The 72,089-nt window shown below is 42.1% G+C and overlaps 1 pseudogene; it reads right to left on the reverse strand.

Moving 5' to 3' along the window:
* Positions 1–37,009: 37,009 nt before the first annotated feature.
* LOC120243113 lies at positions 37,010–37,991 on the reverse strand (annotated as a pseudogene).
* Positions 37,992–72,089: the final 34,098 nt, after the last annotated feature.

Below are 72,089 nucleotides of genomic sequence, written 5' to 3' on the forward strand. Positions count from 1 at the left end.
GTCTCTAGACTTTAGATAAGCAGTTATGCAGCAAATTGTGATCTGAGTTGCTTGGCCTTGTGGTGTCATAAAGGTTGATAAGGTAATCCTAGTGCACGTGGGAGTATGCCAGAGCAGGTGTGCCAGCAACAGCTCTCAGGGAGATCGGGTAAGGCTCCTGAGCCACCTAACCCCCCACCCCCCTTTGCACACCTGACCACCTGCTGGTGAGGCTGGCTGGGTCCACTGTAATGTGAGCCACTGTGCAGTCATTCACTCTGCTCCTTCCTTTTGTTCCCGAGTCTCCCACTGTGAAGAGAAAACCCAAATTCTAAGACATTTTATATGCTGCATTCATTGGAGCATATTCTAAATCTTTCAGACTTTTTCCTTCCACCTGTGAAGGAAAAAGCCCAGCTCTAAAAATAATTCTGGGTGCTGACACTGTCACATTAGAACACAGTCCCTATCCCCTGAGTTCCAGGGTAAACAGATGCATATCTTGTACCTTGGCCAATTGCAGAAATTGGGTCTTAGCCACAGCACTCATCTGCTATCTCTGCTGGTCTTCTGCAAATCTATGCAAACCATAACCCAGGGATAGGTGATTTTCATCAAAAAACTTGTCTCCCATCTTGTATCTGCATTATCAGCTTATTTGCCCAGAAATGATTTCATTTCATGTCTTCACTAGAGATTCTCAAGCATTAGCATGCATCAGAATCACCAGAAGTCTGTTAACACATAGCCTGCTGGGTCCCACCCCTGAAGTTTTGGGTTGGGGGTCTGAGAGTTTGTATTTCTACTAAGTCCCTGAGTGATCCTGATGTGGTTGCTAGTCTAGGGACTACACTTTGAGAACCACTGCCCTAAACCAATTTTATTGATTCTGATTAACTTCTGTGATAAATTTAAAATATCGTCTGGGTAATTTAAATAACATCAGGTGGAAATGATGTTTAATTAAATTAGATGAAATAAATTAAATAGATTAGATCAATTTAAAATGCCATCAGATAAATTTAAATACCATTGGGTAAATTTAAAATATCATCAGTCAGAGATAATAGTTCACCCACAGATCCTATGAAAAAGGGCAGAAAATCAAGAGCGAGTCGGAGCTTTGAGAACCTCTTGCTCCTATAAATTCTTCAAAAATATATAGGAAGTGGTTGAGGCAGCAAATTGTGCATATTTGTGTGTTGATACAAGTACAAAAGAAAATAATGTCATGGTGAACTATTATTATTTTTAATTTTTTAAGTTAAATAAAAATACATAAATTTATTTATTTTGTGAGAGAGAGCATTCATGGCGGGGGCAGAGAGAAGGAGAGAGAGAGAATCCCAAGCAGGTTCCGCATTGTCACAGTGTGTAGCCTGATGTGGGGCTTGAACTCACGAACCATGAAATCATGAGCTGAAATCAAGAGTCAGTCTCTTAACTGATTGAGCCACCCAGGTGCCCCATTGTTATGGTAAATTATGATGTCAGCTCAGCTAAATTATGGCTCAAAATATAACACAGCCTGATATAGATCCAATATGCTGATAAGGCAGGGGTTCATTCTGCCTTTTAGTTCAGAAAATGGCTATTGAGGGTCTGTTATATGCATGATACTGGATTAAACATAATGGTGTAGGTTAGATGACAACACATAGTTCTAAGAGTTTGTGATCCAGGATGTGAGATTAGTCAGAGCTACAAACAAGGTATTATATAAGGTGCATAAGACAAGCACAGATACATTATTTTGGATGTTCAAAGGGAGAAAGGATCATTTGGGCCTGGGTTGTATGATGGAGAATGAGAAAAAGTGTGATAGAAGGGGCGTCCTTTGAGGGGACAGCGGACTTCACAGGGTATGGACTGTGTGTATTTGACGGTACTGGTGTGGTGCCTGGGCAGGTAGGTGGTCACAGAGTGTTGTGGGCACGTCTCCTCAGGGATGAAAATGACTTTGATAGGTCTTCTTCAGAAGAACCGGGAATTCTAAAGGGAAGGTCAAGAAAGAGGGCAGGTACAATCTGGCCAGAGGTGAAGGGCCTTACTTGCCAGGTTGAGAAATTTACTTTTGAAGTCTTTGGGGGAGACTCCTTGTGTTTTTCTGAAATGGAGAAACAATGTGGTAAATAAGGAGGATGAATTGCGATAGGCTGAACAGAACGGGTTATGTTCAGTGAACATTTGCTAGCGTGCTATGCTCTGTGCTACATATTTCACGTGGAACATACCATTTCGTCCACAGAACAACTCTGTTGCGTAAGTACCTTATGTTCCGATTTCACAGATGAGGAGGCAGAGGCAGGAGAACCTGAAGGGAGTCGCCCAAGGTCTCATCATTACTAGCAGATATTGGAGAAACACTGAGGTGCTAAGGGGAAGGTGATGACATGAGTCCTCAGCAGAGCACACGCCCTGGGGATGAAGCAGTATTGCAGGGAGAGTATCCATGGCCGGTTGTGAGAAGAAAAGGAGAAAGACAAAGGCAGTTCAGAAGTTTTGAGGCTGGACAGTCTGGGGAGAAGTGTTAACATTACCATGTTTTCTAGTCCTGATAATGTTAGTGTCATAAAGAGGCCATCTTGTTTTTGAAAAGGCGCTTAGGAAACAAAAGGGAGAGAGAGATGTGGTTGAAAAGGATGGGAAGAGAGTGAGAGTTATTAGCTGAAGAGGGGTCATGCTGTGAGGACATCACTGACTGTGTGAGGGGCACAGACATAGCATCCACCTGGGTCCTATTTTCAGCACCACTAATGCTCCAGAATCTTCCCTTATATCTGCCTCTCTGTGCTATGAAGTATAATTGTGAATGGCCACGGTTTCTTTGCACTTCTGTCTGTAAAGGTGTAGAGTTTATTTCTCTGTTCCTTGGATTTGGTCTGTCCTTGACCACATTTAATGTGGTTGGCCTGATATTGTGCAAGTAATAAGCCTGCTCCTTGAGATGGGTTGCATGTTCCACTTGCTCTCTTGAAGTGTGGCCCCCGTGTAAGGAAGCCCCTGGTAGCCTTCCAAGGAGGACTCTGGAGAGCAGAGATAAGCCAGTACCAGCTGAGTCTCCAGACAGATGAGTGGGTCGACCTAGCCCACTTGTCCTCACCTGAGCCAGGCCAAATCCAGAAAACCACCCAACCAAATTTTGGAATCATGAGTGATTAAATGATTATTATTTCAAGTCTCGAAATTTTGGAATGGTTTATAGCAAATGCTAGCTGATTCACCATGTCACCTGATGGAACCCTGGTCAATATCATCAGTTGTGGCTTTCTCAGCCTTGTGCTGACCCACACGATGCTAGAGTTATGCTAGCAACTCCCTCCCCACCCCGCCACTGCAAGCACTCGACTCTTAAGTCCGGGGGGGGGGGGGGCTTAAGTTCATTTCTTCATGTTTTCTTTTCTTCCTTCCTTCCTTCCTTCCTTCCTTCCTTCCTTCCTTCCTTCCTTTCTAAAATATTTATTTATTTAGAGAGAGAGAGAGTGGGAGAGAGAGAGAGAGAGAGAGAGAACCAATGGGGAAAGAGCAGAGAGAAAGAATCCCAAGCAGGCTCTGCACTGTCACACTGTCAACATAGAGCCCCATTTGGGATTGATCTCACCAACAGTGAGATCATGACCTGAGCCAAAATCAAGAGTTGGATGCTTAACTGACTGAGCCACCCAGGGACCCCTCATTTCTTCATATTTTAAAAACAAAACAAAATAAGAAGCCTGACTTGGTTTGTCAACTCAATAATAAACCTGGGAAAAAAATTTCTCCTGAGTTCAATTGTTAAACAACTAGATCACCTTGATAAGAAAATTTCTCATAAATGATAATTATTTTTGCCTACATTAGTGATTTCTAATTGTTAATGAGCATAAGTATGACCTGAGTAGCTTGTAAAGGGTGTATTCTTGGGCCCCATCCTCCGTGATGGGGCTCAGGAATCGATATTGGTGATTAGGGTGATAAGGTGATATGGGTAATAGTTGTAATGCAGGTACCTCACTGATCACACTTTGGAAATTATTGGCCTAAGTATTAGAGATTGACTCTGAAATAGTCTACCTCTCCTTTCTGAGCTTGCTCTGTGATTTGCCTTTAATTACAGGGAATTGGAAGTATTTCCTGAATCAGGCCAACTAGTAAACACATATCAGTATGCTGAGAATGCCAATCTCTCACACTTAGGCCATATAGATGCCAGATTTACTCATGTAATTCCCTCTGTTCTCTTTGATATTTTTACTCTAAATGAGGTATATTGGAATTAATATAATGAGGGTCTTGTTCTGTAGGCTGCTTCTTCATCAATCATTGACATTCTTATTCCCACTTACCAAGGAAGCTTGAAAAGTTACATAGCAAGCAGGAGGCAAAATTAATTGGTGTCTAGATTTCCTTAACAGTTCTGTCTCCCTTTTTCTTAGTGTCATTCCTGAAAAGTGTTCGGATGAGAAGTATTCAAAATGTGTATGAGAGAGACAGCGAGCGAGAGCGATTGAGAGAGAGAGAATGATAGGGAGAGGGAGAGACAGAGAGAGGGAGAACGAACTGAGTTAGGTAAGAAAAAGGAAAGCATGTGTAAATTATTAAAGAGTAATGTATACAGAGGTTATTTCATTTCCTTTCAAGTTTTCAAGTTTCAGGAAAACTTGTGCCAAGCTGAAGAAATGATACTGTTCCTTGGGTTTGCATATAGTGTCAGTTTGCATGGTTCATTTCTGACCAATTTCTCCACTGGGCAACTCAGTAGTTCCTGCATGTTGGTGACAGTTGAAGTGAGAAGAGAGCTGGGAATCTCCAGAAGACACAGATCTTCCCTGTGCTCAACCAGGACTTTTTAGATTCACCTTTTCATGCTTTTCCTCACCTGAATACAGAGCTTTTTTCCTCCCATTGGTGATTTTTTTTGGGGGGTTTGATGATCTCTGTTGGCAGTGTAGTGAGGGTTTGAATGAAACAAACAAAAGCAGGGAGAGCATCAAATAGGGAAAATACTCAGAGTTTTCTTTGTGGTAGAGGGATAAAGATGTGTGGGTGAAAACGGGGAGAAACAAAGCAAGTAACTTATCTAAGGCATGGATCCTCCTACATCAAATCACATCCAAGCTATTTCTAGAGCATTTCAAAATAACTAGTAACTTAGTTAATTTCAAACATACAATCAATTTAGTGAACGAAGAGTCAATCCATGTGATTATCTGATTGGGTTAGCCTCTCAATTTGCCTAAAGTCATAGGTTTTCAACCTGAGGTGGTGTGTTTGGAGCGGGGTGAGGGGGGAGGGGGTAGGAGGGAATTCCAAATCAGATTTTACAAGGGACATTTCTTTTTTCCTTCAAAACACACATGCTCATGCTTCCCTGTTTTGAATGCTTTGGGGTTCTGAAGAGGCACCTTATTGAGAATCTTTGAATTAAATAGCCACATTCAGGCAGTTTGAAAGGCCTAACATAGTTCCCTGTCCTCTGCAGTTTTAATCAAAAATGAGTGAACTGACGGCTGATTTTCTAAAAGAGAAAACATGAGCGACACTATGCTGATCCTAAGTGATTGGGGGATAAATTCTTTTGGGGAGGCTAACGCCGGCTGGGTGCTTCATGTCACGTTTCAGGAAGGCATTGAAGCCTACAGCACAGACGTGAACTCTGGTTCATTGGAATCCTTTATTTCTCCTTCTGAACTTCTTCACTGAAGCCGTTTTCAGGCTGGCTCTGGCAGTGAGGGGCTTTCTCTTTTGAATGTTTGTTTTATGATCTAAAAACCAGCCTCGCCCGCAGAATAGTAACTCCCTGCATGACAAGGCTGTGTGCCATCCGGGGATTTACTAATGGCTAAGCCGCATTATGAACCAAGATTTATGATCACCTTCCCAGTCAATTAAAATTCCAGATATTACTAAGGCAGAATTCAATTAAGGTTAATTGGGGCTTCTGAAAACTGCTTTTCCAAAGGGAAGCCGTGATGGGATTGTGACTCCTAGTGGGTTTCGATCAGTTTTAAATAACTTTCCGTGCCTTTCTTTTCTTGGCACAGGACACCACCCACCTCCCCCTGCTTGGCTCCTGTGATTATCATTCAATTCAGATGTTGATTTTTCTGTCATAAGTTATCACGGTGACTTATTTGGTTTTGGCTTTGTCTTTTTCTTAAAGACCGAAAAACAAAAAACCGGAACAAAACCCTCGAGCCTCTCAGCAGACCAGAACCCTAACAAAACGGTAACCTGTGTTGTGCAGAGATCACAGTGGTCTGACATGAAAGAAATATAGTCATTTGCAAGATGGTGATGACATTTCAGAAACAATTATCCAAACTGGAAAAATAACCCATTTCTTTTCCTTCGTCATTAAGGTGGATGAAAAGGCTCGCAAACATTGTCAAAGAGAGGGGAAAAGGAAGCGAGGGTGAGAAAACAGGTGCAAACAAGAATTACCATGCACGTCAGGCTTTCCATTCTACCCTAAATTTTATTTTCTTGTCGTCAAGGGCTATTGTGACAGTTCTTAGCACAGTTGATTGAACTGGGAAAACACATGGGACGGGGCCTTAGTCACCGAATGCAGAACATGTATTCTGTAGCTCACAGAGCAATCTGGAGCAAGGAGTGAATAATAATTTCAGCAGTTTATTTTCTCAGAATTTCCAACCTATTGTTCATCACTGGAGACTAATAACACAAAGCTAGAGCGAAATTTTGTTTGTGAAAAGAAGAAATGATAAGTGCGTGAATCGGGGAGGGACATCCCAACTGCTCAGATGTTCTGTTCTCCTGACTAGTACAGCTAGGCATTTGCCACAGGCGGATAGGAGCCCCGTCTGAGGCTGCCTCCTTCACGAATTAGCACCTCCTTTCCTGTTTCCCACTCCCTCTCACTGTACAACTGCTCTCAGGAGCGCACATACCGGGGACACTTTCATGCACAGTGGCTTTGGACATGGCCTCGCTTCTGAGGAAGCAGAGGAAGGATTTAGGGGAGGCAAGTAGTAAAGGCTGCCTATTGGTGTAAGTTCCTCCTCTGGGCACCTCAGCAGATGGTTAAAACAACGCTGGGGATAGGCTGTGACATGTGGAGTTATCTACACGGCTGGTAGATGTGGCAATTAACAGGTCTGGGTAGGGTCACAGGTTTTAAGCGAACTTGATTTCAATAACTCTTATTCGTCCATAAGGGTAGCTTCAGACTTGGCTTCTGCTCCCTTGCAAGAAGGACACACGTTGGAATTGCTTCCGAGGAATGGTGATGGTGGCATTAATGTGGTGTTCCCACCCATTCCTTCTATCTGCAGAGGAAGCGCAATCTGGGAGGGAAGGTGCCTTTCTTTGCCAATTTCCTATTTCCTCGCTTTTTTAAGGCAGGATGGAGAAGGAGAGACTGGAAAAGGAGAGAGTCTAAAACTGTACAGAGGTTAAGGGGGAAGTTTCTGTAATCAGAAATCTGGGGTATAATTATAAGATAGCCAGAAGAAAGAAACATGCAGGTGGAATGAGTCTCTAGAGTGCAGTACTAATGAATTCTCTCTGTTCCTTATGGAAAAGAGCCACATTTGTAAAATTAAAAGTCAATGCCTCTTTGATGAGAGGATTTGCTGGCTCTGCCGTCCTTTTTTCAAATATTGTGTGCTTGGAAAGATGAGTGAGGAAGCTAAACCCCTTGTCAAGGGCGTTGGAGCAGAGCAGACGGCTGGCCTTTATGCCTTATTTCAAAGCCACATGAGCCTCTCTTAGAAAGAACCCGATAAGTGCTATGGGTGGCTGTTGTGAACAATATGACCTCTCCCCGGCATCAACATATGCAGGCAATTCAGAGGGGAAGACATGTTAGTTATACCAGTCTTTTGGCATTGTGTAGCCAAAGCAAGTGCTTGACTGTAATTTTCACTGTTGTATTCCAATGTTTCGGGGCCACGTTGAGTTCGTGGATTTGTATTTCAGCGATGTGAAGTACAGGGGCAGCAGAGCATGAGGCCATTATCCGTCCGGTGGTAGAATGTCCACCGAAAAACACTTACACTTGGATAGGACACCAAGAAACACTTCATAAACCTGCAAAGGTACCTGCCAAAAGTTCAACTTTTATAGTGGATCCTTTGAGTTACATAAGAAATGTTACCGATTAGTAGTCACCTTGGCAAACCAGAAACAAGGCCTGAATGAGGAGTGGGGCAGTTGTGTCCTGTGGCCAGCTTCTGTGGGCTAGATCAAGTTGATGGTTAAGTTGAAAGGATATTTGTGAGCTGGTTCTTAATCATAGCCACCATTGTTATGAATTAAATGATATAAGCTACAATTCAATAAATTATATTAGAGATAAAGGTATGAAATACTAAAGACTCATCATTTTCTAATTATTTTACAAGGATCTGTGCCTTGAAGCTTTCTACGTCTACTGTGTCTGTATGGTGGAAATGCTGTGCAATGATGTACTATTTAGTATCTCTTACCAATTCCCCATTTGATGACATCATGTCGATTATTTGACATGAGACATGTTGGTAGTAATTTACATTATCGAAGCAGCAAATCTTACAAATCAGGGCATTTTTTCTTTTAGAGACAAACTGATGAATGTTTACCAGCACAACACTGTGTGTGTGTGTGTGTGTGTGTGTGTGTGTGTGTGTGCGCGCGCCCCTGTTGAGTTGGGGATTTGAGGTAGTGGTGGTTTAAGGACTTGTGTACTAGATAAACAAAAGTATTTGTTTTTAAGTTGGGTGAGTGTCTTAGTTCCAGCTGCTTTAACAAAAATGCCAAACAACAAACATTTATTTCTTATAGTTCTGGATGCTGGGAAGTCTGAGATCATGGTGCCAGCATTGTCTGGTGAGAATGTCCTCCCGGTGTCCTTACATGGGGATGACAGGGAGAGGGGAAGGGAGTGAGGAAAGGGAGAGAGCGGGAGAGGGGGGGGGAGGGGGAGAGGGTAGGGGGTGGGGTGGGGAGGAGGGAGTCAGCTCAAGCTCTGATGTCTTTTTTTATAAAGTCACTGACCCTATCATGGGGACCCTACCCTCATGACCTAATTCCTCCCTGAAGTTCCCACTTCCAATAACCACATATGAATTTTGGAAGGACACAAATCTGTCTGTATTAGGGAGAAAAAACTCCCAGCAGGGGCAGGCAGGGTGAGGTAGGCTATCAGAGGCCCCAAGCTTCCCTGGAGAGAGATGCTGTCCAAGGATAGGAGGCTTCCGAGAGAGAGAGAGAGAGAGAGAGAGAGAGAGAGAGAGAGAGAGAGAAGGATCCAGGATAAACACTCCACACTTCGCATTTCTGTGTGGGGCAGGCTGAGGTAGGAGGGAGTCTTCCAGAACTACCCCCTTGTGCCTCCCATCTCAGCATTGGTCAGTGGTCTTTACCAATATGTAGCCTAACTTCTGATACACCCTGGATTCTGTGGTTCAGGTTACGTCATGGACTAAAGGATTGTGTCCCCCAGCAGTCATATGTTGAAGTCCTAATGCCCAATGTGTTGTATTTGGAGGTGAGGCCTTTGGGAGAGAATTAGGTTTAAACGAGTTCATGAAGGTGGAGCCTCATCGGATTGGCGTCCTTGTAATAGAGGAATAGACACAAGTGTTCTCTCTATCAAGCACACACCAGGAAAGACCAGACAAGCACACCAGGAGCATCTGCAAGCCAGGGAGAGAGCTCCCATTAGACACCAAATCTGTCAACACTTTGATCTTGATCTCCTCAGCCTTCAGAACTACAAGAAATAAGTATCTGTTGTTTAAGCCACCCAGTCTATGGTAATTTGTTATAGCTGCCCTTGCAAACTCAGATTATAAGCACAATTTAGTACAAATGGAGTGGGGGTGATTTCAATTTATTTGCCTATTTGCCTCCACACAAGGAAAGAAGCATGTGAGGATTCGGGGTCACTGTGCACCCCAACTTCATAATTCACAGGCTCAGCAATAAGAGATTTTTCCACATTTTGGAACCCACTGTACTTTCCTCCTCATAGCCTTTATTTTCTTTTCATAGTATTTAATTTTCCTCCTTTATCTCTTATTTTATTTTGATCTTCTCTCTGTTTTTCTCTACCAGCCCTTATCTTCCTATCTTTTCCTCCTAATTATATAGTAGAACTAGAGTATTTTGAATTCATCCTCTTGTTTAAACATATCAATATCCCCTTTTGTTATTTGCTCATGAAAAAACTTACCTCCTCCTGAAATTAGGTACCTTTTACTACGCTGGGGCCCTCGATGATTTCCTGACTCAGTGGCTCGTGTTCCTCACCCTGGGGATTGCCCAGGGAAATTCTTCTAGGCCAGGCGGGTTGAAGCTTCTGCAAAAGTAGTGCAGCTGAGGCTTGGAATCCTAGCTTTCCTTGAAAGAAGGACAGCAATTAACCTTGGCAGTGGAGCAGAACTCACTTGAATTTGTACTTGTAAATCTGCCTCTCTCCTTAAATAAATATGATGGGAAGAATCGCAGATTTTCATCAAAAATAAATTAAAAACAGACTCCTCACATTATGAAAGAATTCGCAGGGAGATTTCTTTAGTGAGCAACTCCTGCTCAGTGTGTTTAAGCTGTGTTTTGATTCACGTACATTCATTCCCGATAGATCTTTCCCTAGCAGCACACCGACCGGAAACGCGAGACACAGCTGGGATAAGCTATGGGGGTGGTTCACGTTTTCAGTGAGTTTATTAACCAGTATGAATCCTTATTTCTCATGGCATTTTACTGGTTTTCAAGTTTCCTTCTGTTATGGGAGCATCAGGCCCCGGTGAGCCTGTTATGTTCCTTCTGCCCATCGGGGCTTAAGACACAACTCATTTCTTTGGACTCTTGGCTCTATTCTCCTCTCACTTCAGGCAGGGATTTGGGTTTCTGTAATGTGTGGAGTGTGAAAGTAGGTCACTAATAAAATGCTCCATGTGATGGATAAGTGATCTGCTATCTGAACAGCACACAAGCAGTCTTTACCAAAGGGGCAGCCCTGACAGAGAACGGGAGGCAAAGCCAGGTGAGGAGGGCTTTCCAGGAATTGTCCAGGATGTCGCTTGAGTCTGAGTGTCCTGGCTGGGCCGGGTGTCTGAACTGGGAACTCCGTCTGGTGGCACATTCACACTAATGTCCCCAAGGGCACTGTTGTCCTGGTGGGTGGCCACCACCTTCTTTGAGGTAGAGTTTCCCAGAGGTTAACTGGGAGGATCGGAGCTGTTGGAGCTGTTTTTCCAACTTTGTGTTCGCAAGGCTTCACCTCTGGTATATCCTGCTACCTTCTGATGATCTGAGATGTTGGGCTCCAGGGAGAAGGTGCAGATGGACGTGAGCCATGAAATCTTGGGAAGTCCTATCTATAGGGACCAAAATTCCGCTTTGAAGATGTTCTCCATTGTGCTCGCTTCGGCAGCACATATACTGAAGATGTTCTCCATTCATTGCAGTTACTTTTCCCCTCACTGCCTGATTTGGGCTCTTATTGCTACTTTAACAAATTACCACTGACTCGGTGGCTTGAAACAATAGAAATGTATTCTCTCACTGTTCTGGGAGGCTGGATCTCTGAGATCCGTTTCCCTGGGCTGAATTCAAGGTGTCTGTAGGGTTGTGTTTTGTCTGGAGGATTGTGGGTGGGGGTGGGGGTTAGGGATCTGTTACTTACTTATATATATATATATATTTTTTTTAATGTTTAGAAGTTTTATTTATTTATTTTGAGAGAGACATAGCAAGCAGAGGAGGGGCAGAGAGAAGGACAGACTGAATCCCAAATAGTCTCCGTGCTGTCAGTGCAGAGCCTGACACAGGGCTCGAACTCATGAATTGTGAGATCATGACCTGAGCCAAAATCAAGAGTCGGATGCTTAACCAACTGAGCCAGCCAGGTGCTCCACTTACTTCTAGATTCTGATGGCTGCCCAAAGCAGCCATATTGCCTTCTTTTCTGCTCATGTCAAATATCACTTTGCCTTTTTTTTTTTTTTTAAATGAGAATACTTATGATTGCATATAGAGCCCCTTGAGCTAATCCAAGATAATTTCTCCACCTCCAGATCTTTAACTCACTCACACCTGCAAAGGTTTTGCCAAGTAAGGTAACATTTACAGGTTTCAGATATTAAGACCGGATGTCTTTGGGGCTGTTCTTCACTACAGCACTCCCTTAAATTTTCAGCAATACTATGTTTCAATGTTAGTGTAGCACTAACCATTTGTAATTTTTGAATGGTACTGGACAGCTCTTCCATGGACTGACTTCCTGCCAACTAAGGGCTCTGTGTCCTCAAAGCAAACAGGTGCGTGTATATGTGCCTGTTTGCATGCATGTGTGCATGTATGTGTAATAAAATACCCTGGCAAACAGGAGCATTTTAGCATAGACATTGCTTCCAATCATCTTTGCAAGGTGATAATAAAAATAAATAGTAACACTAAAAGAGCAGAATGATTGAGCCAGTTTTATTACTGTATTAAAATCCTCTAATGATAATGCACTCCCCATTTCCTGCACTCTAGGCTAAACATTCCCACACCTGCCACCTTAATACACCATTGCTCTGGCCAACTTCTTAGTAAAGAAATGAACTCCAACTTTACTGATCAGGCTAGGCCAAGAGAGGTAGAGAAGATTTGCCAAGAGAGGTAGAGAAGGTTTGCCAACAGAGGTAGGTACAGAGTCAAGACTAGTACTCATGGTTCCTCACTCGCAGTTCAGGGCTGACTTCAGTCCCTCAAGTCCCACGACTGACTTCCCCCTTTCTGAGCTATGAAGACTCCAGAGGTTCAGCCTGACCCTCATGATCCTCTTCTGAGCTGTCATCATCTGCCCTTTCCAGGGGGCTTTTCCTCCTTCCCAATCTAAGTTGTAAAGTAGGAGTTTCTTTCTCTAGAAAGAGAAGGCTTTCCTCCTTTCCAATCTGGTTGTCAAGTAGGCGGTCCTTTCTCTTTCTTTCCTGGTTCCTACAGTGAGGAACCAAGGAGCATCCGGTCCAAGTGCCCTAGTGCTGCTCACCATAGGGAAACAGAACAAGGGAAAAGAAACAGCCACAGAAATGTAGCAAAGATTCTAGGCATCTTATAACAATCTTACGACAGTGGGTCATACCTATAGTTCTGTGCTCCTTCTCGTAAATTGGATGGGGGAATTCCTCTGAGATGTTCTCAGGTGTCCTTCTCATTCTATCTGGTCAGTTTTAGCTACCCCGGTTGGATTAGGCTGGATGCTGCCCTAAGCCTAAACCCGAGCCGTAAACCCTAATCCTAAACCCTAACCCTAAACTGCTCAGACCAATGGGGCTAGGGATCTTCCTAGTCCTCCTTCCTAATCTTCTGACGTTTGGGAGCCTTATGTTGGCCTCAGGGTCCCCGAGGTGGCTCTTGGGAATTGCTTTGCACAAGTGCTTTGTGCTGGCTGCCTGTTCCTCTCTCATGACATCCACTTCCTAGGACCTTCCTGCAAACAGATGCACAGAGCACAGAGCCAGGTAGAGGCCGCTCCTTGATATTTCGGTTACAGCCCACCCCCAATGCAGTGGCTGGCAGGCTCAGGTTAAATACCTGCGGACTCATTTTCTTAGGCTAGAAATAGACTTCTGTGGCCTTGGACAGTTGCCCATTTAGCCTACTTCTGTGTAGTCTCCTCCCTGCTGCCCAGACCATTCCTCTGGTAGGGACAGCTCTCAGGAGGGAGCACCCTCAGGCTCTCTTTCCTAGAAGATGTGGGTGAATCTGAAAAGAAACTAGCCATGTGCACTGCTCCCCCGAAAGCCCCATGCTGTTGCTCCTGAGGCCCAATTCGTATTTTAACCTTTGACTCTTCCATATGGACATGGCTTTTTGGGATGCGTAGAGTGGAGCAGGTGCTACCTTGTGGGCCATCGCTCTGTACTGTTTCCAGACGCCTGCCTGCCTTCCTCCCTCCTGTGGTGATCTTGCGGGTTCTAGCCCAGATAACTATCCTTTGCCTTTCTCCTCTGGAGAAGTTCGACTTTCCAAAATGGAAACCCAGAGCTCTTTAAGATTTCATCTTTCCCTTTTGGGGGGAGACTCTCGTCCCTGGAACTCCTGCTCCCTTCTGCGGCCACCTTCTCTGCTCTCGGGTTTTTGTGTTTTTGTGTTTTTTTTTTTTCGCCAGTTGCTCCTCACTGGCCAGTCCTTGAGTGGATTCTGTGTTGGCCAAATGTCAGCATCTTTTCCTCCCACACTAAGCCGACGAGCCTACCCTCTTGACACAGCCTGGTCTCACCGGGAGAGGCCATCTTGCTTTACTGAAAGCCTCATCCTTTTCATCGTCTCCCTCCTTGCTGCTCCTCACATCAACTTCCTGTTCTCTCCACTCGGCTCTCAGCCCCGGGAGGGCAGAGCTCCTTCCCGCTCATGTCCCTGCAGGCAGGGGCCACCCTTGCGTCATTTCCCCTCTGTTCTCTTCTCTCCCCGCTTCCCTCTTCCCCATGCCCTCGATGGAGCAGTCTTTTAAAACTGCATCTTTAAAAAAGAAAATACTTCAAAATACAGAGACAATAAAAGACATAATACCCACCGAGGGACCAAGAGATAATTTCCTCACATGCATTTTTGCACAATGTTGGCAAAGCTGCTTCCCAAACAGCTGCATTAAATATTCCCCACCACAGGTGTGTGTTTAATGTGGTCGTCGAGTAAATAACGCTCAGAATTATAATTGCTGGGCGGCCTGGGACGAGCCAGGACGTCCGCCTGGATTTACTTCTTATGAATCAGGGTGAAGAAGGCCTGGGACTGGGGATCCTGGGCTGGAGGGAGGTAGACATGTTTCTGCTCAGCAGCGTGGAGGAGGCAGCTGGGGCTCAGGGCTTCTAGAAGCAGTACACGCTCTTTGACAGCACAGTCCTGAATATCAACTCGTGGTTAATTTAGCCACTGTGCTATCATTCTCCTGCTTCACAGATGAGAAAAACGAGACACTGAGTAGTTGAAGATTAGATCCTAAGTACCTCAGTCCCCTCATCTCCGAGATGAAGAGGATGGACTAATGTTTCTCCTCATTCTAAAATGGTCTGATTCTATAAAATCACTCCTTCCAAATTTATACACTATTGCTGATGAGTGCGGCTGCCTCTCTAATTTCCGAGGGATGTGAAGAGTTTTCTAGCAATCTGCAGGCTGAGCTGAATGCCTCTTTGTGCTTTCCATCGCGGTCTAAAAGAAAATCTTTGGAATCGTAGCAGAAAAAAACCCATCTGAAAAAGCCTCAGAAAAAGAAAAGTGCCTTCACTGTAGCCTCTGTTCCACAAAAGGAAAAAGATCTTGACATTTTCCCAGGAGTGAATAAGCAGGTGCAGCAATTGTAAGAGTTAATGGCAAGGTTTCCCAAGAGCTCTGGGATAAGGACAGGATCATGACCGAACTTCTCAATGAGGTTTTAAAGAGATGATGTACAGGCAGGAATGTCGGATGCCGTTGTGCTTCTGGGTGAGGAACAAAAAGGCTGTATTGCATGTCTCTCATTGTACCTTTTTCCTTAGTAGCCTGTGGGTCTATCTATGTATCTATACATAAGTCTCTCTCTCTCTTGACCATTCCATATACGAATATATGCACACATATGTGTACCTAGCAATCATTCTACATGTGTGTGTATATACGTATGTATTTGTCAATCTGTCCGTCAGTTCTTCCACCCATCCGTCTGCCTGTCTGTCTCATTTTCTCCCTTGCTTGCTCTGTCTGCCTCTTCTCATTTCTGTCTCGTCAGGCTGAAATTACTTGTCTTCCCAGTAAGGATGAATAATGAAGCAGTTTTTCCCCACCCGCGGTATGTCAATCTTTCTCCTGAGTGGACTGCTCAGATAGTTTCATTGAATTAAAATTCCAAGCCTGCCCTGAAGGTTGAAGCCTACATCTCTAATGCTTCCTAAGGGTTTTCAGAAATTCCAAGACAGGGGATCACAGCTGCTGATGGTGGGGCCCTCTTCTCTGAAGGGTCTCAGAGGCCGTTTCGCGGGATCAAGGAGGCATCCCCAGGCGCCCATGGGCAGTAGCAGAGCCCACATCTTCCCATTCAAATTGTCCTGGTCTCCTGAGGTCTGGATGGAATTTGGAGGCTGAAGAATCCCACGGAACATCTCTTAATGCTTTCTCCTCCTTATAGAGCTTGAGGTCTTGGAAAGAATACATGCATTTCCTAAAAAACATAGTCATGCAACCTACAAAAAGCATTTTTGAAGAGGAAATAATCTATCTTAGCCCCTTGGCCCTGCTCATTTGAAGTGAAGTAACTTATAGCTGACATTTATTGAGAGCACAGGTACTGTTCCAAGTCTTGTACATGTATTAACACACTTAATTCCCACAGTCACCCAATGGGGCAGATACTATTAATAGCTCTGTCTTACAGGATGGGGGTTAATGAGGTAACTAATATCTTTTCGATGGTAAGACACACATTTTACTTGGGAATTAAATAGACCAGGGAATCTAAAAAGTGAATTTCTGTCTTACCCACATCTTACTTTTAAATCCCCTACTGACGGGCAAAAATAATTTCAAAATAACTTAAAAAATAGGGCAATAAGGATAAATAGGGCAGGGAAAAAAATAGAGCGATGATTACTGGATTCATGGTCGGCCAGGGCCGAGGGAGTGGAAATGGTGGACATCACTGCACGATCACGCTCAGCTCCCTGTCTGCTCTTAAAAACTTCTGGAAGGCAGATGGGGTGCTTAAGCTTTTTGTCACAGGCCTTCTGAACACTACAGTGCTGATGATGCCCCCTTTTCATCTCCTGCCGGAATACAGACTTGGTGGAGAAAATAGGATCTGGGTATCCATCTATGCCCAACTTCTGTCGACATTTACTCTTAAAATTCATCAGCCACGTAGTGGCTCCTGAGGGGTGGAGTGGGCAGAAGGAAAAGGGAACCATAAGGATGAGTTCTCCATGCCTCTGCCCACTTTGCTTTTGTGTCCGTTGGGCAGGTACAAGGTTGCCGAAAGGGAGGGGACTGGCCCTGCGTCACCGCTTCTGTGAGGCTGGTGGCGTCTCCATTGCGTTCAGTCAATAGCGTAAGCTGCTATTTGACATCCTTCTGGACAGCACCATTAACTGCCAGCGCTTTCAAATGGGCTAAACTTGGCTTCTGTTTCTAAGCCTTTAAACCAGAGCAAGGAGAAAGAAGGCCCCTCTAGTGTGGGATATTGACAGCTTATCTAAATTTAGAGGCCATGTGGAGTGTGATTTCGCATATGTCCCTTCCTGATGCCAGTTGGCACCACGGAGCTCAGCGCAAGCCCTGAGCATTTTCATGCTGCTCCCCCACAACACACACATGCACACACACTCACCTTCTCCCTCCCCCCCGCCCCGTGTGTTTCAGACAGTGTGCTTCAAGCAGGTGACTAAGCAGACATAGCAAAAGCACTTTACAGATGGGTTTGAAAATGGCTCCGTTCAGAATGCCATGAGATCCGGCTGCAGCTCTCTCTCTGGGGATCTGTGAGGAAATGCCATGTACCCAGCACAGTGTTCTGAGGAACAACAGTTCCTGTACTGGCCAACTCTGTCCTCTGCCAAGTCTGTTTAGAGTGGGAGCTCTGGACCTTTCACTGCCAGAGCCTCTCATTCTCCTCAAATTTGGAGAGGAAAACATTTGCATGGCCTGACAGCGTATGGCCACTAGATGGTGCCAAAGGTCTGTGAAAGATTCCCCCCCCCCTTTTTTGTGGCCACCTAAATCTGTAATTCTGCCCTTAGCTGAAGAATCCTTGAAGAAGAGAGAGACCTTGATCATAAATCCCACACGCAATAACAGGTTCATAATGCATCCTAGTGACTACATGTTGTATTTTTTTCTCCCTGAGAAATAAAATTTCTCTTTCAATGGAGAAGGATGTTCCTTAACATCTAACATGTGCTAATGTTAAATCTCTTTCCTAAGAAGCCAGAAAACTAAGCCTTTAATGTGCACTGACCAAGACATCTGGGCAATGTCTAGAGTGAAATGCGGATTGATAGCTTGAGGGACAGAGAACACATAAGCCACAATCTTGGCAGCTTGGATAGAGAGGGTTATTTCCCCCCCCAAAAATGAACATTTGACTTGTCAAAAACATTTTCTTATTGATCCACTGAGACAGAGTCTGCAGGTTAGAGGGACCAGTTTACGGAAAATATCCTTTACTTTGTAAAAGGAGCTCAGGAAAAAGGAGAGACTAATTTCTTCCCTTTAAGAAGTATCTGCCTATTTGAGAGGGAGTTTAAGAACAAAAGACTGATGGACAGAAATACACTTCTTTGTTGCCCTGACTCTTATGTCCCCACAGTCTTTCATGTTCCCTGGGCAATAGGAACAGGGGAGCATCAGCAATAGAATCTGCATAAAAACAGCACCGTAGGTTTACCTACATCTCATCTTTATTCTTAATATCAATTCTTTGCTTAGCAGTGCCATACAACACAAAGGGCTGGAATTTCCTCATTATGATTATACCTGTTTGTACCTTACTGATGAGCTCTTTGTATGCTGATTGTTTATCATGTACAAAATGGATACCTAAAAAAAAAAAAAAAAAAAAATCCCCCAAACCCCACATATCTAAACTTAATTTGATGTTGAGTTACAATTCCTTTGAAATCTCTACCTGTCATAATCTCCGGCTAATTCTCCAAATTAATTTCCTGGAGCTTCATGAGGAAGGCAGATGCCTTTTGTGTCTTTTTCACTCTTTTACGCCCAGCTCTTGGCATTGTGTTTGGCACATGGTGGGTTCTCAGTCCACTTGCTCAGTGAAAGAATGGCATGAAGGCTTGACTTGGGCTCAGCATGGAGTGAACAGATTAGTTTCATTTCTGTGTTTTGCAGGGGTTACATTCTGAGATATGTCTATAGCAGATGACTCAGGTAGACATTTACCTAGAGACCTTGCAAGCTTATTATTGGAAAAAGTAGGGTAAAATTCAGGGCATCCTCATGACAAAAATGGGGACTAACTCTGCTGCATTTCAAAGAAATCAAATCAAGATTCTCAAAGTTGAATGTGGCGCCGTTATTTTTAACAGGTTTGTTGTTTTTATTACTGTGTATCGTAAAGAAGAGACAGTCTCTCAATATCCACCCCCCCCCAAGTTTAATGGTTTTCTGGTTTCCATCATTTTAAATAATCATCCCATATTTAGCACAGGCCCATGTGACCATTTGTGAAAGTGATTCTGGTGAATAACAAGGCACATATTCATATATAGATCTTAAGATAACCAATGCAGAAACTCTCAATGAGGAGAGAGAAGGGTTTTGTTTTTTTTTTTCCATTGATATGCTTTTTGGTCAAACTTACATTTTCAGAAACAGAATAATACAGGAAGCAGATGGATGTATTCCAGGCTTTGTGTTTATCTTTGATATTTCCAAAGACTTTTTACTGGCAATGAGTCTCCTCCCCTTCTCCCTCCTTCCCCCTTCCCATGCTCTTTCTTTCCCCTCCCCTCTTTTCCCTGCCCTCTTCCTCTAGAAGGAAGATTGGTAAATCTTCAGGATGAGGTAAATCATGGTCTTTGGTCTTCAAATGGGGAATGGTTTGTCTCTTTGGGTTGCATCCCCATTCAGCGATGTGGAGACGCACGTGGCTCAAGGCTGGAGAATGTACCGTCTGCGGCCCATCAACCAGAACTTGGGATATGACCGTAGCAGAACCAGAAATGTCTACCTCCTCCCCAGCTGTGGAGACTCCTGACCCAACAGGAAGGGAGCCAGAATTGGCCTCCAGCTCCTTCTTCAGCCAAATTCTTTCCCTTTGAGTCTCCTGTTGGCTGTCAGACTCACGAAGCAAGCTGAATGCAGTGTACATCTCTACTGAGTTTCCCATTTCAGCCATGCTTTTTTTTTTTTTTTTTCTGAGTTACTCATTTTGGTCAGAATGTAAGGAGGTAGCTGCATAGAATATGTACTCCACGTGGTCATCTGAAGTCTTCTCACCGCTCTGGGTAGCACCTCGCCTGGTCCACAAGGGGTTTTGTTGGGTACTCAGAAGGCTCAGAGCAGCACAGCTTTGTCTGAAGACATCTTTATGGATATTCTCATCCAAACAGTTCTTCCTCCTTCCTGCCCTCTTTTCATATCCTCATCAGAATACAGGGATCAAGAAGAAGGGGAAGGGTTCTGGGACCATCTCTGTGAATCTGCTGGGAGTGGTCTGTCCCAATTATCTTGATGCCAAATTTGTGGCACCTCAGTTGAAATGGAGGCAGAACGAATCTCATTCTAATAACCCATTCCTTGAGGACTGAATGAGATTCTGTAAGAAAACCACAAGTGAAGAGGTCTCTGTCAACTATAAATTTCTATGCACATGTCACTTATTAGCATCACTGTTCTCTGTTAATCTGATAATGGAGTCTTTCAACCACCACCCGGAAGTATTAACAACGGGTTCTGGGGAAATGTCTTTTCTTAAACTATTTTTTAACATTTATTTATTTTTGAGAGACAGAGAGAGAGAGAGAGAGAGACATAGCACTAGTGGGGGAGGGGCAGAGAGAGAGAGAGAGGGAGGCATAGAATCTGAAGCAGACTCTAGGCTCAAGAGCTAGCTGTCAGCACAGAGCCCAAAGCAGGGCTTGAACCCACAAACTGTGAGATCATGATGCAAGCTGAAGTCTGACGCTCAACCGACTGAGCCACCCAGGCGCCCCTGGAAATGTCCTTTCTAGAAAGAGCGTTTAGCTTCTAAGTTTATTAGTGAGTGATCACATTTGGTAGAGGAGCAGTTAATTTCCAGTCGTGTATCAGAGGCCGTGGACAATGGTGAGTCCTGTGCTGTGACGGTAGAGTGAAAGTGAACCACTGTTGCCCAGGAGACATTACCAGTTCAGGCTGTGTGTGGACAAGTAGCAGCAAGTCAAGTAACTGAAACAACGTGCCTATTTTCAAAAGCCAAAGGGGAATTCAGTCAGTACTTAATGACTATGGGAATGAGAAGGGTGGAAGGAAGAGAGCATCCAGACAGATGCCCATTGCCTGGTAATGCAGTGGAAAGAAGGGACCACTTGGGGCGCACTCGTGCACACACAGGCTTGTGTACCTGTAATGGGGGAAAGGCATCGTCAGGGCATGAATGATATGCTGGATTGGTCTGACAGAAAGTTGACAGAAGGAAGGTCTTAAGAGCCAATGTTAAGTTTAGATTTGGTAAATAGTGAATGGTGAATCATATTGGGTTCTTTTAAAACATGTTTCTTCTTCTTCTTCTTCTTCTTCTTCTTCTTCTTCTTCTTCTCCTCCTCCTCCTCCTCCTCCTCCTCCTCCTCCTCCTCTTCCTTCTTCTTCCTCCTCCACCTCCTCTTCTTCTTCTTAAGATTTTACTTTTGAGTAATCTCTACACCCAACATGGGGCTCAAACTCTCATCCCCAAGATGAAGATTCACCTTCTCTTCTGACTGAGCCAGCCAAGTGTCCCTAAAACATGTTTCTCATCGCCAAGTAGTACACGCATGCAGCAAAAACTGAAAACATTATGAAATGTTCATATAACAGGGCTGGTGTGTTCCCATCCGGGCAGTAATTTCAAGTTTGTTCCATCAAGACCGTAGCAAGATTCTACTTCTTCCTGTAATCATTCTCTGTTGCTTATGTTTCATCTGATTTGGGGTAAGGTGGTGGGTCATAAAGATTTAGTGTTCTACCCAGGAACTGGGTACTGGGAGTTTTCCACTGGAGGTGGGTGGGAAGCAGGCATGGGGCAGTGCTGGGTACCTGTGGAGGGGTGGGTAGATCAGAGTCAATCCAAGATGAACATCACTGGGTGACAAACCACCCTTGGCCATGGGTGGTCCTCAGCAAGGGGCAAAGAGAAGATAATGCAGGCACTCTTGGTTTCCTGCAGCTTCCTGAAGCTGGCCAGACTTTCCTCCGTGGGACTCCTCACTTCTCCTTGTCAACCTGTCCTATCTCTGATGGTGCCCCCTACATGTTGTCTCTCCAGCCCATGGGGTCTTTTCTTCCAGTCTTGCTCAGTCTTAAACCTTTGTTCTGTTAGTATATGGCAGAATCTTCCTGACTAGATTTAGAGCAGAACACACAAAAAATTTATTTCTTCGAGACTCGAGTATTGACAATGTTTTTCTTGTTCTGTAGTGTGTGACTCATGCCAGGGTACCAGTAAAGGGTTTTGGTGAGTCTAATTAGTGGACTAAACATACTGATTCATAATTTGAAATACTCCCATAAATACACTTCAAGACGGAAAGCGCCATCCCTTAAAGAAACCCATCCCTTAAAGAAAACCACCATTTTTATTTGCTATATGTTCTGCCATATTATTCTAGGCATGTAATGATATGTCCAAATGTGACTTGTAATTATGGCTATATTGGTAGTATTGTTATTTTAATGTTAACTTATTTCTTTTAAGGAGCGAGAGAGAGAGAGAACATGGGATAGTGGCAGAGAGAGAATCCCAAGCAGGCTCTGTGCTATTAGTACAGAGCCCAATGAGGGGCTCAAACCCAGGAACTGTGAGATCACACGACCTGAGCCAAAACCAAGAGTCACGATGCTTAGCTGACTGAGCCACCCCGGTGCCCTTATGGCTGTTATTTATAGAAATGGGATCTCACTAAATGGGCTCTTTTGCATCTTGTGTTTTTTACTTAACACATCTTGGGCATCTTCCCAAATTGTTAGCTGTAGAGCAACCTCAGATTCTCTAGGGGGAGTAGGAGGAGGATATTCTGGCAAAGCTGCTCAGGCAATTCTGATAGCTAACCCTCCCCCACTCCTTGGGTACTGCCATGTGACCCCTCTATGATTCATACCTTCACTCTGTGTGGTGGCCACGAGCACTAGGCTTCATGCCATAGTAGCATGCTCATTGACACGTCTTTGATTTTTTAAAAAACATTTTTAATTTATTTTTAAGAGTTAGAGACAGAGCATGAGTGGGGGAGGGGCAGAGAAAGAGGGACACACAGAATCTGAAGCAGGCTCTAGGCTCTTTCAGCAGAGAGCCTGATGTGGGATTCTAACTCATGAGCCTTGAGATCATGACCTGAGCCAAAGTCAGACACCCAAGTGATCGAGCCACCCAGGTGCCCGATGGCACTTCTTTGATTTTTAAAGCCTTCTCTAACATCTTTCTCTCCCTTCTTTCCTCCCTCCCTTCCCTCTCTTCCTCCCTTCCTTCCTCCCTTCTCATCCTTCCTTTCCCTTCTCCTTTTTCATTCCTTCTCTTTCCTGTATTTTTTCCCTCTCCTTACTATTTAAAAAAACCACTTGAATATAAAGAATACCATTAGTGAACAAAAGGATGACAGAAAGGCTTTTTTCTACCTTTCCTCCCCTGTAGATAGAACTGTAACTGAATATTGATCATCCCGAGGGAGTACACACATTTAAAGCACCCACCAAGTAGCACCTGGCATTGCTGTCTATGGAATGAGGCAGTGCTGCTATTGTGCTGGGGAAAAGCTTCCGGAGGAGCAGGGGTCCAGGAAGCAGGCTGTGCGGAGACCCTGAGGACTGAGCTGAGGCTCCTTTGATTCCTTTGAAAATAGCATTCCTCCTCTGCCAGTGCTATTAGGTTTCTCACAAGATATATTTGTGCTTCTGCCTAAGAGCATAGGTGGAGAGAATGCAGATAGAACCAGAGCTGCTATGGGACTCCTGTGATTTCATCTCGAATCCTGTTGGTAGGGAGAGGAGCTGAGCTGTGCCTGGCTTCCCTGTCTTCCCCCAACTCCCACTACTTGATTGCTGGTATTTTGCCTTGGATAATCAGGCTTGTATTTCCAGGCTGGAGGTAGGTGATGCCTCTCACCCAGCACTGGCTCCATCCTCACACAACCTGGATTGAAACCTTCATGGTAGAGGCACCGTTAGAATTTCAGGCTCTCCTTGAAATAAGGGAAGTGGTTCAGCAAGCAGCTCTCTAACTTCAATATTCTGTCTCTGTCTGATCAATGAGGAAGAATTTTTTGACAAGTCTGATGTTCAGTGTTTAGGAAGAAAATAACCTTCGTGAGCTGACAGAGGCAAGATTTATGTGGCAGGGCAAGAAGATCTTGCCTTTCACCCTAAGCTTGTGGAAGAAGGTTTTAGGGTAATGAATGCTAGCTTTCTTTTGCTTCTGTGACAACTTCTTTCTATGAGGGCCTTTTACTTAAGCTCAGTTATCAAGGCTAATAGTAAACATTGCAAACCATGACACTGGCATTCACGAAGAAGAAGGAAGAAGATTCTTGAAGACTGCATGGCATCCTTTGGGTTTCTTAGGAACAAGGGACACCATTATATTATGAAGTTTCAGAAGGAGTTACTCTGACCCTCGAATGGGACTTCCATTCAGGAGAAGATTAATTCTGCTATATTCCTCTGTCTAGTGTTTTATTTGGCAACTCTTCCTTTCTTTCTTACCAGTGAAGAGTTTGAAATACTGATAACCTTGATAAGTATCAAGGAGCAAGTGGAATTTGAAACCTGTGGTCACTTGCTTGTTAAAATCTATTATCTCAGTTTTCATATTCCTCCTGGGTTGAGGATGAGAAGATTTTGTAGATGCCCAGAAGAATTTCAGCACAGAGGCAGGAAACCCACTGAAGTTTGGGAGCACCACCTCACAGGGGCCATTTGGCCTGGCCTTATCCTCTCACCTGGTTCCCTGAGCAAAGAAGTCAGGTTTGATGACTTAGGTGGACCATCCTGCTTCCTGCTTTCAGGAAGGTGCATGGGAGGCAGGATGACAAGCCACGGTCAAATAGGATACTAATTGTGGGCTCCCAATTAAGTCGGATGTACACAAGACATTTTTCACCCTTGGAAGACATAGAAGGGAGATTCTATACACCATTCAGAAGTCTGTACTTCCAAGAGGTTTGGGGGAGGAGTCTTATCTCTAGGGGAGACCAATTCCAACTCGGAGACAGATATATTGAAATGATTGACTGGGAGTGTGGATATCTATTCAGGGTCTGTAAAAAGAAGGCTAGGGCTTGACAACTAAGGAACTAACTGATCCTTGTTAGAATCAATGCCTTAAGTGGAATTGAGCTGGTAGCTGGAGCCCCAGCCAGTCGGGTCCTGGAACTTCGGCTCTTTCGTTTATCAGCTGTAAGTCTGGTTTGGTTCAATGAGGATCTGATAGCGGTCCTGCATGCTGATTGGCTGGGGGAGGTTCTCTTCTCCTACAATGAGAAGATAATCAATCATGTTACTGGCTTTTGTCTTGGCGAAGGTATTTAGATTTCAGCCAGCTGGTTAGCTGCCTCAAGGCCACCTGCTTGACTGAAAAATAAAGAATCAGTCCCTTTTCCTTTGCAAGGAGAAGGGAGGAAGTATTGCCTTGTGTGATAATTTCAGGTGGATGATTAAATTTGGCCTCTTAGGCTCCAGCTGAAAATTCAATTCAGATGACTGGTTCTTCTTTTCATACATCGTTGAGCAGTCCTGTGTACTGCCATGGCTAATGTTCCTGATGCTGATTGTCCCTTCAGTTTAACAAAGTGCAGAATCCCAAGCCCACTCTCTATTTCGTGTGCCTCCCAGCTACAGGAACATAATGAGGAAATGCACTCTTTCTGCTTAAGTTAAGAATACTACTCTTAGGCAGGCATGCTCAGAGGCTCTCTCCAGTAGCAACATTTCTCTGTAGGAGTGAACCAGAACAGTGATGATTTCTCTGATGACAGTTTATAAAATATACTGGTTTCCTCTGGTGCATTTCAAATTTACAGTGCAATTGGTCATGCTTCTGGTGCCATTTGGCTGGAGCATCACAATCTCAGATGCCAAAGTAGTGAACAGAGTCAGTGTGTATGGGCTAGCCAGAAGCTGGAAAGTCATTTTTTGACACCCCCATTTTCCACATCAAGTCTGTCAGCAAATCCTGACATTCTCTATCCAAGACATTTCTCCAGACTTCTCACTTATTGCCACCCAGTATAAGCAGCCATCGTCTCTCACCTGGACCATTGCAATCACCTACGTAGCCTCCCTGCTTTCAGTTTTGCTTCTGAAATCCATTCTCCTCACAGAAGTTAGGGTACTCTTTAATGTTTACTTATTTTTGAGAGAGAGAGAGAGAGAGAAAAAGAGAGAAAGAGAGCAAGTGAGCAGTGAGGGGCACAGAGTGAGGGAGAGAGAGAATCCCAAATAGGCTCCTCACTGTCAGCACAGAGCTCAGTGCAGACCTTGGACCCGTGAACCATGAGATCAGGACCTGAGTGGAGATCAAGTGTTGGTCGCCTAACTGATTGAGATACCCAGGTGCCCCTAGGGTACTCTTCAAAAAAATTGGGCCACAGAGCTCCCTTTATTATAAACATCTACTAGCTCTCATTATAACTAGGCCAAAATGAAGTTCTCCAACTGAGTCTTCAGGACCTTACGTGTTCTGGCCTCTGCCCACCTGCTGACTTTATCTCGTATTTCTCTCCTCTTTTACTGTGCCTCGCCATGTCTTGAAAACTTCAAGTTGCCTTCTGTCTTTGGGCTTTTTCACTAGGTATTCCCTTTGCCTGGAATGGTCTTCCCCTAACCAAAATCTTCACAGAGTATCATCATTTCATTCCGTTTTCAACTTAAATGTCAACTCCTTGGAGAATCTCTCTTGACTATTTAAAAAGTAGTCTCATCCTTCTGTAGCATATTATCCTGTTTTATCCTTAAAATAGTCCTAACTCCTATCATACATTTGTCTTGTTTATTTGTTTATTGTCTGTCTCCTTTACTAGAATGTAAGCTTTATTACAGATATGTTCAGAGTATGCCCAGTGCCTAGAACCGTGTCTTGTAAATAGCAGGTGCCCAAGAAACAGTTATCTAGTAGATGCATGAGCAAAGAAGAGATTTTCCTAAGTGATACAGGATGCTTTAAGTGTGGCCCTACCAAGAATTAGGAGGTGAAGCTGAATTACTTTTTGCAGGTTTATTTTGATCCATATTCTGAGCTTCTAAGTTATCAGATGTTTTCTGAGGCCTAATGTCTGTGGTGTTGTTAAATGTACTCAAACAATGACAACCTCTTATCTGGAGGAGGTAAGAGACTGACCTCATTCTCAGCTGATCTGGTCAACTGAAAAGCAAGATGTACTGTTAATTTTAGGATCTATTATATGTGACATTTTTGTCTTGCTAAAGGTTAGGGGCCAATAGAAGAACTGGAGAAGCCTGCTAACCAGTGTTTCTGTGTTCACATTTGAAAATTAGTTGGCACTGGGGACAGTCTGTGTCCTCACCCTGATTTGAGGTCTAGGTCTTATTTTTCCAGGAAGGGCTGGTGTCTGTGCCATGTCCTCAGTGTCTAAAATATCTCATTCATGCATAAACACAGGGCAGGCATGATGCAGACAGGATGAATCCCTGAACCTCACAGGCAGGAGAAAAATGTAGAGTCGTGATACTTAAAACATTTCTCAGCCTTAGTTGTCAGCCCTGGTACCCACTTCAGCACATTTCTGAAATGAACTCTGCTAAGGCTGGGTCAGTGACACCATAAAGAAGAATTTTGCAATTAAAAAGGCTTAAAGGGATCACTGGCAAGATAGCCTTTTTTTTTTTTTTTTTAAACAAGTTGCTTAAAGAAGTAAACTCAGTAGAAGTATTTCCTTACATCAGTTTTGCCCATCAGTCAAAGTGAAGGGAAGCTAGTCTGAGAAGAGCCGCCATTTGAGAAACTCTACATGGCAGTTTTTAGAATTCAGCTTTTGCTTGGGAAGTCATTTGACACCTGACTTTGGTGGCCCTTAATGTTTGATGATCTATAGAGGAAGGTAATAGGATTAGGAAATAAGATACAGATAAGACAGCTCATTGGAAAAGTCCTACCTTATAAACAGCCATAAGCCTTACTATTTGAATTTACCAGATAGACGGTAGTGGTTTAAAATATTATAGGGGCGCCTGGGTGGCTCAGTCGGTTAAACATCCGACTTCAACTCAGGTCATGATCTCACGGTTCATGGGTTCGAGCCCCGCAACGGGCTCTGTGCTGACAGCCAGCTCAGAGCCTGGAGCCTGTTTCAGATTCTGTATCTCCCTCTCTCTCTGGCCCTCCCCTTCTCTCTCGCTCTCTCTCTCTCAGAAATAAATAAAACATTAAAAAATTTTAAAAAATTATATAATACAGGGAAACAATCACTGCCACCAAATCACATAATATTTAATGTACATTTATTGCATTTGAGCCATCTGGGTCTTAGGAATTAGATCTTATTGGCTGTTTAATAAATGAGCCAAAATACCCCCAATTAAAGGCAACAAAATGAAACAAAAAGGAACAACAGTCGTGAGTGTCTGATATCCTTTTTGTGTTCTAAGAGAAAGCAGCTATTTTCATGAATCACGCTGTAATGATAAGTGACGGTAGGAGTTGACTTGAGTTCAGACTCTCTCTTGAATGGAAGGCAAGTAGAGTGTGATATAATGAGATAATGAAAGATTATCTTGTGGGATAACTTTTCCCATGGGAAGAGTTTCAAATCAGAAAATGGACTGCTTCTTTCTGATAGTTTGCAATTATCAAGACCGCGTGCATACACACAGAGCAACAATGACCACATAACTCTGCGAAGGGATGGAATGGCAAGTTTAGAGAGTGTTTGAGCTGGGAGATCTCAGAGAGCATCCAACCTGAACTTCCTTCTTTGCCAACAAGGAAACTGAGATCTGAACGGATTAAGTGCTTTGCCAAGTGCCACATAGATAGCTAGTGAATGACCAAGTGAGGGCTGGTACCTGATTGTGGTGACCCATAGTCTTTCTAGAGAGAATGGAATTTAGAAAAAAAATCCATTATTTCTTATGCTGATTATGCTGTCTCCTAAGGGCTGTCTTTCTCCTATGAGGTGGAAGGTGTAATGGAAGAACTCTGGTGTCTGAACTTGAACACAGGGTCTTCTACTCTCAGCCCTCTGTTCTTGGTTAAATTATTTAACCAATCTGGGTTCCTGTTCCCTGATCTTTGGAAAATACAAGCATAGGCACGGGTGAGCTTTAGAAACAATATATGCAAAAGCTAGTGTATAGTAAACACTTGAAAATGATAGCAATTATTATCATTGTATTTGAGGAAATCTTGTTTCCTAGTTGAAAGAAGTAGACACTGGGTTTAGACTGACAGGCTTCAAATCCTGCCTCCACCACTTCCTAGTCTTGGAGACTTAGTAGTTCTGCAAGCCTTGGATCCTTCACTTTTAAAATGGAGAAAACAAAAGTATCTAGTACATACATCTGTTGTTGTGGTTTAATGATAACAGTCACGTAATGTGTTTAATAGTGTATTGAATATTGAAAAGTTTGATAAGTGGTTGCCATTATTATAAGTATTTTTACCTTTGCCATAGAGGATATAGGGCAGGAGACAGTAGACTTTCTCTATAAAGGGTAAATAAGTTAATATCAGGTGTCGCATGTCATAAGCACTTTGTTGCAACTATTTAACTATGCTATTGCAGCAGGGAGGCAGCCATAGGTAATATGTAAATGAATGAGAATGGCTGTGTTCCAATAAAACTATATCTGCAAAAAACAGCCAATGGGCTAGACTTGGCCTGTGGACCATAGTTTGCCAACCCATGGTATAGTGCAATTAAGAATTCCTTCTCCATGACTTCTGGAAGAAGACACCCAGTTGATATAGGTAAAGAGGGCAGGTGTCTTTTTTCACGGAAAGAAGAACTAAATAATTCACCTTTGGCACGTTTCCTGTCTTCAAATCCTGTTCGTGGTAAAATTTACTAATAGCAGGGCAAGAGAGTCTCTTTTTTGCCCTCTGGTCATAGTTTGCTTTCTCCCTCAAGGCATGACCAGTCAGGTACATAAAGAGGCAAAGAACCTAATAATCAGCTCATCATAAGATCCATCATACACTCAGTTTCTATGCTGTCCTTGAATCTCATGTCATGATGCCAGCATACAAATAATGGATATCACTTGCAAATCCTGTGTACTTCTGGTATCAGCATGATTTGCACAGTCTCCTTTATTACAGACGCTAGGGGTTTTCAAATCCCCTGTTTGTGGAATCCTAGGTGGTTATGCCCTTGCTTTGATTGATTCCTAAGACCTTTTGTGAGAAGAAGGTCCTCAGAGACAAGGTATTTTTGGCCTTTGACACTGCCTGGTGATCTTTTTCCTGTGGTTCATGAACCTACCATGCAGAAGGTTGGATGGCCCACTTCTGGAAATGATTAAAGGTGGCACTTTGCTCCAGAGTGGAGGCATAATCTTATTAATCTGGTACCAGAGTACATTTTGTAGAGAGAGAAAAGGGAACTTTAAACTTGGCTGCTTTCACACATAGTATCGAGACAATTTATTTCCTACCCACTGATCTAGGTTCTGGGACTGCAAAAATTAAGGAGTGAACTCTGATAAATAAACACTCAGTTGCTTTATACAAAGCTTGGTGATTGCCAGCAATAGTCTAAATGGTGGGGAGCTAATCATTAGGGTGAGGCTCTAAGACTTTATCAACGGCAATGATACAAGGTTAAGTATTCCCCACAGAGCCCATGAGCAGAGAAAGCTATTTATGGGGGAAAAGGATGAGGTCCTTGTGGTCTCAGCAGAAACTGTGGCCAATTTTCTCTGGTTGAAGTCGGGGAGGGCAGTTAAAAAGCACTACAGTATTTGGTAGAAAAGGAACATTCTCTTTCATATTTCCAACAGTAAATCATCATGCTATTTTATTTTTTATTTTTTTTTATTTTTTTTTTTACATTTCTTTGAACTTTATTTTTTTAATTTAATTTAATTTAATTTAATTTTATTTTATTTTTTTTACAAATAGTTTATTGTCAAATTAGTTTCTACATAACACTCAGTGCTCATCCCCAAAGTGCCCTCCTTCATGCCCATCCTCCCCTCCCCCCCACATCCATCAGTCCTCAGTTTTTGTCAGCATTCAAGAGTCTCTCATGGTTTGCCTCTCTCCCTTTCCCCTACCATTTCCGCCCTTCTTCTCCCCCTTGGTCCTCCGTCAAGTTCCTCCTAATCCTCCTATACGTGCAAACATATGGTATTTGTCCTTCTCTGCCTGACTTATTTCGCTCAGCATAACACCCTCAAGGTCCATCCATGTTGCTACACATGGCCAGATTTCATTGTTTCTCATTGCCATGTAGTATTCCATGGTATAGATAAACCACATCTTCTTGATCCATTCGTCTGTTGATGGACACTTAAGCTCTTTCCATGTTTTAGCTATTGTGGAGAGTGCTGCTATGAACATTGGGGTACATGTGCTCCTATGCCTCAGCATTTCTGTATCCCTTGGGTAAATTCCTAGCAGTGCTATTGCTGGGTCATAAGGGAGGTCTATTGTTAGTTTCCTGAGGAACCTCCACACTGTTTTCCAGAGGGGCTGTACCAGTTTACATTCCCACCAACAGTGCAGGAGGGTGCCCGTTTCTCCACATCCTCGCCAGCATCTAGAGTTCTCTGATTTGCTCATTTTAGCCACTCTGACTGGCGTGAGGTGGTATCTCAGTGTGGTTTTGATTTGTATTTCCCTGATGAGGAGGGATGCTGAGCATCGTTTCATGTGTCTGTTGGCCATCTGGATGTCCTCTTTGGAGAAGTGTCTGTTCACATCATGCTATTTTAGAACCTTCATAGACAGATGTTGATAATTAACTTTCCCAGAATCCTCCATACTATAGACCTTTAACTCTCTGAGGGGGCATCATATTTGTCATTTTTAATCAGAGTTCTGGAGAGTTAGTAGGATATTACCTTGCCTGTTGTCAATTATGGTAATTTTCATACTGTTTAAAAATTTTTTTAAATGTCAATTTATTTTTAAGAGAGAGAGAGAGAGTCAGTGTGAATGGGGGAGGGACAGAGAGAGAGGGAGACACAGAATCTGAAGTAGGCTCCAGGCTCTGAGCTGTCAGCACAGAGCCCAATGTGGGGCTCAAACCCACGAACTGTGAGATCATGACCTGAGCTGAAGTTGGACACTTAACTGACTGAGTAACCTAGGCACCCTTCATATTGTTTTAATTATGTGAATAGTGTTTCTGTAGGTATTAAAGTATATTTAGTTTCTTGGGCATGATTTTATTTTGTTCTATCTAGACTAGCATTGACATTCCTTCAAAACGAACTCCTTTTATCTTACATTTCTTCATGTGCTACTTTCTGATTTCTGAGCTAACATTAAATTAAATTAAATTTAATTTAAATTAATTTTGTGTTAATACATGATGAACTAATATACAAGCTTTTATTTATTTATTTATTTTTAAATGTTTTTATTTCTTTCTAGGAGAGAGAGAGAGACAGCATGAGCAAGGAAGGGTCAGAGAGAGAGGAAGTCACAGACTGAAACAGGCTCCAGGCTCTGAGCTGGCAGTCAGCACAGAGCCCGACGCGGGGCTCGAACTCACGAACAGTGAGATCATGACCTAAGCGAAAGTCGGACGCTTAACCGACTAAGCCACCCAGGCGCCCCATATACAAGCTTTTAAAAGGCATTTACTTTTTGAACAGAAGATTCTGTGAGATATGGTACTTTAACCCAAAGAGATGACTCGTCAATGACATATTCGGTGTGGGGTGGTGCTCTGTGTGTGGTGGTGGTGGGGACAGTGGGAGTGGAGAGCAATACCTTATCATCTCTGAAGCTCTCACCACATAGCTGGCTACCCAGCTATGAATAAAGCCAGGTGCCCTTGTAGCAGACAGGTAGCACCAGACAGAGATGAGGCAGAAGGGGGCAGATAATGTGGGAGTTCGGTGAAAGGATTATAAGAAGAGCTTTCTTGGTCATGTCAGATCTATCCAAAAAGTCCAAAGGAGTGAGAGCCCATAGAGACCATTTAATTTGGCAAAAACATTTGGACTTTATGATCTTAAAGAGTAATTTCAGCTGTGTGGTGGACGTGAAAGCTGCATTTTAGATATCGTTGGAGAGAATGGGTTGTAAGTTAGTGAAGATAAGACTAAAACATGGCAATGTTTGCAGGCAGTTGCAAGGCCAAGTCATGGAAGCATAATGTGGAGAGAAGTGATGCTCCTAATCGTCTTGCTGGTGTCGTGGTGAGTGCACAGAAGAGGAGGGGATGGAAGCCACGGCCTCTGATAGCTCGGGAGGATTTTCCACAGATGGGGAATGAAGTATATTGGATGACAGAAGGAAAGGGACAGTGGAGGCTCAGTTGAGGATGCTGGAGAGGCAGAAGGGTTTGAATGAAAAGAGAGACCTCCCTTCTTTTAAGGCTGTGAGGGAAGGACTTAGAGGGAGATAAAGAGCCAAGGGAGGCCGATGGAGGATGACTGCTGAGTTGCTAAGTCCCTCTGGAGAAGCCATGTTCATGGCAAATGAAAACTCCACACACGTGCACATGCACACACACATAGCATGCTAACACACAAGAGTGAACGATGTATAGAAATGGAATACTTCTCACTTGGGCAGATTCTCCTTTGCAAGGGGTTAATCTTTTTTTTTTTTTTTTTTTTTTTACAAATAGTTTATTGTCAAATTAGTTTCCACATAACACTCAGTGCTCGTCCCCACAAGTGCCCTCCTCCATGCCCATCCCCCCTCCCCCCCACATCCATCAGTCCTCAGTTTTTGTCAGCATTCAAGAGTCTCTCATGGTTTGCCTCTCTTGCAAGGGGTTAATCTTAAAACGATTGCTATGATCAGCTCTTGTGGGTTTAGGGAGATGGAGAGAAAATTGTTCCCATATTCTTATTTAAGTCTCTTTTAAGTTCAAGAGTTGTTAGAGCTATTTTGATGCAATTCTTTGCCTACATGGTATAGATTATGGTGGAGCTAGCTGTATTTCATGGAGACATGAGATCACTATCCTTCCTTCCTTCTGTTCTTTCTTTTACAAACTGTTTTTTTTTTTCAAGTTTATTTATTTATTTTGAGAAAGCATTGGAGGGACAGAGAGAGAGAGAGAGAGAGAGAGAGAGAGAGGAGAGAACCTCAGGCAGGCTCCACACTCACATTGCAGGCTTGAACTCATGAACCCAAGTTCACCCACCATGAGTGAGATTATGACCTGAGACTGAACCAAGAGTTGGACTCTTAGCCAACTGAGCCACCCAGGTGCCCCTAAAAACTGATTTCTGAATGTTGAGCACATTCCAGGACTAAGACCTATAAAGTAGCCTTCACAATTTTCCCGGAACTACCTAGTGACCATTTCAAGATCTTTATTTAAGTTGGGACAACAGAAATAATAAGAAATCTACCAACTCCATGTCTGACTCATGTTTGGGGGCTCAGTAGACAGCATGTACATTTTGTAAATTCTCTTATACTGTTATTTTGGTTTACCTTGTTAGGAAATGCTAGGGGAAAACAATAATTAGTGCTTTACAATTGCCTTACAAAAAGACTGAAAATCCTTTAATTTCGTGTTTACTGTGATGACAGGCCTTCATTTCTGCCCCAACAGCTTATTCCCATCTGCAGTTCAGGACTGAGAGCTAATAGCTAAGATGATCCTCTTCTTGGGTTTGTAATCTTGGGATAAACTATAGGTCTTAGAAATGAATGAGTAAATTCATGTTTATCCGAAGTTCAAACATCCAGAGAGCTCGAATTAGCAGAGCATATTTCTAAAAGTGCTGGCTGGTGACAAACAACTTTCATAATTGTCAGCCAACGTTTCAAGTAATCCTGAGGTGCTGTCTGGATTATCAGAGAGGGATTCCTTTTTGTTGGATTTTGGTATTTGATTTCTTTCATTTGATTTCCTAATTTGCTGAAAACTGACAGAGTATGGTTTATTAAACCTTAGCCAGAATACTTGATTAGCAGGGGCACTGACTTTCTAGCCATTTTGTATGAATGGGCACAAAGGGAAAGAAAATCTTGCCATATTCCTTGTCTGGCAGAGGCCACAGAGGTGGCGAGGGAGAAAGTCCCTTCTTTTAAGTATGGCTGTATGCTGTGAAAATGGGAAAGGAAGGGTTCTACCTGGCATAACCACCTGAGTGCAACCATGAGAGGAGACAACACCCACAAAAGGGTTCTTTTTTTTTTTTTAAGTTTATTTATTTTGAGAGAGACAGAGACAGTGTGACTCAGGGAGGGGCAGAGAAGGAGAGAGAAAGAGAAACCCACTAACAGTGCAGAGCCTGATGTGTGGCTCGAACTTGCAAACTGTGAGATTAAGGCCTGAGCTGAAACCAAGGGTCTGATGTTTAACTGACTAGCCACCCAGGCAGCCAAAAAAGGTTCATTTATAACACCAGATTGCTGCTTATGTCACAAAGACACGGATGAGTAAAGCTGTTTCTCTGGTTCAATTCCCTGGGGAAAGCTGAGTGGTGGTGGTGGTGGTTGGGGGGGTGGGGGGTGGACGTCCTTGCCCCACCTGCCCAGCTGGTTAGGCTGGGACATGCCTTGCTGTTAATTTTACACAGAGCCCTCTCTTCTGTTAGTTGTTATTTTCCTTCCTCACTTCTGGACATTTCAGCGTATTCACTCGAAACATCATCACAGGAGAACTCGACTTTGACAGAAACCTCTCTGAAATTATTTTTTCCCCCTGTTCCGGCTTGCACTTGAATAATTCTCCATCAACAGCACGTCTGATTGAGTTGGCATCACAAACCCTTTTGTATGCTATTTTTTTTCCTTCAAGAAATATTAAAGTCTGAATAAAATTGGAATAGCTGCCTGGTAATGATCTCATTATATATAAATACAGAAGTGCTCACAGGGGAGATAATGACTCCAAGATGCAGGTATGCGGAGAATACCTATTATCTTTCAAGGAGTGGGCCCACATTCAACCCTCCTCCACAGACCCCCACACGTCCCTTTCAGCTTAAGGTTCAAGTTGCAGAAAACGAATGGCTGATTGAAGCTGGGAATAGGGTTTTTTTTTCCCCCTTCATGACATATGTTAGGAGATGAAAGAAACCTGGGCTGTGTGTTTACTCTTCATTTGGGACTTTCACATGTTCTGATTGATCGGAAAGACAAAAAGGCAGAAGGAGAGACATTTGGTGCTGGCTGAACACCATATCCATTCTCAATGTGAAGTTTCCTTGTTTGGTGAGGATAATTGTGATGAGGCAGTTCTGGGTATAGACGCCACTAAAAGATTTTTAAAAATAACATGCTCACTACCCAGTTTGAGTTCTTATATAGCAAAAGAACAAACACAGATGGTGGCAGTAGAGGTGGGGGCTGGGGTGGGAAAGGCCCTTCTAAAGTGGGAGTTTACTAGTTATTAGCCCTAGTATATCTTTTCTGGATGCCAGGGTATAAGCAGATGAGTTTAGCACATCACAGAGGACCACATATAGGGTTTGATTCCTGATATGAGCTAAGCAACACTGGAAAAAGTTTACTCCCTGTGATTAGCATTAAAAAAAAAAAAGAAACTGGGCAGGAGAGAGGGTAGACTACATTGCTCTAACTACCCCTGTTAGGTTCTAAAGGGATGTTTGTCTAAAGGGGGATTGTCACCTGCCATCTTAGAACAGAAAGGGAGATGACGTAGAGGAGGAGTTCTTGACTATTTCTAATGCCTAGGGTTATAAGGCCTATTTTTTCTTCTGATGTCCACATTAGGCATGATCCAAATACAAAATAGCATCATAAGCATAATTCTTTGGCACAAGGATGGTATGAATGGCAAAAATATTTTGCCCCTGGTTAAGTCTTTCATACAAGGTAGGTGGTATGCTGTTGAGCAATGACAATAAATTCCTATTGACTGAGAGAGAGTTATGGCCATAAAATCTAAAGAAGAAAGGGTTAGTCATACTAGACAGAGGCCTGTATGGCCTGAGGTGAGTCCCCTGGAATCACATGGGGCCATTCCTATTGTGGGGAGAGTTAGTACTATTGTTGGCTGCCAGTGGGTCCACATAATACACATGCTGTTTGATACACTGCTAACTTTCTCCCTAGTTTGTTTGTTTGTTTATTTATTTATTTTTTCTGGGTACAGTACACTTTATTGATGGTGCATGACAAGGTATGGCTCCCAGAGCCCCTCTCCTTCTTCAGGTGGCCTGGTATGGAAACTGTGGAGGTTGGGAGATTCCAAGTGTGTTGTGGGGTGAGTTGGGGCAAGGACTCTCCAGCAACTGAAGGCCTCTCTCTTCCTGCTGCTCTCTCTGGAGGCTCTTATTTCTTGGAAGCCATGGAGACCATAATGTCCACCACCTGGCTTCTGTAGCCAAATTCACTGTCTTTTCTTGGAATGAACTTGACAGAGTGGTCATTGAGAGGAATACCAGCCCCAGCATCAAAGGTGGAAGTGTGGGTGTCACTCTTAAAATTGTAGGAGACAAACTGGTCCTCAATGTAGCCCAGGATGTCCTTGAAGGGGTCCTCTGATGCCTACTTCCCCACCTTCTTGATTTCATAATATTTGGCAGCTTTCTTAAGGTGGCAGGTCAGATCCATGACTGACACATCAGGGGTAGGGACAAAGATAGCCTTGCCAGTGAGCTTTCCATTCAGCTCAGGGATGACCATGCCGATAGCCTTGGAAGTGCCAGGAGAAGCAGGGGTGATGTTCTGGGTGGCCCTTCAACTATCCATGGTCTTTTCAGTGGCATTGATGGCATGGACTGTGGTCATGAGACTCTCCTTGATGCCAAAGTTGTCATGGATGACCTTCGCCAGAGGGACCAACTAGTTGGTGGTGCAGAGGACATTGCTGACAATCTTGAGGGAGTTCTCATACTTCTCATCGTTCACACCCATCACAAGCATGATGGCATCGGCAGAAGGGGCAGAGATGATGACCCCCTTGGCCCCACTCTTCAAGTGAGCCCCAGCCTTTTCCATGGTGGTGAATACCCCAGTGGACACAGCATACTCATCAACATCCCATTTGATGTTGGTGGGATCTCACTCCTGGAACATGGAGATGGATTTTCCATTGATGACAAATTTCCTGTTCTCAGCCTTGACTGTGCCGTGCAATTTGTCATGGATGGTATCCTACTGAAACATATATTACCACGTAGTTGAGGTCAATGAAGGGGTCATTGATGGTGACAATATCCACTTTGACAGAATTAAAAGCAGTTCTGGTGACCAGGCACCTAATACAGCAAATTTGTGTACTCTGACCTTCACCATCATGTTTCAGGGACATGGCTGGCACTGCACCAGAAGATGCGGCTGTCTGTCAAAGGAAGAGCAGAGAGCCCCTAGTTTATGTTGTGTTGATATTTGTAATGCTTTGGCCCTTAGTAAAGAATCGTTTTTCTCCTCTTCCAGTGCTATAAGCACCACTTGTGCTCTGACTTTACTAGATGATGGCAATAGAATTTGAATTGAATTGTTTGTAGATATTGGGTGTTGGAACCCCACCTTCTTGTATTTTTCCTCATATTTTGCTTGTGGAGCAGTCTAGAGAAATCCCCAGTTCAGTAATTATATGTCCTCTGAATACCAAGTTATATTTCAGGATGCCTCCGTTTTTATGGTAATGATAAGTCATCATCATCATCATCATTTACTACTCTTTTTTTAATACTTATTTATTTTTGAGAGAGAGAGAGAGTGAGAGAGCATGAGAGCAAGTGGGGAAGGAGCAGAAAGAAAGGGAGAGAGAGAATCTCATCAGCTCTGCTCTGTCAGCACGGAGCCCGAGGTGGGTCTCAATCCCATGAACTGTGAGACCATGACTTGAGCCAAAACCAAGAGTCCGACACTTAACCAGTTGAGCCACCCAGGCACCTCATCATCTACTACTCTTTGAATGTTGAACACTAACCAGGCACTGTCCTACATGCCTTATACACCTTTTCTCATTTGACCCTTACAACTTTGGGAAGAGGATACCATTATAGTATTTTACAGATGATGTCATAGATAGTGGCTTGATGACCAGTGGTAGAAGAATTGGTTTGTGGCTACAAATATTTGGAGGCTGTGGAGACAGGAGAGGTTTACATAGAAGAGAGGTCTCTGAAGGAATCTTTTATTTCCTCAATCCCTATGCATTTATTTAACTGGTTTTAATGATGACTTCAGTATTTAGCCTCCATTGTTTTGGATACCACAGAAATATAAGGCCCAATATCTGCTTTCAGGTACCACTAATCTAGTAGGTGGATAAGAATAGAACATGAAAACACTACACAGAATAAATCTGGGTTAGGCCTCTTATCTACCATTAGGCCCTTCCTGGGCCTAAGCTTATTTTTAAGTGATATTTTTAATTTTTATTTTTTATTTATTTTGAGAGAGAGAACAAGAGAGTATGAGTGGGGAGGAGCAGAGACAGGGAGAGAGAATCATAAGCAGGCTCTGCACTGCCAGCACAGAGCTCAAGGTGATCCTACAAACCGTGAGATCATGACCTGAGCCAAACACCAAGAGTCAGACACTTAACCAATTGAGCCACCCAGGCACACTCCTTAAAAAAATTTTTTTAAAATGTTTTTATTTATTTCTAGAAGAGAGAGAGACAGCGTGAGCAGGGGAGGGTCAGAGAGAGAGGGAGTCACAGACTGAAACAGGCTCCAGGCTCTGAGCCGGCAGACACGGAGCCCGACGCGGGGCTCGAACCCACGAACCGCGAGATCATGACCTAAGCGAAAGTCGGACACTTAACCGACTAAGCCACCCAGGCACCCCTAAAAAATTTTTTTAAGTAATTTTTTTTAAATTTAGGGAGAGAGACAGAGAGAGCACCCATGTGTACACATGTGTGTGTGAGCAGGGGAGGGACAGAGGGAGAGAGAGAGAGAGGGAGAGAATCTTAAGCAGGCTCCACACTCAGCCCAGAGCCTGATGCACAGCTTGATCCAAAAATACTGGAATCATGACCTGAGCCAAAATCAAGAGTTGGATGTTCAACTGACTGAGCCACCCAGGTGCCCCTTAGCTTCTTTTTAAAAACCAACCGATTGTACCAGTTCAGAAGTTCACAAACTTTTAAAATAAGGGGCCAAATAGTAAATATTTTAGACCCTTTCGCCCTATTGTTTTTCTCTTGTCTACTCAACTCGGCTGTTGTAGTATGAAAGCATAGACAATGTGTAACAAATAAGCATGCCCTGTTCAAATGAAATGTCATTTACACCAACACCTGCAAATAAAAATCAGGTGGGCTGGATTTAGCCCATTGCTGACCCCTGCACTAGCTGATGGCTATACACCCTCTCTGCTGAGAAAGTGCTATGGTTTCTTCACATTCTACATTGATTTTAGCCTCAGTGTGGAGACATTTCTTTGGCTTTTCCTTCCTTGAGGAGGAGTATATAAAGAATGGCAATAGAAGTGCTCCTGGAGAGGCACCAGGAGGGATTCCCAGCAATGTTCTGATTGAAATCGCAATGGGAAGAAGCCATTAAAAAAGGTGGGGAGAAAGGTCCCATTAATCAGAGATGAGTACTGCTGTTTTAGTTGGAGATCTGGCTATTAGCTCAGCAGGAAGACACAGAAGACAAGATGAGGAAGGCTGGAAACATGGCTTTCCCAGAGGCAGAATGCTAAGAAATTATCTTTAGAGTGGATTTTTCAATGTAATTCCTTATAATGAATCTTAGAATCCAAGGCATAGTTAGGAATGAAATTTTGTTTTGAGAAACAATCTAACATTGCAATCTAACAATCTGACACAATCTTACAATTACAACAGTCTAACACATTCTAAATATAGATTTGATTTTTGTTGACTATGTATATACATACATCCATTTGAAAATTCCCCCATTTATTATTTCCATATAATTGAATAACTGAATTTATCCACGGCATTAAAATGAAGGTCTAAGCAGGGTGCCTGGGTGGCTCAGTCGGTTAAGCATCTGACTTTGGCTCAGGTCATGATTTCACGGTTTGTGGGTTCAAGCTCCACATTGGGCTCTGTGCTGACAGCTAGCTCAGAGCCTGGAGCCTGTTTCAGATTCTGTGTCTCCCTCTCTCTCTGACCCTCCCCTGCTCATGCTCTCTCTCTCTCTCTCTCTCTCTCAGAAATAAAACATTAAAAAAAATTTAAAAATGAATGTCTAATCATAGGACACTTCCTGTTGCAATGAACAGAAATACCTTGCTCAAATTGACTTAAGAAAGGGAAGACCTTGGCTTGGAATACAGCACAATCAGGGGAATCTGGGCTTCCTCTGGGAGCAGGGTCTAATGCAGAGTATCAAATAAGGTCATTAGTTTCTTGTCTCTTTCATTTCTGTCCTTTGTCCATCAGCTCATCTTAAGACCGACTCTTTCCTGGGTAGTAGGATGCTAACCCAAGACTCACCTTATGTTGCCAAACACAGAAAAGGGACAAGACTTTTTTTTTTTTTTTTTTCAAGAGCCGTAGCATAGTCTCTTCATGTCTGCTTGGTCCTAATTGCATTATGCGCCCATTCTCAAACACATGTCTGTGGCCTCAGTCAGTTAAGGCTCGTAACATGGCTCAGATGGTGGAGGTGAGATCTTCAAAGAATAGCTGTATTGCATTTATTACAAATAAGTGGATGGTTAGTGGGCAACAAAAATAACATGTCTAGTGCAGTAACATTTTATAATTAAAAAAAGTTTATGCATTTACTTTGAGAGAGGCGGGTGGGGGGGAGGGTAGAGAGAGAGAAGAAGAGAGAGGATCCTGAGGAGGCTCTGTTGTGTCAGCATAGAGCCCAGTATGCAGCTCGATCTCATGAACCATGACATCATGACCTGAGCTGAAACCAAGAGCTGGATGCTTAATAGATTGAGGCACCCAGGCAGCCCCACAATTTATAATTTTTAAGACACTTTTATGGGAACGGTTTCATCTGATTTTATCACAGTTTTATAGGAATATGTTTGTCAGCTATTATTTCCATTTTCAGATGAGAATATGAGGGCTCAAGTCACGTGACTTGCTTGAATTCACATAGTTGGTAAAAAAGTTATATTAACTTTTCTATCCTAGTGATGTGATGTCTGACCATTTCACAACAGAATTCTTACCTCAACCATTTTGGACTAGATATCTATTAATGACGTCTGAAATTAAATTAGCATTTTGGGCAAAGCACAACGGCTCATACGATTTTATGGGAAAGTAAGAGCCTTGCTGATTTTTCATCTGATTGTTGGTATAGTGCAATGTACCTATAAAGGCCTTTTCAACTTGACTACAAAGTTACACTTATTCCTGTGATATCTTGTATTACATTTTTGCCATTGGTCCAGCCTGGCAAGAACTTTTAAGACATGTAGGATCCAAAATGTTAACTCCCTCTCCCAGTTTTGTGCCATCTTCAAGGTTAGCGATATGCCCTTCTGTATAGTCTTTTAAGTAATTGCTAAAAAGGTGGAATAATAAGATATATCTAATATTGGTTAATTACTGATTTTAATCTGGAATGAGATCTCTTGTGATATATCACACGACTCTACCTCTGCCTTTGTTTGATGTTTTTATAAGTGATCTGGATGGAGGCTAGACTGATATATTGAAAATGTGAATCACTTCACAGTTGGAATGCATCTTCTCATTTGACCTCTTGTCTTATGTTTCTAATATGAGCAAAGTTTTGATCGAGAACATCACCTTTTGAAATGAAAAGCTAAATTACTGGCCTGGAGTCAGCGGTACCTATGATTCTGTGAGACTCCCCTATCATTTATCCTAGATTGAGTCAGAAATATTGTGGCCATTCAGCTAATGTTAAATTCCTGCAATGAAAATAATAAGATAATCACAACAGTGATCAAGCATCACATTCTGTGAAGATTTGGTAACAAAGAAGGAGGCAATACATATTCCCTCAGTGACTTAATTTTCTTTTCCAGATTAGAAAACTGAAATTCTAGAACTCAACTGTAAGTGATACAAGGATTTGGCCAGAAATATGATCTAGGAACTAAGGCTTCTCAGGCAGGGGGTGGTGGTTGGCAGGTCTCAGAATCATCTGGTGGTAGGAATGGCAGTGAGCCTTTTACACAGACATGCTCCCATCATTTAGCTTTGATCTGGGTTTGGCTCAAGAAACTTTAAAGGAAGATGAGTAATTTTATGAACATTAGGATCAATTATTATTACAGTTGAAGCAAGACTGAGAAACATCTCTGTATAACTTCATTTCTCTAAAAAGACTCCTTTAGAATTAGTTTCAGCCCTGGGGCACGGAGGCAGGCTCCTTTTTTTTTTTTTTTTTAATGTTTACTTATTTTTGAGAGAGAACATGAGTGGGGGAGGCAGAGTGGGGGGGGGGGACAGAGGATCTGAAGCTGCGTCTGCATTGACAGCAGTGAGCCTAATGCAGGGCTCAAACTCATGAGCCACAGGATCACAACCTGAGCCCGTCAGATGCTCAAAGCACTGAGCCACCCAGGTGCCCCTAGGTTTCTTTAGCCCCCTCGAGAAGGCGTGGAGAGGGGTCCTTGCTGCTTTCTCCCTGAGGACCAGTCCTGCTGCAAAAGCGTTTGCAGCCGCTTTCTGTCTCAGGTGACCATCTTCTCCCCATGATGACCTGAGCACAGCTGTTGCTGGCTCTGCCTTACTTCTGACTCTGCCCCGCTACCCCACCCCTAGGTCTTCTAGAAACGCCACCCTTACTTAGGTATTTTGCAGAGAAATTTTGCTTTCAAACTATGAATAGGTTTCAAAGAAATGAATGAAAGCCATTCTTTTCTTCTCTTTCCCATTAAGTGATTAGCCATATGTCTGGAAAATATTGTTTTTATTTAAAAGGGGAAATATTTAGAAAGCAAACTACCTTCACCATTTCCTAACTGCGCTTGGAAAACAAGAAAACAGCAGCTTCCTCTCCTCTTGTTCAGAGCTATGACCTGCCCCTCCTCTCTCGGTGCTTCCCCTCCGCCCCCCTCCTTCATAACACCTCTTCCTTAGCTACAAGAACAGGTTATCAAGGTGATAATAAGTGAGAAAATGTTCCAGGCTTGTTTTAAGCCTCAGCCACATCGCACCGCTTAAAAGAGGTTAAATGCTTGTATGAACCTGTGTTTTCCGTCCCCCGCCCGGGCCATGCAGCCCTAAGCCTGACTGATCCGGCCTCGCCTTGCCCCCTCTCCACAAGAGACTCGGTGGTGCAGGATGATTGAGGTGGCCTCAGCCTCCCTAGCAGCTGCGGACTTGCACTTGGAAATTCAATCCTCTCAAGGTAATTCCTCAGCTTATAAAAAACTTCTAGCAATGAATTCCGATTTTGATGCCTCCCACTTCAAGCAGGATAATGGCTGGCTCACTGATTTCCACAGACACCAGGCTCGGGATGCGTGGGGAGCCTTGTAGTGTAGGAAGTAACTTTATAAGTAGGACATTTGTGGTCTCATCAGGAGATGTCTTGCTATTTCTAGAACATCACTCTCAATCTTCTTTCACCTCTGAGATCTGCCAGATTCCAAATGATTTGGGGCCTCTCTGGGCCCCTCCTAGGCTGCAGGTGGCTTGACTTCGTACATCAGAGAGCAAAACTGTGCTTCTGTCTTCTCTTGGGTGGAGTAGCTCTCATTGCTTAGAGTGGCACTTTGGGACTAAGGTCGAAAACCAAACTGTGAAAAAAAAAAAATGGAGTTACTGTTTTACTCGGTAACCCTGTCACCTCCTACAAGCTGGTGTGGAGATGTGCCTTATTGGCAAAAGCAGACGTGACTCTAGCCTGGGAGAAATTTCTTTCAGTGCAGGAAGGTGGTACAGAGATTACGAAATAACCATTTGCCTTTAAGATCCTTTGGGTCATTATCCTCTAGGAGAATTTCCCCTTCTTTCCCTTCCTCACCCCCAGAGCTCCTGTCCCCAATAGCAGGAGGTCTCAGGCTGTGGTTGGAGATGTTGCTGTGACAGTCCTATGTCTCCTCACAGGGATGGGCCTGTTGTGGGAGGATATGAATGTCCTTGTTATTTCCTAAAGCCTCAGCTCTGAGTTTCGGGATGTGTTTTGGCAAGTACAAAATCCAATAGTCATTGAACCCTTGATAATCTTTTATGCCCTGTAGAAGTATGTTTTTATTCATCCGTTTCTTCAGGAGGTAAGAAATAAAGCTGTTCCATTCTAGGCATAAATTAGCATTTATAACAATGCAGTGCAAAAAATGTAATTTAAGTAGAAGTGATTAGAATTTTGATAGGGCACCTAGGAACCTCTAAACAAATGCTGATCTGGTAATGAGTGGAACAAGTCATTTATTTTAGTGGTTCAGCTATCTGTTCAATGATTGGGTCACAGTTTCCCAAACATATACGGTGACTGTTCATTAATTATTCACTTCCCGCTCAGTAATTGTCCAATTTAACTACAAACTGTGAGCTTATAGGCAAAGCCACAGAAGACAGCAGAGGGAAAAAGTAACAACGTAGATAAAAGTATATTATCTTTTTGTAATAACATTCACTAATTCAAGGACTCAGAGAGAGGTGAGCTATTGTTAGACTTTGGCCTTGGTCTTGTCTTTGTGCAAAGGACTTAATTGCTCACCATGTGTTAAGCAAGGACATTTAAGCTCCAGAGTGCCGAGCTGTGCAAATGAGGTTGTACAAGTTGGCATTGGGCCTGTCTTTGCAGGGATAGTCTCATCTTTGGGTCAGTGTGCAACGTGTCGTAAGTGGGACAGATTAGCTTTAGAATGCTGGCAGTTGAATCCCATGTTCCATCAGGTGCGTCATCCTGGAAAGTGTTCTGAGTCGATCTGAAGGTTATTTTGCAAGATTTTCTTCCTTTGATGTTTTGCAGGTTTTCTTTTATTAGGAGGATGCAAATGTTTCCCTCTTATTTCCCAAGGTAGTTCAAGTTACACCCAGGAAGTTCTTGATAAGGCTGCTCCCCTTGCGTATATTAAATGTAATGTTCTCTTTCACTTATTGATTATCTTGATTGGTAATTAAAATTAGTTTATCAGCCCCGTTATCTTGTTGTAGTCTTGATATTAGTTAGGTGTCACTTACAAGAATGCAGACTAGAAATTAAATCCCAAGAAAGGTAATAAAGTAAACAATCCCTGCCCTTCCTGCCTCCTTCCTCAGGATGAAACATTGTTTTAAAGGAAGAATCATTAATTTATTGTAGTTTTTTTAAGAGAGAGAGAGAGTGGGGGGCAGAGAAAGAGGGAGAGAGAATATCTCAAGCAGGCTGCATGCTCAGTGCAGAGCCTGATATGGGGCTTGATCCCATGACCTTGGGATCATGACCTGAGCTGAAATCAAGAGTAGGGTGCGCAACCAACTGAGCCACTCAGGTTCTCCCCATGCCTCTTTTTAAAGTAAAGCCAGAAGGGGGGCGCCTGGGTGGCTTAGTCGGTTAAGCGTCCGACTTTCGCTTAGGTCATGATCTCACGGTTTGTGGGTTCGAGCCCCGCGTCGGGCTCTGTGCTGACTGCCAGCTCAGAGCCTGGAGCCTGTTTCGGATTCTGTGTCTCCCTCTCTCTCTGACCCTCCCCTGCTCACGCTGTCTCTCTCTCTCTCTCTCTCTCTCTCCTAGAAATAAATAAAAATATTAAAAAAAAAACACAAAGTAAAGCCAGAAGGAATTAGATACACTATCAGTAGTTGAGGATATTGTTTTCTACAATGATGATTTTGGTTCTAATGGATTATGCTACTTAGAAATATGCTTAAGAGAATTCACTACCTTGAAATAAGCAAATGGCAAATGGATAAAATCTTGTATTTGGAGTAATTTATTTTCTCTGGCCATGTTAACTTTTGAGCAGTTAACTAGATTATTTCCCTAATGTGGACATGACTGTTCATACTAAAACAATTAATTGGACAGTTGTTCTAGGGTGAGCAGATACTGTTTTATTTTTTTCTTCTCCTCCTGTCACCTCTGTTTCTGCACATGCCTGGCTCTCTCCAGGAGAGCGATTTCAACAGCGTAATGTCTATGCGAAGATTGTAAGCCCTCAAAAATCATAGCAAGGAACTATTGCTGCACATGTATTCTCAGCAGATCTCCACATATCTTTGGATTTTTATGTTGTGCTTACTTTACAATCACTGAATACCATGTTATAATGTCTCCATTATTTTGGTGGGCATATTAGAGCTGATTGTCTCTCTCAGCATCCTCAGCTGCCTCCTGTGAGGTCTCCACAGCTTACCTTATCATAATATTGAAAAGCAATTTCTCTGGACTGCTGTGAACCAATGCCAGAAATCCAAAATGCTGCCACAGTCATTAAGTGATTTCCAATTAGTTAATTGGTTTCACAGGCTGCTTCTTTCTAAACTGCACCTTAAATGAAAAGCAGAACCATCCATTTTTGAAAGAGGAAAAATCCTGGGACCTTTGGGTTTAAAAATCCTAAAGCAGAGCATACTTTGGAAGAAACTTGACTAAAAATATCAGTCCTGGAGAACAGAAATATTATTATTGTTACAGGCACAAATGGAACCTCTCTCTTGGCTTTCCCAAATTGTCTAGGGTTGGTGTTGCCCACTTTAATGTTGAGTGATGTTGAATTTGAATGAATGTTGAATGAAAAGAAGTTGGATGGATCACAGAGCAGCATGGAATGTGGAGAATTTCTAGTTCAACCCTGATTCTTCCCTAGGGAAGCTTCCTGAGCCTCTGTGTTGGGTGCCCTGTGGATGGGTCTGCTCGGCTGCTCTGGGCCTCCATCTTAAACCTCACTGAGCATGAGGGTGAAGTCCCTGAGGCTGGTTAAGAAGATGCTTTGTGGAAGGGGAATTGCAGGTGCTTTGTACATGGACTGGCAAAAGGAACAGAGTGAGGGAAGGTGAGCGGCTGGTCTAGAACATCTCTAGTCAACATGTGTATTGTTAATGGTGGGGGCTGTAAACATGAGTTTTGGGCAATAACTGACTTATACAGTAGGATAAATATTTACCCAATAGGGTGAATCAGTCATCTATTTTCTCTGATAGAGAAACTTTGGCTTTAATAGTAGATAGAATGCATAAAAAATGAATGCAAATTTTCCTCTCTATTAGACAGAGATGCAATCAATCAACTAAGGAGCAGCAGAGTGTAGCGGTTAAATGCATGGACTCTGGAGACAAGCCGTCTGGGTGGAAATCCTGACAGTCACTTCCCAGTTGTGTGACTTTGGGCAAGTTTCTTAACCTCTCTGTGTTTCAGTCTCCTGGGAAATGGGGGAGAGGAATGATACCATCCTCACAGAGGTGTTATGAAGAGTAAATAGGTGGTTAAAATTCACAAGTCCCTTAGAACCAGTTCTGATACATAGTTTGTTAGATAAACCAAATTTTATAACAATTCATGTTTTAAAAGATTCACCTTTTGGTCTCTCTGTTGAAAAAACTCTTTCATCATATGGTTAATGGCCCCATGAGAACCAATACTCAAAGGAAGGCAGCTGACAGGATGCTGTCTATCCAGGCAGTCAGTCAGTCCATCTGTCAGTTAACTATGTTTCTTGCTATGAGCTCTTGAAGATAATTTCTTCCCCCCAAATATTGGTATTTTTTTTTTTTATTAAAGAGCAATGTGTATGTTGGAGAAATAGAGAAGTAGATTGAATTGGAAGAGTAGAGGAGGCAGTGATAGGAATACAGGATCAGAGAGAGACAAAGAAATTCTGTGTGTGTGTGTGTGTGTGTGTGTGTAAGAGGGAGAGAGGGAGAGTGAGAGAGAGAGGGGAAGAGACAGAGTGACACACAGAGAGAGGGAAATATAGAGACAGAGACCAGTCAGGTAGCAACAGAAAATTTTTGGTGAGAGTGGGAGAATATGCATGGAAAAGTCAACATGTTGCTGAGAAGGAAATCAGAAACAAGAGGGGAATAAGAGAGACAAAGAAGAGACCTGAGGACAGAAAACCCTGACTGGCTCTGGTGCCTTCCTGTCTGCTTTAAAAGCAGTTGGTTCATCATTTCAGCAGCCTGGAGCCCTTTAGTAATGACTTTATGGATTAAAATTTTAAACCAAATTAGATGTGTTTACAAAACAGCACCCACGCTGAATTGATAACAAGCTGCCAAGTTGGGCTCACAATTATCCCGGAGCTGTGGGTTGCACTGTTCCGATAGATGGTCTTGGTGTTTGTCTACGTGGGCAAAACTACAGCCACCCTTTCTCCTGTGTCATTTCCCCCACCGCCTAAGGATAGTGCTTTTAAGTGATATGCGGGTGGGCAGAAGCAATGCATTTACAGGCACATATTTCCTGGTCTTGATAGTAACTCTGTTAGAAATTTGTCTGCTTTCTTGGGGCTGTGTTTAAAATTTTTATGTTTAAGTTTCATCGTGTGGCATATTGAGTTTAATTGAAACTATGGTTTCACAAATATGAAGTGAATTCATAATTATACAGGATTTTTGAAGTTGTGTGTATGGAAAGGGGAATGTCTTCAGGGATTTTGAGTTTCCCTGCCCCTTTCCACAGCAATGCCTCCATTCCTTATCACCTAGTTATTTCAGAGAGGGAGAATCTTCTCTTCCAATTTTATGGAATAGAATACAGTATTTTCTACTGATGTTTTTAAGAACAGGAACTGCTCTTTCAAGTTGTTAATCGGTATAAAGGAAGGAAGGCATTCAAGGGAATACTGCTTGGTCCTGTTTAAAGGGTGCAGTGTGTTTTTCTTGTAAGGAGGTATATTGATAGGTTTATTTCCATGGTACATGAGGATAGTTAGGACTCAATAAATGCTAATCAGCCAACTAACCTGTTTATTCCCTCAAGGAACTTATAATCTACTGAAACAAGATAAATATAGTGCTTCTTTGTCATTTAACACTCTTTGCCTTCTATTTATGGAAAGTAAAATTTCAAGAATTCCCATCCAAGGAGCCTGAAGAAGTTTGGGCTATTATACGCTTATAATTGGAGTGTTTACTTGGTTGGAGTTATTACTTGAGCAATGATAATGCTTGTGAAATGGCTCCTTTATAAAAAAGACTTAAGTGCTCATACTTCAGGATCGATCATGTGATAGGCCACAAAACAAGTCTCAATAAATTCGAGAAGATTGAAATATATCTTTTTTAAAAAGATTTTTTTTTAAGTAATATCTGTGGGGCTCAACCTCACAACCCTGAGATTGAGAGTCACATGCTCCACTGACTAAGCTAGCCAGGAGCCCCTCTAGTATCTTTTTTGAGCACAATGGTATGAAACTAGCATCAATTACAAGGAAAAAAACTGGAAGAAACACAAACATGTGGAGGCTAAATAACATGTTACTAGACAAACAATGGGTCAATGAAGAAATCAAAGAAGAAGTAAAAGTATACCTGGAGACCAATGGAAATGGAAACATTACAGTTCAATATCTTTGGGAAACTGCACAAGCAGTGCTAAGAGGGAAATTCACGGCAACATGGGCCTATTTTAAGAAGGAAGAAAACCCTCCAATAAATAATCTAACCTTACACCTAAAGGAACTAGAAACAGAAGATCAAATAAAACCCAACATTAGTAGAAGGAAGGAAATAATAATGTTCAGAGCAGAAATGAATGAAATAGAGACAAAAAAAAAAAAACAATAGAAAAGAGCAATGAGACTAAGAACTGGTTCTTTGAGAAGGTAAACAAAATTGATGAACATTTAGCCAGTCTAATCAGAAAGAAAAGAGAGAGTTCTCAAATAAATGAAATGAAAGAGAAGCTACAATTGACACTACAGAAATACAAACAATTATGAGATTACTACAAAAAAGTGTGTGTCAAATAATCCTAAAATTTGTATGGAACTATAAAAGACCTCAAATAGCCAAAGAAATTTTGAAAGTGAAGAACAGAGCTGGAGATATCACAATCCTAGATTTCAGGGTACACTACATAGCTGTCATAACCAGGGGCAGCTGGTGGCTCAGTCAGCTAAGTATCTGACTTTGGCTAAGGTCATGATCTTATGGTTTTTGAATTCAAGCCCTGTGTTGGGCTCTGTGCTGACAGCTCAGAGCGTGGAGCCTGCTTCGGATTCTGTGTGTGTCTCTCTCTCTCTGCCCCTCCCCTGCTCAAGCTCTGTCTCTCTCTCAAAATTAAATAAACATTAAAAACAAAAACAAACACAAAGCTGTAGTAACCAAAGCAGTATGGTACGGCACAAAAACAGACACATAAATCAGTGGAACAGGAGAGACAGCCTTGAAATGAACCTGCATGTATATGGTCAATTAAACCACAACAGAGGAGGCAAAATATCCAATGGGAAAAAGACAATCTTTTCAACCAACGGTGCTGGGAAAACTGAAAAGCTACAGGCAACAAAATGAAACTGGACCACGTTCTTATACCATCCACAAAAATAACCTTAACATGGATTAAAGACCTAAACAGAAGACCTGAACCCTATAAAACTCCAAAAGAAAACAGTACGGGGGTTTCTCAAAAATAGAAGTGCCATATGATCCAGCTATTCCACTTCTGGGTATTTACTGTAAGAAAATGAAAACACAGGTTTGAAAACACATATGCATCCTGATGTTTATTGCAGCATTATTTGCAACAGCCAAGATATGGAAGCAGCCCAAGTGTCCACTGATAGATGGTTGGATAAAGGTGTGGTGGACAGACACAATGGGATATTACTCAGCCACAGAAAAGAATGAAATCTTGCCATTTGTGGCAATATGGATGGGCCTGGAAGGTATACTGCTAAGTGAAATAACCCAGAGAAAGACAAAAACATATGATTTTACTTATATGTGAAATGTAAAAAATGGAAGAAAAGACAAACAAGACAAACAACATCAAGAGAAACAGACTGGTAAATATAGAGGACATATTGGTGGTTTCCAGAGGGCAGGGGGTTTTGGGGGGTGAAATAGGTGAAAGGGATTAAGAGGTACAAACTTCCAGTTATAAAATAAATAAGCCACAGGGGCAAAAAGTACAGCATAGGGCATAGAGTCCACAATATCAGTTACCTTTGTGTGGTGACACACGGTAACTACACTCCTGGTGAACATTTCATAATGTGTGTAATTGTCGAATCGCTGTGCTGTACACCTGAAACTAACATGACATGTCAATTACACTTAAATAAAAATGAAATAAAATAAATGGAAGCAAGACTCCCACCCCAAAAAAGAATTCATTGCTAACAATTGCATGGGAGCTAAAGAAAGGTGGCTGCTATTGATGGACCAAAAATGTTTCCACTATTGTCCCCCGGGGGTGAGGAGGGGGGATTGAGTATTGCTGCAGAAGGACTTTGCCATCTGTTAATGACAGGATTTAAAACCACAATTCAATTACATGGGATTCCATGCTAATATTCCCCTTGTCGAGTGGCTTTTCCATTTCAGAAGGCGGCAGGATCCCACTGCATAGTCAGTGCATGTCTAAAAGCCTGATTAAATGTGTTGTGGTGCACGTGGAATATTTTAGTCTCTGGATATTATTTATATTGAGAGAGGAGCATCTTGGGGGACTGGAGATGCATTAAACCCTCACACTTAACGGATGATCTCTTCCTTCTAGACAGGCTGCATGTTGCTGTTTGGGCTCCAGTGGCCCTGGGTAAGCCCTTGGCTTCCTCCTGACCTGCCATGAACCTGTTCTCCTGGCTCGAGACACATTAGAAATAATCAGAATGCACTTGTTTGAATCGATACCGGGCATTAAGCAGCCCCTGGGCTTTATGTCAGGGTCTCTGATAGGAATGGTTATCCTCTGGTTGCACTGGGGTTTGGGTGTCAAGAAATTTAAAACTAAATGGGCTAGAAGTTTAACCCCTGGATGTGTTTAGTCTCGTGAGTGTTCCTTGGTTCTTGGGCCTTTAGGAACCTACTGGCCCCAAGCCAGTAGGAGGGAAGGTGATAGATATCCTCTGTTAGTCTTTTATGCCCTCTCACCGTCTGCTTCTCACCTTGTGCTCTCCACCTGGAGTGACCTTCCTTCTACCTCCAGATGCCCCTATTCAACTCGTTCTTCAAGAGCCAGCTAAGGGGCGCCTGGGTGGCTCAGTCAGTTAAGCATCTGACTTTGGCTCAGGTCATAATCTCACTGCTCATGGGTTCGAGCCCTGCGTCAGGCTCTGTGCTGACAACTCAGAGCCTGGAGCCTGCTTCAGATCCTGTCTCCATCTCTCTGCCCCTCTCCTGCTCACACTCTGTCAGTCTGTCTTTCCCTCTCAAATATAAGACATAAAAAAAATTTAAAAAAAAGAGCTAGCTAAAATGTCACATTGGTCCCTTCCTTCACTAATTCTTTATGCTCCCTATTCCTCCAGTCCCCCAATAAAATCCAGAAAGCATAGTATCATAAAAAGGTTTGGATTTTGGATTAGATGGATCTGAGTTTACATTCCGGGTAGTATAGTTACTAGGTGTGTTTTCCTGTGAAGCCTTCTCTTTTAGTTTTGCTTTACTTTAACTATAAAATGGGGGATAATAACACTTCCCTTTGGGTTTTTAGAAAGATTAAATGACATTAGCAAATACAGGGCCCATACTCAATAGATGTTAGCTCCTTCTTCATAGTTCATTCAGATAACTGTAATTTTTAATATTTTGGGGGTCATGGATCTGTTTGAGAATCCACCGAGAGTTATGATCTCTCCTCCCAGAAAGAAAAATACATGCAAAGAATTTCATGCAATTTTAAGAACCATAAGGGTCCCTAAAGTCCCAACAAGAACCATTTAGGAGTGGTTGATTCCTAGGTCAAACCCCTCTCCTAGACAACTTAAAAAAATTTTTTTAAATGTCTTATTTATTTCTGAGAGAGAGAGAGAGAGAGAGAGAGAGAGACAGCATGAGCAGGGGAGGGTCCGAGAGAGGGAGACACAGAATCTGAAGCAGGCTCCAGGCCCTGAGCTGGCAGTCAGCACAGAGCGTGACATGGGACCCAAATCCACAAACTGTGAGATCATGACCTGAGCTGAAGTCGGATGCTTAACCGACTGAGTTACCCAGGTGCCCCTAGCCAACTTTTAAAGATCTATGCAAAACACCTGAAAAGGGACTTGGCACCAAGGAGGGGTTAAACCAACTGGTGAGTTTCCCTTTTTCCTAAATTGCAATCGGAACATAACCCATGCCTGGAGGAAATCTATCTATAATTTTTCCTTATATTTAGTTTTGAGAAGCTGTCATGTACAAGTGACAGAAATACCTCTGAGCAGAGACGCTAGTCCTTGACTGACATGTCTTCCAGCTGGCCTGCCATACCTGGTTTGAACAAATTTGGCCTTTTCAAAAATCTTCCCTTTCTTGTCGGACTCTACCCTGCAATCCTGTGCATGCCGCTACCCAGCCAGGCGACGTGTTTTGCTGACATCTCTGTCTTCGCTCTCTGTGTGGAATTTATAGCAATTATCCTTTGGTTGGTCCCTATGTCTGTATTTTGGCAGGCCGCCCTGCCTTCCATGTGATAACTGCTTTGCAGACAGTGTGGCCGGAGCTCTGCCAGAGCCTAATGTCAGCCCTCATCAGATGCTGTCTGGGTCCAGGGGTTACTCACACCCATCCCTCCCCTTCTCCAGCTGGCTGGGGCAGGTTTCCCTTGCTCGGTGTCTAAAAGCACAGACTGATGTGCAAGTCTGGCTGTGATCCAGTTCATTGGAACAATGTTAGCAGTGAACCTGGATAATTCAGGCACCTCAGAATGTATTTTATAGCCTGTGCTACCTGGATTGGTTTGTCTGGCTGTGTACAGCAAGTAAATGAACTAGATAATTGCCATATTTCTATTCCACTCCGTGCTGTGTAGCCTGCGCCTCTAGAAACAAAAGTTTTCTCTACAACAAAGTCACTTCTCAAGAACAAGTATGCCCCCTCGGGGGGAATATCTTGGTCAATATGTGCCAAAGTATGAGTAACCAAATTGGCTCAAAAAACACCTTTTCCCCGTTTCACTTTCATTTGATATTTTCTCTGACAACAATGAAAACCTTCACAAACAAACACACCTTAAAGCAAAATAATCTCCTCCATTCCCCCAAACCACCCCTAAACCTCTTATCAATGAGCCACATTCCAGTGCTACAGGTCAGGCTCTATTTCATGAGTCTATGGCTGCATTTTGAGCATCTGTATCTGAGGGTTAAGGATGCTGGGGACCATTATTTCTCAAACTGTAATGTGCATTTAGCTCCCATGGAGGCCTTGTGAAAATGCAGATTCTGATCTGGTGGATCTGGGTCCTGAGATTCTGCCTGTCTACCAAACTCCCAATGAGCCAGTGCTGCTGGTGTGTTGGCATACCTTGGAGGGGTGTTACTGTGGCCTCTGTAAGGCACCTGTGTATGGCGATCAGGCCAGTACCAATATAGGCCAACCCCGGGGCCCACTCGGCTCTCTGCTTGGTCTGCTCTCCAGGCCAATTCTGTTTTCTTTCTTTCTTTCTTTCCTTTTTTTTTTTTTTTAAATATTTTTAATTATTTCTGAGAGAGAGAGAGAGACACTATGAACAGGGGAGGGTCAGAGAGAGAGGAAGACACAGAATCTGAAACAGGCTCCAGGCTCTGAGCTAGCTGTCAGCAGAGAGCCTGATGCGGGGCTTGAACCCACGAACCGTGAGATCATGACCTGAGCCGAAGTCGGAGGCTTAACCGACTGAGCCACCCAGGTGCCCCCTTTTCTTTTCTTTTTTTAAGTGTTTATTTTATTCTTAAGAGAGAGAGAGTACATGTGAAGCAGGAGAGGGCAGAGAGAGACAGAGAGAGAATCCCACGCAGGCTCCACGCTGAAAGCAGCGAGCCTGATGCAGGACTCGAATTTATAAATCCTGAGATCATGACCTGAGTCAAAGTCAGATGCTCAACCAGCTGAGCCACCCAGACATCCCTGATTCTATTTTCTTATAGCAAATGCAAGTAGAAGGGCTCTGGTCTTGAGAGAAGAGCAAACAAATTTTCACGAAATCAAGGCGGACTCTACCTAAATACATTACCCACAAGAAACCTCCTCACTACAAGTCCTCACTGGCTTCTCACTAGCAATTTAAAGTTCTAAGTAGAAAATTGTTCACCACTCAAAATTTAGAGCAGCCAAGGAAAGTGCAATGAATGCAAATTTTCAGTCTTGAGTACTTACTTGAGGCAGCAGAGAACAAATTTTTGGAGTTGAGTTCGAGACAAGGAAAATTTGAGTTGTACCCACTCATTCTTTTTTTTGCTGCTATTAAATACCATCCTTTTTCTGTTTTATGTCTCTTAGAAAGTCACCTGAACTCTTTTCTAGAATGAATTGGGTATATATGAGCAAATTAGTTATGTAAACATTTATTTGTTCAATACGGAGTCTCTACTATGTGTAAAAAAATTGCAGTATTGACTTTGCTTCTAAGTTAATAAAGCAAGCCATTAACCTCTGTGAGTTTTCATTTTTATGTAATGAAATAATGAAGGTATTGGACATATGATCCCAGGTTCTCTGGTTTTCTGCCATTCTAAGCACTAGGGAAGCTGAAGCAGTAAACATCCTGCCTGTTTGTGGCGTTTTAGTGTCCAAGAAAAAGTCTTTTCTTAGCTCTTTCTTTCATGGCAGCGTAGAGGTGGCACGCATCATTCTGTGTATGTGTTTCATGGTCATAGGGTGATGTGTGAGGAAAGGAAATGTATCCCTGTGGTAATGTTGCTTTTTTCCTTCCTTTTGAGTGAGAGAGTATTTCTATTAAAGAAAAATCTGACATAGAACTCCTAAATGTAAAAGTGAGAAGTGTGAGAGGTGTTTGGAGTCCATCTGTGGCCCTTCCCTTTGCCTCCTGACATTCTAGGTCTCTGTGGAAGACAGGGGGAAAACCACTGGTCTTATCTAAGTTCCCCACAGTCCAAATTCCAAATCATTCGGTGCTGTTTCTGCATAAATAATGCCGGTGGAGGGAAATCTAATTTAGGACATCAGTGTTTGAGGAGGTCTGAGGAGGTAGAGAGAAATGAGGAGGTATCGAGGGGCTCTTTCCTTCTGAAGATGGTGAGGGCAAGGGGAATCGTCTGGCAATGGTGTGTAAAGCTGACTTGATTGGGTCTTAACACCTTACGGTTTCTTCTGTGCAAGGGATGGATGTGAGTTTTGCAATGGAGAGGCTGACCGCTGAGCTTCTCTTGAAACAAGAATGAGGAGCAGGCAGAGAGAGCGAGAGCGAGAGCGCGCGCGCGCGCGAGAGAGAAATGTAGCCAGCCTTTAGTCTCCAGGTCTGGTGGTCAGGAAATGAAGCGGAGCTGCTGGGAGCCTATGATGGATGGTGTGGAGGGGCCTTTCCTGCCCTTGTAGTGCATCCATTCACACTGCGTTGGTTTGGAAGACCCATCTGCAAACCACAGAGGCTGAGTTTAGACTCTAAATCAAATACTTTTGACTTCACTGCCTTTGGTGTCTGTGAAATGCTTGAGCACTGAGTGATAAGAGGAATCCTAGTTTTCACTTAGGTCAGTAGAGCATAAGCCCTGCTATGGCCTTTGGACAAATGGCTTGTTACTTCACATGTATTTGAAGTAAAAAAACCCCATATTGTATATGTATATAACATGCTCCTTTTCTTTCTTACAGGATGAGTAAAAGTGAAGTTTTCTGTTGTGAAGGCTGCTGTCTAGTTGAGTTGATTCTCTAGCAAGAACAGTCAGTGTCATTAATTTTTTCCCTGTACTGTGTGGGCTGTGGAACATGAAACTGACTTGATTGATCACATTGCCACTTCGGAGGCAGGTGGGTGAGTGGGTTGGTGAAACACTTCAGAGAGTTAATGCATTTGTGTAGTTATCAGTAGCTTCGCCCTTCGGTAGATAAATTACATTTTGGATCGGCGTATGTGTGAGGGCCTAGGGTAAAAATCTGGATGCCGCGAGAGAGGTGGGGAAAGCCGAGGGAGAAAATGACTCTGCCTTGGTCACACTACAAACATAATTGTGAAACGGGTGTTGGGTGCTCCCTGTAAAGTGGGACATGGGCAGGCTGGTGTGTGCCTGGGGCAGGAACCAGGATGGAAGAAGAGATTGAAAGTCATGTCACATAAGGAAAATATCAAAGACCAAGCCTATTTAATGACAAGGGAGAAACTTCGCTTTTGTGTGTAGCCTATATTTTGTCCTCAGTTCTTGAAAGGCTGTTGAAGAGAAGGATTTGGGGTTATTTTGTGTGGCCTCCAAGGAAGGACTGGAGCTTATTCTGGCTTCATTTGAGGGTGGAATGTTTCAACGAAATAGGGTAGATTTTTATGGAAGTGAATTTCTCCCTCATGTTCCCATTCAAGCCAGTGCTCTAAGGGAAATACATGGTCTGGGATGTGTTTAGCCCAGATGACCTCTAGAAACCCTTAGAAGGCTGTCAGACAATGATTCCATCACATTTCATAAATTTCCTTCCCAACTCCAATAACAGCTCATGAACAGTTTCTAGCCTGGCTGAAACTAGATATCCTGGCCTGAATGGAATCTATTTCCTGTGGAAGTGGAGTCATATAGAATTGGCTTTTTTTTTCTTTAAGAAATAAGATTAAAACTCTGAGTTTCTGTGTAGTTTTGGTATAGGAGAAAGAACACAGAATTTGAAACCTAGAGTGAGATCCTAGCTCATTTTCTTGCTGTGTGATATTGGGCAAAGCCTCACTTTTTAAATTAACATAATAGAGGTAATTAGTTTTTTAATTAATATAATAGAGGTAACAATCCTTATGGATTGTTTTAAGCATTAAATGAGATGATATATGTACAGTACTTGAGACATGAACTGGTACATAATAGTCACTCAATAAATAGAAATTATTCCCTTTAGACTTCCACACAATTAAAAATAGTGCAGTCAGTATGTGGAACTTGAGAAACTTAACAGAAGACCATGGGGGAAGGGAAGGGAAAAAATAGTTTCAAACAGAGAGGGAGGCAAACCATAAGAGACTCTTAAATACAGAGAACAAACTGAGGGTGGATGGGGGGTGGGGAGAAGGGGAAATGGGTGACAGGCATTGAGGAGGGCACCTGTTGGGAGGGGCACGCGGTATTGTATGTAAGCGATGAATCATGAGAATCTACTCCTGAAGTCAAGAGCACACTGTATACACTGTATGTTAGTTAACTTGACAATAAATTATATTTAAAAAATAATGCAGTCAGACTGTAAAAAAAGAAATATCCCCGATGAGTGTAGTTGCAAAAATTCTTAACAAAACTCTAGCAAGCTGTATCAACAGCACCTTAAAAGAATCATACACCATGATGAAGTGGGATTCAACTGAGGGATGCAAGGATAGTTCAACATATGCAAATCAATAAATATGATTCATCCACATTAATAGAATGAAAGATATAAGCCATATGATCATCTTTCTCAGATAACAGTCCATGAGGCTGCTTAGCATCTGCCCTTCACTTCACCTTCACTAGGGTGAACACAGGTCATGGATCCATGGCCCATGGGAAGGAGGGGTGAATATAGGGGGAATGGAGGGATGAAGTGGCAGAGTGTTGGATGCTGGTGTGTGGGTAGTTCAGACCGGAACAGGGGTCTTTTGTGGTCCTATTTGCCTCTGAGCAGTGTGTGTGTGTGTGTGTGTGTGTGTGTGTGTGCGCGCGCGCGCGCGCACGAATGTGCATAGTTTTCCTTCTGCCTCTCCTAGACTTAAGCTCTCTATTGCATAATTTCCTCTAGCCCAGTGTTTCTTAAACTTCAGTGTGCAGCAAAATCTCCTGGAGATCTTGCTAAAATGCAGATACTGATTCAACATATCCATGAAGGGGCCCAAGATTCTGCATTTCCAACAAGCCCCCTGGTGGTGCTGAGGTTGCTGGTGTATGGACTACACTTGGACCAAAAAGGTTTTAGTCCATGCGAATGCTGCCTGCAGAAAGCCTCTGGAGCCATTTCTAGTTTGTTGATGACTTTGGAGTCCTGCCTCCCTGCGTCTGCCAGGATTCCCGGAGAATGCTTCCTTATCATATGTTGCTAAGGCTTGTTGTTTGTGAGTACTATGTATCTCTTTTTCTCCAAAGATGAGGTCTACGTGCACTCTATGAAGGTCCATATTTGGGCTTCTTATAGCAATGCATCCTTTTCTCAGAGTGGCACTAACACTGCTGGTGGTGACACCCTAAGTACAAACCTGTTTTAGAAAAGAAATTCATCTTGTTAGAGGGAGCCAAGCTACTTACAAGGCAGATAACGTTCTGCAGCTTGCTGAATTGATGGAGAGAGGCACCAGGATTCAGACTCACCTATTTTTCATTCTTTGAATGAAGTCTATCTTCTGAATTACATGAGCCATGTGAAGCAGGGAAAGAGAGCAATGGTTCTGGAAACAAAAACAGAGTTCTTATCTTTTAATACAGGAGAGAATGCCTCGGGATATTATTATTTGTGATTTATGGGGTGCATGGCAATATGACCAGTGCCTCACCATAGCAGATGGAAGACTCTGACCCTCTGTCTTTGATGAACTCTCGTAGCTTCCCAGGGGCAATTTTCCACTGTAGAATCACTGCCACATCACAAAACCCTGGCTTAAAAAATCATACTGAATGAGCTGCTAGGAAACTTGGTTTCTATTTCCAGTCCTACCACTGACTTATTCTGACTTTGTCCAAATCCCCTGCATTTTCTGACTGATTAGTAAGTCAGGTTGATCACACTTACTATCAATATTTGCTTGTGAAATATTGAGGTATTTATTAGCTAAACTAGTTTCATTTATTTCACTTTTCCTTTGGATACTATATCAGCTTTCACTGATAAGATCAAACTATGTAAATGAATAAAACCAATTAAACAGAACAGGGAGGACCAGAGCCCTTTGTAAGCAAAGACAAGAACATGTTTCCTTCCTTCCTTTCTCCCTCCCTCCCTTCTTTATGGGGTTAAAAAAACCCAAACACCTTATTTTGAAATAATTTAAGATTTAAAGAAAAGTTTCAAGAATATTACAAAGGATTCCTGTATAAATTCTACCCAGATAGCCCAAATGTTAACATCTTGCCTCATTTGCTTTCTCTTTCTTTCTCTTTGTGTGTGTGTATCTGTATCTATGTTTTTTCCGACCCACTTGAGTGTGAATAGAAGATAAATGCCTCTTTATGCTTATATATTCAGTGAGTATTATAAGGATAGTTTCTTATGTACCCAGAGGACAGTAGTCAAAGTTAAGAAATTAAACTGACTGTACTACTAAATCTGCACTTCATTCAAATTTTGTCAGTTGTATTAGTAGGGCCTTTATAACAAAACAACAAAATTATGTTTCTTTGGTCCAGATCCAGACCAGGCACATACAGCGTATGTGGTTGTCCTGTGTCTTTCTTGTCTCCTTAACCTGGGGCATCAGCCTCATCTTTCTATCTTTCAGAGGGAAGGTAAATTCTTGATCCTAAGAGATCTCAGGTAAGTTGACTAGACAAGTGTTACTTTATTTTAAGGAGCAGTCATAGAAGGCAGCTAGGAGGCCTCAAGGTTGAACTTTGGGAATATTAAAGTTCCTTTCTAAAGCTATAAAAATGAGACCCAATTATTATAAAAATTGAAACAATGTAGAAATCAATCAAGTCAAAATAAAAGTCCTCCCTCTAATCTTTTCACTCAAGAATAAATACCATTAAAGATTTTTGTGTATTGTTTTAGTTTTTCTATGCTCATGAAATATATATATATGTTTAATGTATGCATTTTAATAAAAATAGGATCAGACTACACATATTATCCTATAACTTTCTTTTAAAAAATTAGTATGTCATCGGCACCTTTCCCTTTCAGTCTGTATACATCTGTGAGGGTGACTTTGGGCATCCCTGCTGGGGAAGCCCAAAGCTGAGTTCAGAGTCTTCCATCTTGCTTTTGGTGGCAGCTCTGATTCACTAAAGAGCTGAGAGGTAGCCTTGTGCACTGGGAAAGAACACACCTTGTTCATAGCCAGTTGTTGAAATATATAAGGAGGGTTTTGGGGAAAAACTCCTTTTTAAAAAAAATTTAAATGTGTATTCATTTTTGAGAGAGAAAGGAGAGAGAGAGAGAGAGAGAGAGAAGGAGAGAGAGAGAGAATGAGCAGAGGAGGGGCAGAGAGACCAGGAGACACAGAACCAAAAAAGGCTCTGGCTCTGAGCTGTAGCACAGAGCCTGACACAAGGCTCAAACCCACGAGCCTTGAGATCATGACTTGAACTGAAGTGAGATGCCCAAACGACTGAGCCACCTGGGCACCCCAAAAAACTCCTTCTTGGATTCTTGACCCTTTCTGCCCTTCTCTTTCACGGTGCCTTCAAATCCTTCTCTTAATTTATGGACCTTCTTGGAAAACCGCATGACAGTGGCCGTAGCCAGGGAAGGCTTGATCACAACTTGTATAAATACAGCCTTAATGCCCATCCATTGAAAACTTGAATTGAAGTATGAAAAAATACTTCAAATAGCATTTTTAGTTCATAAAAATCTGTTTCTTTTTCACTGCAGCTACAGTCCATGATGACATGATGTGGCACGTGCGCACGTGCACACACACACACATTGATATGCACACATGTGCACACACATTTTGTAAAGTTCCTGTGATCACATATCTGAGCACTATCCCCATGGGTGTTAATTTCTAACTGTTTAGATACTCTTTTATCTGCATCCCAGATTAGAAGTGCAGCTGTTCTCTAGTCTTAGACACACTTGCCTGATCTTGAAGTGACATTAGGGGGTTTCTTGCAACTGTTTTGCTGAGATCTTTAAGAAAATTGGTTTTGGCTGGCTTTCTTTTGGTTCTTGAGTGGATTTTTTTCTGGACCTTTCTGACCTTTAACTTTATTCATTCCTTGCTTACTCTGACCTCATGGTGCCTTTAAACCCAAGAGGGCAACTAGACAGTGATGGTCCAAAGTTATTTATGAGCTTGATGGTTGTATTAGTGGTTTTTCCATTTTGCCTGTCTCCCTGCAGCCCTTAGGCAGAAAGCACTTTGAAACAGAGTCTGTTTTCCTATAACTGCCTTCTTGCACTTGTTGGGCAAAATCAGAGCAGTGATTGAGCCCTCAACACCCTTATGGTGCTGCAGAGTAATAACATTTATCACACTTCTTGTTTAAGCCCTTTAGAGAATGACATTTCACAGTGTAATTTTGCTTCACAGATTTTCCCCTTGTGAGTTTTAACTTTCAGGGTAGAATTCTCTCTTATGGCTTTACCTTTTTCCTATTTTGTGTGTCTGTGAGAAGTTGCACAAATAAGACTCCTCTCAGCATTGCAAATGGAACCAGGTCATGCTCCCAAGTGCCCTTCACCTCAAGATTCCTGATTGTTTCTTCCTTATTTGCTGTGAGCAGGCCCAAATTGCCTCACCTTTAGCTGCCCTTTCCACTTTATGAAACAAGCAACTAATAGCAACGCAACTCTAAAAATTCCCGGATGACCTGTATTTTGCTCTTTTTATTATCCCTTAAGAAATGTCTCCGTAATTGAAATCTAGAGTAGCAGAGTTTTGTGATCCTGTCATTTAACATTTTACCTATGTTTGCCTTATCTATACTGTGGCTTTAAACCTCAGAGTGGTCAAAGTCTGCCCGGGGACCCGCAGGACTGAAACCAAGAATGTCGTCATTAATACAAAGGCAAGAAGTTAAACAGAGGTCTCAGTGCCCACACTTGTTCAGGAGTCAGAAGGAAGGAAAGGGAAAGGAGGGGAAGAACGGTGGAGCATTTTAGTAGATAGCAGCAGGGAGAGGTGAGACATCTATGCCAAGATTTATGCTGTGTGCTACATTTTATTTATTTAGGGGCACATAGATATCTGTTTTTTTCCCTCTATAGTAATTTATCAGTGAGTGCATCCTGATTTAGTAGTGCACAGAGGACCCCCACTGCTAATTCCCCTTTATTTCATATATTTCTTTTACCGTAACTCATAAAGTTCAGCGTTGCTACTTTCTTTATCATCCATCTGTATTTCACTGCAAGTCCAACCCTTTTTGATCTATAGTGCAAGCCCTCCCTTCCCCACCTCTTTGTCCTTTCTTCACAGATTGCATTCCTCAGTATTGACATTTCAGTCATTTGATTTATCCTAACAGGTTCCCCGATGCCAACCAGATCATAATTCCCTTTCTGGCAGCATCACTTCAAGACCTTCCTGGTTATTTCCCTTGGCTCCTAGTATTTGTGGATAGGCACCTATGAGACTTGCTGATGATTTGTCTCCTCTTTTAGGTTTCTGTTTGCTTAGAACCAGACCACAGGTGGTAACTTAGGAGGCCTGAGGATATCTGGAATTGTGTGAAATGTGAGCTTTGTTCTGCTTGGTAGGGAGTGCTGGAATGTTCTATCATGAGCGTCTTCACAGAAGGGCCATTTCTGAAATTGGGTAAAACAGAAGGATCTGCCCGTAAGCATTCTGTTAGCCATTTGTAAATCAAATACCATCTACCTAATTTTCCTGAGAGCTTCTATATGGGTAGAGTTGGATTATCAGTTTTCAAAGCGAGGGACACACTTCCAAAAAGAGGGACACACCTGTGAGAAACACATATTAATTTTGATTAGAGGGGAGCAGAATACTCCTTTTCTTATGCCATTTATTTTTTTTTATCAGCATTTGTGGGGTCTGAGACACACACCACACACACATGCACACATACGCACAAGAGAAACATGAGAGAGAAAAAATTTTCCTTTTGTGAATTTTCATGATGTGGCTTTAAAATACTGCATGCTGCTTTATCACGAGACCTTCAGTTGTCCCGATTTGCATTAGTGAAATCTATTTCTCATGTCAGGCAAGAGAAAGCTGCCTGCATTTTTCTTCCTGGTCCTTCTAGCTTTCTTTACACAGTTTCTGTGGTTCTACATAGAGGGAGTTTTTGTGGCTCGTGTATGATATATTAGAAATTAAGAAAAGTAGTTTTGTCCTTAAATTGAGTGTAATCTAAAATTTATCCGTTGTTTAAAATTATAATTATAACTGTGAAATGTGCTCAAAATTCTCCATTTCATTGCTTTACTCTGTAAGGCATGTGGGGCTGGGTCTTTCAGTACTTTTCTGGCTGGGGTTCATAAAGTTGATCTTGGCTTATCACATGATGCTAGGCAAAAGACTTTCTGACTGTGGGTAGGAATGACTATCAAAAATTCCCTTCCCCATCCTGGTATTGCTAAGGATGCACTGACAATGCAACACTGTGGTGTCTACTTTCCCACTGTTCCCTCGTCTGTGAAATAAAGGAGTTCAATAAGTCTCCCAGTCCTCAAATTGAATTTAAAATGGGCTTCTGTTGCACCTGGAGGGATTAGGGTAGCCATGAGGAAGAACTTCCTGACTCAGAGGGTGTCAAATTGCTTGAATGTTTATATAATCACATTCTCAACAGACTTTAAAAAATATTTTAATCTCTTTCAGATACCTGAAGGCAGAAGAGAGAACCTCTTGGCTCAGGTCTATAACTCAGTTCTGCAGTAGGGAAGACCAGAACAGGTAATACCAATTGATAATTTCTGGTAATGATACATGGATTTCTGCCCAATATCAGTGTTCTATTGATTAAAAAATGTTCCTAGAATCCTGTGAAATGAGTCCAAGCTTATAGATAGGATGGTTGAGTAAATAATAGTAAAGCAGTGACCACAAATGTCAAGAGAAAAAAGCCTGGGGAAAAGAATCTTATCATGGTTATATGTTTAACATCAGAGGTAAGTAATAAGAAATTGACTTAATTTTCTTAAAAAATTTTTTTTTGTAAAGGAACAAATTACAAAAAAAAAAAAGTAGAATTAAGACTTCAATTTTGAATAAGAGACACCAATGGGGTCAGATTTGAGGACATGAAAGGAAAAGTAGTATTAATATAATTTTTTTCAAAACATCAGTAGGTGAAGTCACTAGGGAAATACACTCTGTATGTCCCAAAGTTCTACATTACTTATCTGGCACCAAGATTAACAATAATACATACATGCCTATTGGAATTACCAAGTAGAGTACAGTAGTGGAAACAACATTTATCCCTAATATCCAACATTAGAATCATTTTTATAGATTCAACCACTCCTTACCAATGGGATTTTTGGAGAATTGTAGAGAATTTAATTATTCTATTATAATAGTATGTATACTCTTGCAATTAGGAATATTGCTGTAGGTATTGACTGAAAATGCATAGGCTGATGGCTTCAAAAAAATTTTTTTTTAAATTTTTTAAATGTTTTATTTACTTGAGAGAGAGAGAGAAAGAGAGAGAGAGAGAGAGGCAGGCAGCGTGAGTAGGGGAGGGAGACACAGAATCAGAAGCAGGCTCTAGGCTCTGAGCTAGCTGTCAGCACAGAGCCCGACGTGGGGCTTGAACTCATGAATCGGGAGATCGTGATCTGAGCAGAAGCCAGATGCTTAGCCAACTGAGCCACCCAGCACCCCTGATGGCTTTTAACAAGAATGGAAGATAAGATACAAGAAGAAAACTTACTCCTTGTTGAGCTATGGCTTCTCAAAATGGCTTCTCACTTTTTTTTTTAAAGCTGAGAGTGAAGTACTAATTTACCCTTATATAAAGGGCATAATTTATCTGCACTGATTAAAATGATCAAGTATGCAGTGACAGCTCTTTATATTCCAGGTAAATGCTTCCTTTGTACTTTTCAGATAAGAATTTCTGACATGATGTGGGAAAAGCTGAAGAAGTCAGTCTTTGGGGTATATTTTTATTCAGGAGGTGGCATGAGATGGATTAATGGCAAATCACAATAAATTATTTATCAGATAATAAGTGTGATAATTGTTCTTATTTATCATCAGTATAACTTGCCTTCTTCTCCTGTCATGCTTTCAATCAAACCTTCCCCAAAGATTTGCTGGTTAAAATCTACAGCCAAAAGGTCATTCCAACAATTTTTACTCATAATGGCACACTGATTATCTCCTAATTGGAAAATGTAAACTAGGGGCTCTGTAAGTAATATGAGTGACCCTTGCATTTCTAACACAATGAGGCGAGTCACTCCGTACCTCATTCACCCTACCATGGGGAACAGTACAATTTTCAGTAATTTTGATGGTCTCCTGAATTAATTGGAAATAACTTTTTGTTTTCCATGGAGAAGGAAATAAACCCACATGCCCAAATTTGCTGAAAAAGTAGAGATGTAAAATACCACTCACTATCTACTGTCCTGCTGGCAGCTAATCCATTGAAGCTTAATTCTAATTATCCACCAGGTCTGGGGCCAGAGAGGAATACTGATTACCGCTACGTGCGTTTCCATGGGGAAGACTGTGTATTGAGCCTGTTGCAAAGTTTCAAGTAAATTTATTTCTACCGGCAGCTGTAATGGATCATTGGTCATGGATTATTTCTGGACTTGGTGCAATGGGAGAAAATAATTCCAACCTATTTGTGCAGAATTCCTGAAAAGTCCACCATTCCATTAAAATGAAACTGATACACACACAAGGACCTTACACTCCTGAGTTGGTCCAAATGGTTCAAGTTGGACCTGTGGTTCAAATGGCCCAGGTTATTTGTTTATGGGTTACCTCTTTACCCAGAAATCCATACTCAGCTAGACAGCTGGCAAAAGTTTCCCAAACTTCCTTAATGAGAACAAAGTCCACATACTTCTCTGCCTCTCCCCTCCCTCCCTGTCTTCCTCCCTTCCCTCACCCCCTACCTTCTCCCTGTCACTTGGTTTTGGGTATGAACCTGAGGTCATAGCTCAGACAGGGCCCTCTCCTAATGCTGGATTTCCTACTGATGTGTACCCTGTCACACAGCTCTTAGCCTCTTACACATGCTGCTCCTTTGTGGCTCTGTGAAGCTTGCCCAATCCATGATGTTTATTCCTTTCTGTCTGCTTCTCCTGTATGGTCTGGGAGTTTTCATGCATCTGGACTGGGTCACCATCTTTCCCAAGTTCCCAAGTTCTATAGGGTTCCTACTAATATGGTAGGGCATGCCCCTCTTGACCCACTTGCTCTGTTCTTATTCTGGTTTTAAGCCCCCTTACCATGTTTTCATATCTTACACAACTCTCTTTGGGCCCTTTGTATTGTGTCTCATATTTCCAATCTTGCCCTCATTCTTGGACATTCTTTAGTTGCCCCTTTCTAATGTTACACATTGGGAGAGTGTATTCTCTCTGGATTCACCTCTGCCCCCTCAATTCAGTTAGCATAAGAGATTGAGCCTTCTGTTTTACCCCATAGTGGAGCTTGGGCAATATCAATTTTTGCTGATGGTAGAGGTTACTTTCTGAATCTCAATAACCTGGCAGTGGGCCAATTTTCCAAAAGTGACTCGGCCGTTATTTCTGTGATTTTATCAGTTCATCATGAAGTGAGCTTGCCCCATCTAGGAAATAGAAATTTTTAGTGAACTGAGTGGTAGTGGTAGATTCTCAAAGAGTGCCATACAGATTTTTATTTGAGTGCTCTTTTGGTTCTGGTACTGATTGAGATTCAGTGACTTCAATCCTGTGAACACGGCAAGCAGTTCTTTCTGTGATCAAATGTTTTGAACCCCTAAATTAGGACAAATTAGGATGAACAGCAGAAAAGAGTACTTGAAAACCTGGAAAATCTAGACTGTTGTGCTAGTTATCTATTGCTGTGTAACAAGTCACCCACAAACTGAGGTGGCTTAAAACAATAAACATTTGTTATCTCACACAGTTTTTATGGGTCAGGAATTTGGGAGCAGTTTAGCTGGTGCAGGGTCTCTCATGAGGTTGTAGTCAAGATGTTAGCTGAGATTGCAGTTTTCTGAAAGCTTGACTTGGTGCTTCCAAGATGACTGTCTGAGATCGCTGCAGGCAGGACTCTGTTCTTCACACATAGGTTTCTTCATAGGGCTGCTAAATGTTCTCACAATATGGTAGCTGGCTTCCCCAGAGCAAGTAGTCCAAAACAAGGGTAGAAGCTGTAATGTCTTTTACAGCCTAGCCTTGGAGGTCACACTATTATTTCCATAATATCCTATCCTATTATATTCCAAAAGTCAGCCCTATTCACTGTGGAATAGGGCAAGAATTCAGAGAGGTAGCGATCATTGGGGACCATCTTGGAGGCTGTCTACCACAAAAGTGTAGACTTGTTTATTGTTGCCTCACGCTACTCTTGTTATCTTTCCAACCATGCCTGAAATGTCCTGGGGATGACTGTGCCTTGCTCAGCTCGGCTGGAAGAGGCTCGGGACACATTATGTCCTTTGAACTCTCAAGTCAGAAAACATGTTTTAACCATGATGGTTAAAACAAATTGGGGTTTAATTTATTCTTTTGTTCTGTCTTCTCCCAACCTTGATGTTTCTCAGTGTGTATTTCCCAGAGTACTAGTCCTGTGAAGTGCTCTACTGAAAATTATTTTGCAGTCATATTCAGAGATTCACCATTTTCATGGCCTGATTGATGACTCTGAGAATTCTTGCAATAGAGATACTTGTTTGACTTTGTTCAGTCTAGGATTTCTCATGTTTATTTGTCCTCAGATTTTTTTTTTTTCATTTTGTCATAGCTAAAAACAACCTCCAAAAACTAGTGTTTTTTAAATTATACATTTTGAAACACTGGCCTAGATAGTTAGATGTCCATAACCAATATTATTTCAGAACAGATTTAAGGTGGTTGTAATATAAAAGTAACACATTGAATCTACCTAGAATAATACAGTTAAGTATGCCTAGCAGACTGAAGCCCTTAAAGGGCAATCTTATATCCCCTATATCTAACTCAAAACGTGAAACTGTTTACTGGGGAACCTTCAATCAACCATCCATTTTGCTATGGCTAAGAGCATGCACTTTGATGTTTCTTTACGCCTATATGAAATCTCTATTGAAAACTGGTCCTCAAAGTCTTTCAAAGAGTGTTAACCTTCTTTCTCCAGGTGGAGGAGATTTTCTCCACCTACATATAAACTCTTAAGAAGTATTGCACTGTTGAGATTAAGCATCTCTTAGCTGGTGTATTTTATGGCTGAATTGTTTGTCTTGGTATGTAAGCCTCTGGGGCATAACCATTTCTTCTTATGAGTCTGGTATAGCACTCAGCACACTGTCAGCACTCAACCCAAAATAAATCATCATAATAATAGTCATAAACATAAATCAAGGGAGCACAATTCAACTTATTTATAGCCTTACAGGAGAAGCACAATAGAAAAAGTGCAGTTATTTTCCATCATATTATCCTATATCATTTCCGAGCAAAATGTCATATTGTCCACTAGTGTGTAACCAGGTAATGAAGGATTCTGGCGTAGCCTGCAAATTCCATGGGGCCAGAGTTAAATGATGTGAGGCTAGAAGCTCATGTTTCCTAAGTTTCTATAATTAAAATCTGAATTTCTAGGGCTTATTAAGGTAATATTTATCATATAATTATGTTGACATTTTAAAAAGGAAAAGTGCTTAAGACAAATTATGTAGTAATATTTAATCACAGAAATCTACTTGCTCTGCTCATTTCTTCAAAGGTCTTCTCTTTGATCTCCAAGGTGAAAGCGTAAGCTTAATGAAGATTTTAATCTAATGTTTAGTATAATGGATAATAGTGGATTAGTTAGTAGGTTATCCCTTCTATATAATATATAAGGTGCTTTTACCACACTGAAATTCAGGTCACTCTTATGGTTGGGCTTGCCATTCCAGATGACTGAATATCAAAATATAGTAGTCACATTTTCCAATTTTTTTTAACATGGGGAGTTTGGAAAAAACATCTACGAATGCATACACACATACACACACTCCTACTCACCCCTCCCCATATATGTAAAAATACCAATCCTCAATATACTTATCTTCAAGCAAGCCACTTGAATGTTTTGATAGACTTCTCAGGTTTTATTTGAGCATATACTTTAAAAAAATATACAAGTAACATACGACTACATTTTCCTTTTGTGTTTTTTATTCTTTTTAAAAATGTTTGCTTATTTATTTTGAGAGAGAGAGAGAGAAAGAGAAAGGGAGGGAGGGGCAGAAAGAGAGGGAGATAGAGAATCCCAAGCAGGTTGATAGCTCAGAGTCCAAGGCAGGGCTCAATCTCAGGAATTTTGAGATCATGACCTGAGCCGAAATCAAGAGTTGATGCCTAACTGACTGAGCCCCTCAGGTGCCCTTTTTTTGTGTTTTTTTTTAAAAACATTTTAGATAGAGCTTAAGTTCTCTTAAACTACCATCCAGATCTTGCCCTCTCTTTTGTTAGCAGCATTCCCTTTTTTGAGTGCTGCCTTTTAAATGGTATTCATAGTCATGAACTGGTTTATTCTTCTTCTTCCAGATGATTGTTTATTGCACTAACATACATATATATGTATTTCTATGAAATGTACAGTATTGTTTTTTAATATAAAAACACATTTTCATTATATTTCATGTATTTTCATACAAATTACATTTATTTTTATTTATTTATTTTTTATTCTTTTAGAATGCTTATTTACTTCTGAGAAAGAGTGAGTGCAAGAGCAGGGGAAGGGAAGAAAGAGAGGGAGACAGAGATCCTAAGTGGGCTCTGTGCTGACAGCAGAGAGCCCCACGTGTGATTCAGACCCTTGAACTATGGTATCATGACCTGAGCCGAAGTCAAATGCTTAACCAACTGAGTCACCCAGTGTCCCTATGCAAATTACTTTTAAACAAAACTGTCTATGGCTATGTGTACGTATGCACATACTCATACTTTAGTTTATTCATTTTATCCACTATACAATATTTTACCTCTTGAATATACAACATTTTGTTTAACAATTCCATGATTTCTACTGCAATGAACATCTTTGCATATGCCTAGTGTGGTTTAAATTTTTAAATTTTTATTTATTAAAAAAGTGATATCTAGAAGTTTAAAAGCTGGGTCATGCATATGGACATTTTTTTATTTTAACAGGTGGTGTAAAGTGAACGTTCTAATTTACATAGCCAACACTAGTGAATAGATCCCTTTCTTTAAAAAACCTTGCCAATTTTCAAATGTGAACACTTCTTCCCTGATTGGTGCAAAATATCATTAGTGATTTAACTTGTATTTCCCTGGTTATTAGTAGGAGTGAACATATTGTCATATGGTTCTTGTCCGTTTGTATTTCTTGTTCAATGAATTGTTTATTTGTATCCTTTATTTTCCTATTTGATTGTCTTTTTCTTATTAATTTGTAGAACTTCTTCCTATATTCTGGATACAAATACTTTGTCTTTCATATTTTTTTAAAAATATCTTTCACAATCTGGTTTTTGTCTTTGAATTTTGTTTAAATGCCTTTTGTTTAATGTATTTAAAAATTTTCAGGTAAAATGGGGATGCTGGGTGACTCAGTCAGTTAAGTGTCTGACTTTGGCTCAGGTCATGATCTCATAGCTCATGAATGTGAGCTCCATGTCAGGCTCTGTGCTGACAGTTCAGAGCCTGGAGCCTACTTCAGATTCTGTGTCTTCATCTCTCTGCCCCTCCCCACTCATTATGTTTCTGTCTCTCTCTCAA

The sequence above is a fragment of the Hyaena hyaena genome, unplaced genomic scaffold (genome assembly GCF_003009895.1).
Source record: "Hyaena hyaena isolate Hyena2069 unplaced genomic scaffold, ASM300989v1 scaffold_333, whole genome shotgun sequence".
Classification (NCBI taxonomy): Eukaryota; Metazoa; Chordata; class Mammalia; order Carnivora; family Hyaenidae; genus Hyaena; species Hyaena hyaena.